Source organism: Gobio gobio (genome assembly GCF_949357685.1).
Source record: "Gobio gobio genome assembly, chromosome: 17".
Lineage (NCBI taxonomy): Eukaryota > Metazoa > Chordata > Actinopteri > Cypriniformes > Gobionidae > Gobio > Gobio gobio.
The window spans coordinates 26,840,519-26,912,607 of record NC_137110.1 but is presented as its reverse complement, the minus strand read 5'-3'; the positions used below and the strand labels follow the sequence as shown (position 1 = coordinate 26,912,607).

Below are 72,089 nucleotides of genomic sequence, written 5' to 3'. Positions count from 1 at the left end.
CTGAGAGCAATAATTATGCATCAGCACCAACACACTGAAGTTGGTTGTATCGTTCCTTAAAACCTTCAAAGAGGCAACTGACGATTTGGAAACCGACAACACAGCTCCAAGTGCCTAAATGGTTCTTCCGTGGTCCGTGAGATTAATTGAAGTCAGCCATAGGTGACCCTCTGCTCTCTGAAGGAACAGCTGAAGGAATTACTGTCAACAGACAGCACCTTGTGGCATTCTGTTCACATGCTTTATCAAATAACAATATTTCTGACACCAAATCTGTGAGTATTGAAATTGAATGATGAAAGAGGGAGACAGGAGGTGATACAAGGAGTCAAGGAAATGATTGCAGATTTAAAGTTTGATACACATAGTGAGGATGTTGAGCCGACACCTGCCGAAAGGCCTGTTGTTCTCTTTAAATTTACAGAATCACGTGAAACAAAATCACTAGATAAGCTTGAACTATCAAGTGAACAGAGCATTCCGCAATGGTGGTATTCTCACAGTTCCCAGTTCCCTGCCCTGAGCAACCTGGCGAGATATGTATTTTGCATTCCGGCCACGAGTGCACCCTCAGAGCGAGCATTCAGCCTTTGTGGTCGGATTCTGGAGGAAAGACATTCGGTACTGAAACCATCATCAGACAGAAACATTCTTTTTATTTCATGGATGATTTAAATAGTTCAGTGTCTTGACAGTAAAATGTTAAAAGAATTTTGTATCTTGACAAGACGAATAAAGATAACATATACAATATTTGTTATACCCAATCTCTTTCTTTCAGTAGGGGAAATTTAAGTGTGAGATTCTGGAAACGAGATCTAAATTTAGCGGGATCAGTGTGGAATAAAATCATTTAAGCGAATAGAGGGTGCAAATGGGGCAAACTCCAGGCAAGTTGGCGTTATAGCCAAGACCTGGAGGTCCCCCACCCTTTTAAGAGAGGTGATAGCCAGAAGAAAAGCCACCATAAGCGACATATTCTTATCTGTTGCCAACTCTAGCGGTTCGAAGGGGGCCAGGGATAACCCTTCCAGAACCACCGCCAGATTCCAGGATGGAACTCATCCTCCATGCACCACGGAGGAAACGTACGACCAGCTGGTAGCGTCACTTATTGGAGCGTGGAAAGCCATAATGGCAGCCACATACACCTTGAGTGGGGACTTGGTAAGACCAGCAGAAAAGCTATCTTGGAGGGACTCCAGCACTGAAGCCACTGGGCAGTTAACTGGGTCCAACTCACGCTCTCTACACCAATTGGGAAAAAAAAAAAACATTCCACTTTAGGCCGTACATGTATGGCCTCCACCACTGGCAGGCCAGCATCTAGGTACTGAGCCCCCTCAGGGGCCAGACCCACAGTTTCCACAACTCTGGCCGGGGGTGATATATTGTGCCCCCCGTCTGAAACAGCAGATCCCTCCTCAGAGGAATCTGCCATGGAGGACCTGCCAGGAGTTCTATGATGTCTGAGAACCATACTCAGGCCAGCCAGTATGGGGCTACTGGCAGTAGACTGACTCCGTCTCGACGGACCCTCTCCAGAACTACCGGGAGCAGAGTGATCAGGGGAAATGCATACAGACGCAGCCTCTGCCACGTCTGCACCATGGCACCCAACCCCAGCGGGGCTGGATGCGTGAGAGAAAACCACAGTGGAAAGTGGGTCATCTCTCGGGACGCGAATAAATCCCCCTACACTGGGCTGAACCTTTGGGTGAAGTCACCATTCCCTGATTCCTTCTGCTCCCTGATTCTGGTCCCCGGGTATATACATTGCTCTGAGAGACGACAGTTTCCCCTGGGACCACAGGTGGAAATGCTGCAGGTCTGATGCTGCAATTTGCATAGAGGGTGCAATCTCAGACCCCTCTGATGATTCAGATAAGCAAGCTCCCCAGAGCCCTAAACACAGCCACCACCTGCCGGTAAAAGCAGCTCATTGACGGATGGGGCTGCCTGCTCTTAGGAGCAGCCCCTTTTGATTTAGAGTGGTGAGGGATAAACTGCTGAAATGCCGCAGAATGCTTCTTCGTTTCCTGAAACCTGTCGACGGCGATGTTAACTGTCAACAGGCCAGAAGGCGAGAACGGCCATCAAGGAGGAACGATTTATCTCTCTCCTTGATGCCCGACAGATTTAACAACAAATGCCTCTCAAGTCAAGTCAAGTCAACCTTATTTAATAAGCGCTTTTAACAATGCAGATTGTTTCAAAGCAGCTTCACAGTGTTAAACACCTCTCCATGGCCACCATAGCACCAGCCCGAACCGTCGCCATATACGCCCTGCCACTGGGTTTTTTAGGGATGATTCAGCCTCCGGAGAGAGGTAACTCACCAAAGCCTCTTCAACCCACTGCATTTTCCAATAACTGTTCTCTCCCGCCCCTACTATATTGCTGTAATCCAGCACAGATGGATTAGAGAGACGGGATGGGTGTGGTTTGTCTGTCAGACAGAGTTATGGCACGCACAGAGGAAAGAATGGTATGTATGGACTTATCTAACTCTGGGGATACGGTGAATAAGCCAAAGTCCCTAAAAGTTGGCGTGTTCTGGGAGTGCTGCTGCAGGAAGCGCTCATCCAGCTTGCTTTTAACTGGCGCTTCCTGCTTCTCTGGTGGCCAGTTTATGTTCAATCGGGCCACCGCACGAGTCACAACCTCCACGAGCTCCTCATAAGCGGTGTGCACACGTGGTGAGTGTGCTTCAACATCGCCCGCCTCGATGCTGAACACATCTGCTTCCTCAGACCCAAAGAGTCGTTCCTATACAGTGCGAGTTCCCTCTAAAGAGAACATCATATTGAGACATGACTTTTTGTACTTATTGATGCGTGAAAGTTTTGGTTGCGTGAACTGTCAATGGGTTGACAAGAATGATGAATATTACAAATATCTTATCTTATCTTAATTTGTATTCCGAAGATCAAAAAAAAAGGTGAGTATATAATGAAAAAAATACTGGGGTAAACTATCTTTTTATGGTTAACTGCATCAGGCTTTAAGCATGCAGAAGTATTACCAACAGACATTTTTACCAAACATGAATTATTCTGTAACAGCTGCAGCAACTTCCATGTCACTGTCACCTCTACTATATGATCTCAGACAATAGGTGACTTTAATATTGGGCGACTGACCCACACTTCACACTTCCCTCAGCAGACTTGCCTAGTCTTTTGGCGGGTTTACTAAATGTTCATGTCAGTACATAAATCTGCCTTTGGCTCCATTGCATTTGGCCAAGATAGCCCTCCCTTTCCTTACACAAACATATTTCCCAAGCCCAGAGAAGTAGACCGCTGATGTTTGGCAGTAGGCACTAATGATCACTGTCCACCGCTTCCTTATATTGTCTAGCAGTGAATACAGGATATCTGAGTAAGTAATACTCCATAACCGTAAAATGACTTTGTGAGGGCCTGTTTATTTTAATATAAAATATAGCTTTGTTTTGCATTAGATACTAATTTTTTTTATTTATTTATATATATCAGGTTGTCTCAATTATGTTCTGTTAAGTCGTTTCTGTCATGTCTGTATGAGCTCTCGTTAGTTACTATGGTTTCTGATGAGTTCATCTGTCCAGCTGTTCCTGTTTAGTTCCCTCATTCACTTGTATTTATACTTCCTGTTCTGTTCAGTCCTTTGTCGCTTATTGTTTTGTGTACATTTACATTTACATTTACATTTAGTCATTTAGCAGACGCTTTTATCCAAAGCGACTTACAAATGAGAGCAATAGAAGCAACTACAACAGTCAGAGGCTACAGTATGCAAGTGCTGTAACAAGTCTCAGTTAATCTAACACAGAACACACAGGATTTTTTTTTTTATTTATTTTTTTTTTTAAATAAATTAGACAGACAGAAAAATTAATAGCATGTTAAGTGCTATTCTTGATTGGTCAGGTGCTGCTGGAAGAGATGCGTCTTTAGATGTTTTTTGAAAATGGCTACAGACTCGGCTGCTCGAATTGAGATAGGCAGGTCATTCCACCAGGTGGGGGCAGTCCAGGAAAAGGTCCGTGACAGTGATTTCATGCCTCTCTGGTATGGCACCACAAGGCGTCGTTCACTGGTAGAACGCAAACTCCTGGAGGGTGTGTATGTCTGAACAAGCGAGTTAAGGTAAATTGGTGCAGAGCCAGTGGTTGCTTTGAAGGCGAGTACCAGTGCCTTGAATTTGATGCGAGCGGCTATTGGTAGCCAGTGGAGTCTGATGAAGAGAGGCGTGACGTGCGCTCTCTTCGGCTCGTTAAAGATCACCCTCGCCGCTGCATTCTGGATCAGTTGCAAGGGTTTGATAGTGCATGCCGGAAGGCCTGCTAGAAGAGCATTACAGTAGTCCAGTCTGGAGAGAACAAGAGCTTGGACCAAGAGTTGTGTGGTCTGCTCTGATAGGAAGGCTCTAATCTTCCTAATGTTGTATAATGCAAATCTGCAGGACCGGGTTGTTGCAGTAATGTGGTCAGTGAATTTTAGCTGATCATCGATCACAACTCCAAGATTCCTGGCTGTCCTGGACGGAGTTATGGTTGATGATCCTAGCTGAATGGAGAGATTGTGATGAAGTGCTGGGTTGGCTGAGACCACAAGCAGTTCAGTCCTTGCAAGGTTGAGTTGCAGGTGATGCTCCTTCATCCAGGCAGAAATGTCTGTTAGGCAGGCAGCAATACGAACACCAACCGTGGGATCATCTGGTTGAAATGAGAAGTAGAGTTGAGTTTCGTCTGCATAGCAGTGATAGGAAAAGCCATGTTTCTGAATGACCGATCCCAGTGATGACATGTAGATGGAGAAGAGAAGTGGTCCAAGCACTGAGCCCTGTGGAACTCCAGTGGCTAGATGATGTGACTTAGACACTTCACCTCTCCATGACACCCTGAAGGACCTACCTGAGAGGTAAGACTTGAACCACTGGAGAGCAGTTCCTGAGATGCCCATCTTCATGAGAGTTGACAGGAGGATCTGGTGGTTAACTGTGTCAAAAGCAGCAGACAAATCCAGTAAGATAAGTACTGTGGATCTGGAAGCCGCTCTTGCCTGCCTGTGTATGTGGAGTTCTTCTTGTGAGTCCCCAGTAAAGTCTACTCTGATGTGTTACCCAGTGTTTATCTTCTTCATTCCTCGACTAGCCCTTATAGTTCACCTAAAAATTTAAATTCTGTTCACCCTCATGTTGTCCCAAACGTATAGCCTACACTTAACGTTAAGGTTCCATTTGTTAGCAGTGAACTGCATTAGATAACATGAACTAACAATGAAAATACTTCTAAAATACTAAAGCGTATTATTCTTAGTTCATGTTAATTTTAACATTTACTAATACATTATCAAAATGAACTAACTTTAAAATGGGATCTTATTGTAAAGTGATACCCCCTTTTATTTATTTATTTATTTTGTACTCCAGAGAACAAAAGAATATATTTTTTAGAATGTAAGGGTCCAAACAACACTAAACACCCCAAAAGACATTTTTTAAAAATATATTATTTTGTGTTCCACACAATAAGTAGAGTCACAGGTTTGGAACAACATGAGGGTTAGTTAATGATGACAGAATATTACTATTGGTTGAACTTTCTGCTAGTCTTGGTGGTTGGTTTAGTCAGTTCTTGCTATTCTGCAAGAAAGATCATTGTCCATTGAGGCACGTGCAGACTGGAAGGGATCTTCCTCTTTGTGAGAGTGAAGTGTGTAAGGGGAGTTACTGCTGCTGTCCTTGTGTGGGGATTTCCTCAGCTCTGCAGGCTGTCTTCCCATCTGAAGGTGTGTTTCAGAGAGATATCCTGTTTTCTGAGACGTTTGTAGCGGAGACCGCACAAACGGAACAGAAGTCCCTGTTTTCTTTCCCACTTTTTTTTCTTTTCTTAAGTACATTTAGGCCTTAACTTTAGACAGTAAAATGTTCTACATTTATGTCTCCTGTCTAGACTTTATTTGTAGTTTACTGTAAAATATGATATGCCTTTTTATATAATTATATCATACACTTACATGGTCTAACAGACATTGAAATTCTGGGTTTCAAAATTTTAACTTGGAAATAAACTGAAAGCTTTAGTATTTTAAAAGATACCGCACTGTCTAGGTCATTGATAAAGTAAACAAATTTGTGACGATGACCATATTCCTTTGTACAAAAGGCACATCAGATTTCCTTGTTTTCATTGAAACGTGCAAGTCTTTGGAACAATGTCAAATCATGATGGACAACATGATCATCAGGTTTTACACAAATGGTATTCATGTTAGTTCAAGTGCTGCTGTGATTAAAGAGGACATGACAATTACTAAAACATTCTGATGTTTATGGTAAAACTTCAGTTAAACTTTTCAGTCATTTTATTTTGCTGACAATATGAACTTATTGTATTAAATTAGAAAAATGCAGAATCAAAGCATTTTCACAAGTCGTCTAGTGCATCAGTTATCTGAGGTAGTACAATAAGTTCAAATGTGTCTCATGAAGTGAAAACTCATGCACCACAAGATCATCTACTGGTCTTTAAGTTCATCACAAGTTTGAGCTTTTTACCTGCCTCTGACAGAATAATTTGATTATTTAGCCAAATTCTGAACATGCCACAAAATAAAAATAAAAGACAGTTTTTAAAAGTGTTTTAGTGAAATGTAAAGGTTTTTTTTTTTTTTTTTACTTTTCTTACACTACTTAGTCTATAGGACTACACAGCTGGGCACAGGAGTTAAAAATAGCATGCAGAGGAAGTGGTTGTTGTTCCTGTTACAGAACTTAGAACTCAGTGTGTCTAGCCCAGATGAGCTCACTCTTTGAACAGGACAGTCTACATTTCAGAGCTTCTAAATTTGAGTGCTAAAATATGCTATTCTGCAGGGCTGTGAGTTCTTTCAGATTTCATCCTCTGAGACACTGGAAAGTCTGCAGCGCTGAAGCTTGAATGAGTGGGCAGAAAAACAGGTATTGCACACATAACATACATACTCGAACAGTCTTGCAAAAGCCTGTTATCCATTCTTTCTCTATCTCACTAACATACTCGACACGCACACAAATTAAGCCACTGTTTCCTCCCACATTTTTCGGTTATCTTAATTTTCGTCTTGTATCAGTCAATAGTCATCTTATATAGTTAGTTACTACACAGAGTTGTTTTTTCAATTGCATTTACATGCAGTTTATTACTGTGTACAAGTATTTGTTTGCATGCATTTATGCTTTTTCTTTGCTGTATTTGAAGCATTTTGGCTAGTTTTTGTCTATGGATAATGTGGGTCATTGACATTTGACATTTTTGTCAACATAATTTAGCCAAAAATACATTAAAAATTCAAATCATATATACAATGACTTTTGAGAATGTTTTTGATTTCTGAATTGAAATTCATTTTAATATTTGGAACATAAAGTAAAAAATGTCAAACTGTCCTGATATCACAATGAAGAAAAAGCCTGATTAAAAGATTGAAATTCTTGATAAGAAACCCTTAATTAAGTACAGTACTGTACAAGTCTTAGGCAAGTCGTATTTTCAAAAAACAAAAAAACTGCTTTTAAGCCAGTTAACAGTAGAAAATATCAGTGTACATGTCCAAACATTTCTTTTGCCATTATTGTAATAATCCAATGAGATTTTTGTATGCACAAGGAGTCTGACAACAGCCAGTATGCTCCACACTGAGATCTGATCTCACCATCAAGTTGGTCTGTGATTACATGAAGACTGAAAACTGAGACAGACTAAATCGAGAAGAACTGCGGCAACATCTCCAAGACACTTGAAGAAACCTAGCTGCCTGAAAAGTGTTCCTAGGACAAAATCTATTTTGAACGCAAAGGGTGGTCACACCAAATATTAATTTGATTTAGTTAATGGAAGTTAATTGCTAAATAAAATCTATGTATGACATTATTTTTGAAAGCATCCTCATTTTACAGCATTGTTAGTGCCTAAAACTTTTCACAGTACTATAGCTTTTCTGGTAGGTTTCTTTAAAGGGGTCATAGAATGGTACATGCACTTTTACAAGTTGATTATACGGAAATGTGTGTTGGCAGTGCCTGTACACAACCATCCTATAATGATAAAAATACATCCAGTGTTTTTTTTTAATCTCCTTATATATTTTCCCCTGTCTCAAATCGAGCCGTCTGATCGTGTGACGTTACACGGTGTACGCCCCTCCTAAGATTGTTGATTGACAGCAGCGTTTCAACACAGACCCGCCCTGAGCGAGCTGTCATCAGTCCGCCATTGTTGATACGCTGGAGCAGAATGGCGTCTAAGCGATTGTGGTGTTGTGTTGTTGGGTGTAATAACGAACACAGCAGTCATTTTGATGTTCCTAAATCCGAACCGCTGAAGACCCAGTGGCTGCTGAGTTTTGTTTTAGAAGGGAATATTCCCCCCGATCAACGTCAATGTTTGCGCGAATCATTTCTCAGCAGACTGCTTTATAAACGAGCGTCAGTATAAAGCAGGTTTTGCTAATAAGCTGCTCTTGAAAAAAGGATCGTGTTCCTGCTGCACCTCAGGAAGATGTGAGTGTAACGTTTTATTAACCTTTATATTAATCTTTGCAAATCGCTTGCACGCTTCACGATGAATGAGGCTAAAGTTTACAGGGTAAGTTACATTACGGCATGCTTTCTGTGTATGACGTTCTCAATATAATTCATAATCCCACGTTTATAATGAACAACGTGTTATGTTTGTTATTACAAACTGTGTAAGTTACTCGGGTGATAAAGTTAACGTGGTAACACTACACTAAGCTTACTTTTGTACATGGTTTATAACGGTGTCTGTTACTGATTAAGAAGTAATGTAAAAAAAAAAAATCTTATAACATAACATCAATCTGTCAATGAACTAACACATCAGTAAACACATTGCAACTAGCTACTCTGCCAGTACAAAGATAGATCAAAGTGACATGACGTTAACCAACCATTCAGAAACGTTCGTCATCTGTTCCTGGTCCGACTCCGGTTCAAAATGATAAGGTTGCTCAGATGTGTCTTCAGAGACTCCCGTTGCCATTATTTCTCGAAAATATACCTTCAAATGTTGTCAAGGCAACACTCCACGTGTGTTGTGTTGTTGTGTCGGGTCGAACCGAACGCCCCACAGAGCAGAGGGGGCGGGGTGAGCAAAGCTCATTATCATTTAAAGTCACATACACTGAAATGACTTGCTGAAAACTAAGCTGGTTTTGACCAGGTAAAATGAGTGTTTTCTTACAATACTAATGAGAATTTTTAATTAAAGTATATTACAAACTTTTCATTTAGACACTAAAGAATCATATTAACTTGTAGAGTTGGGGTACTCGGACTTGGACTCGGACTCGAGTCCGGACTCGAGTCCAATTTTGAATGAACTCGGACTTGTCACGCACTCGGGTGAATTTGTACTCGGACTTGACTCGGACTTGGACATTTTGGACTCGGAAAATATCCCGAGTGCAGTCGAGTCCGAGTCATGTGTAACAACAAAACCGCTATAAAACTAAGATAAGAAATTAATGAACGTCTCCCCGCTTGTGATTTTACTGCACCACACCGGCAGGCAGCAGTAGCATCATATGCTTGCAGACAATACACACATCACACGGATGCAATGCATGGCTAGGACAATGTCTTCAGAGTCAGCAATAATTTGTTTTGCTTTTGAAAATCATAAAGAATTTTTTGCAAGAAATCCAGTAAAAAGAAGCACTCTGCGGATTGCAAATCAACTGATGTGTCTGGCACGACTTTCTACCGACATGTTCAATGAAAACCTAGAGAAATGTAAGTTGCTTATTATAACTTTTAATACCAACTTAAATCCAAATAACTTAGGGCTGGGTGATATGACGATATATATCGGATTCTTGTGTGCATACTATGGACGTCACAATTCTTAATATAATATTAAACCGTTCGGCACTGTTGAATATCTTGAATACACGCTTGGGAATTGCGTTTTTTTTCTTTTCGTTTTCGATTTAATTAATTTCGAATAAATAAATTTTTAAAATATTTCTCTCAGTTTATTTTGGCTCTGTTTGAGTGTGCCTGTGAGTCTACGCGCTGATATGAGCCTTGCTGGTTAAACGTTTCATTCGCGTGCTTGTGCACTGTGTTAACATGCGCTGAGCGCGCGCACTAAAAGCCTGTCAAACACACGTGATTACTGGACTAAGTAGTCTTACTGCACTAATACTGTCAAATACACACAAGGTTAACATAAACACAGTCAGTTATGTCTAAAGTGAAAGTAAAATCGGCGTGTCTGTATATTAGATGTGTAGAGGTCTTAAATTAACAGCAGCGCAGCCTACAGTGAACACGCTGTCGCTTGTCCTTAAAGGGACAGTTCACCTCTAAAATTATGTCATTATTTACTCACTCTAATATTGTTCCAAACCTGTATTCATTTCTTCTGTTGAACACAAACAGTGGAATGGTAGTCATTGACATCCATATTATTATTTCCTACAATGGGACCAACTGGTTGGTTTCCGACATTCTCCAAAATATGTGTAAAACAACTTGAGTGCGAGTAATCGATGACAGAATTTTAATTTTTGAGTGAACTATCCCTTTAATGTTAATAAAACAACAAAAGACAAAGAGAAAATCACTCACTCACTCACTCACTCACTCACTCCTGACTAACTTTAGTAAATTTAATAAGAATCACTGTACATGTAATACAGTGAAGTTTGTTTTATTTTAAATGTAATTGTTTAATTCAATTTCTATAGTATTTATTCTTACTTGAATAATCCTACTTGAGAAAATATATCATTATCGTGAAATAAGATTTTAATATCGCCCACCCCTAAACATAAGAATTTGGTGATACCAGAGGCATTAAACAATTTAAATACAATAAAACAGGTTAATTTGTGTTTTTCTTGCACTTGTAATTATAAAAGTTCTACATACAGTATATCAATGTCCATTCTAATGGTTTGAAACCATTTTTGATTGGAAACTAGTTGATCTGTTGACAAAATAAAAATGTTAAATGGCAATGGCTAGATGTTATAGTGGTATTTTTTGTTTAATTTTATATTGCCATTGGTTTAATGGGTTGAAAGTTTAAAATATTAATAGAAGATACAAATTTACAATAGCAATTTCTAATCTTTTTTCAATTTAATTACACTCTGGACTCGGGCGGACTCGACTCGGACTCGGTCGATAAGAACTCGGACTTGAGTCCAACTCGGCCCCTTTTGGACTCGGACTTGGACTCGGACTTGATTGTTTAAGACTTGGACTTGACTCGAACTCGACAAAGGTGGACTCGGACCCAACACTATTAACTTGTACAAAAATGTCATTCTATGACCCCTTTAAGCATGTTGGAGATGTTGCCACAATTCTTCAGGATTTAGTCAGTCTCAGTTTTTTCTTTTTCTTTTTCTTTTTTTTCATGTAATCCCAGATGGACAAGATGATGGTGAGATCAGATCTTCATGTGGAGCATACCGGCTGTTGTCAGACTCCTTGTGCATACAAAAATCTCACTGGATTATTACAATTAATGCAAAAGGAATGTTTGGAAATGTAAATTGATATTTCCTGACATACCACATCAAAATATATTAAAAACCTCTTCTTTTTTTTAATTAACGTGCCTAAGACTTTTGCACAGTACTGTAAGCATATAGTACATAAATGTTTATTAAATATTTGAAAAAAATAAATATTTTCTGGACAAATTTAATTTCAAATTTATTTGTATAGTGCTTTTCACAGTACATATTGTTTCAAAACAACTTTACTGTCACGTTTTGAGTTTGGTCGTGTTTAGAGTTTGCTTTTGATATCCTTTTATGTTCTGTTCATGTCTGTTTCTAAGTTGGTTTTCTTGTTCGGTTAATTCGTTTTGTCATCCTCCGTTTCCTGCCTGTTATTCTCCTAGGTTCCAAATGGTTTGATTAAGTTGTCAGAGGTGTTTCACGTTTCTTTGATTGGTTTATACTGTCTATTTAATCCCTGTGTGTCTTTCAGTTCACTGTCAGTTCTACGTCGTGTTAAGTTGTTGTTCTGCGTATTATATGAAGATTTGAGTTTATTTCTGAATAAAGCCTGCTGCACTTAGATCCTGCTTCATCTCTGATGCAACCAATGCTGATATTTAAAGAACGTTTTTCTACATTACAATTAAGAGTAATCTGTTACCAAAGGTGACTTTGTAAAAGTAATGCTCATTTGGCATAAATGTACAGTTCTTAGACAATACAGATCAGTTAGCTAATGCCATGTATTCATATGGGCATCCAGATGTAGAAACAGAAAATCAAATGGAGAATAGTTAGCGTAGCTGTTGTTCATAACTTCATAAAATCTGATATAACTGGAGTACACGTTTATGACTGCTTGGCCAGAGAGACGGGTCTTTAATCTAGATTCAAACAGGAGAGTGTGTCTGTGCCCCAAACATTATCAGAAAGGCTATTCCAGAGTTTAGGAGCCAAATGTGAAAATGCTCTCCCTCCTTTAGTAGACTTGTATATCCTTGGTACTACCAAAAGTTATGAGTTGTGTGATTTTAAAGATCATGATGGATTGCAGCATGATAAATTCACAGGAGCTATACAATTTAGGCCTTATTCATAAGTAGCAATATTTTGTAATTGATACAGGATTTAATCGAAAACCAGTGTAGAGATAATAAATTTGGGGTGATATGATCATATTTTCTTGAACTAAGAACTCTAACAGCTGCATTTTGGACTAACTGGAGCTTGTTTATGTAGGATGCATGACATAATTCTGTACATAATAAAACATAATTTTGTGGCAAAAAAAAACATGTAAATAATTTGTAGTTTTTATCCTATTTATTTGCTTGGTTTAAGAGTGGTGGATTTTTGACATTCTTCTAGAAGCGCATTTGTGAGGTCAGGCACTGATGTTGGATGAGAAGGCCTGGCTCGCAGTCTCCGCTCTAATTCATTCCAAAGATGTTCTATCGGGCTGAGGTCAGGACCATCCCCAAACTGTTCCTACAAAGTTGGGAGCATGAAATTGTCCAAAATGTCTTGGCAAGCTGAAGCATTAAGAGCAGTGTTGGGGAAAGTTACTTTGAAAAGTAATGCATTACAATATTGCGTTACTCCCTTAAAAAGTAACTAATTGAGTTACTTAGTTACTTTTTAAAAAAAGTAATGCGTTACGTTACTTTTGCGTTACTTTTGCGTTACTTTTTCTCACTTGGGCTGGGCTTGCTTTTTAGTTTTGTTTTTTATAGCAAAAAAAGTCATTTTTTGTGCTAATGTAAAGACCTCTTCATACCAAAATTGAAATAATAGGCCTCAGGCTGAGGTATAAATGTGCTGCCATTCTGGATAATGGAAGAATAGGACGCAGGAGAAAAACATTTTACCAATAAAAACAAAAAATCTAGTAATTTTTGCTCATGGCTTAACTGAATCATCAAAGGTCAGCAGCACGACATTGGTCAATAAAGGTAGATTAAATGCATAAAAATATTTGTTCTATTTAACATTTATATATTTGAGGTTTGAGTACTCTGATTTTGCATTTGACTGATTTTATTCATTTTGAGGAGTACTGAATCTTTATTGTGCGAGTTAGTCTAGAACTACAATAACCATCATGTTTACACACAACGCCTTTCCACTTATTTTTCACAACATGGGGGCAGGAGAGCTGTCAGTCAAATAAATGTGAAAAAGTAACTTGCGTTACTTTTTTGAAAAAGTAACTCAGATATTTTGTTTTAAATTTGAAAAGTAATGCGTTTCTTTACTAGTTACTTGAAAAAGTAATATTATTACGTAACTCAAGTTACTTGTAATGCGTTACCCCCAACACTGATTAAGAGTTCCTTTCACTGGAACTAAGGGGCCAGGCCCATCCCCTGAAAAACTACCCCACACCAATAATCCCCCCTTCACTAAACTTTACACTTGGCACAATGCAGTCAGGCAAGTATCGTTCTCCTGGCAACCGCCAAACCCAGACTCATCCATCGGATTGCCAGACAGAGAAGCGATTTGTCACTCCAGAGAACACATCTCCACTGCTCTAGAGTCCAGTGGCGGCGTGCTTTACACCACTGCATCCAACGCTTTGCATTGCACTTGGGGATGTAAGGCTTGGATGCAGCTGCTCGGCCATGGAACCCCATTCCATGAAGCTCTCTACACACTGTTCTTGAGCTAATCTGAAGGCCACACAAAGTTTGGAGGTCTGTTGCTATTGACTCTGCTGAAAGTTGGCGACTACTGAACACTGTGCGCCTCAGCAAGCGCAGACCCCACTCTGTGATTTTATGTGGCCTACCTCTTCGTGGCTGAGTAGCTGTTCTTCCCAATTGCTTCTGAATGACGAATGGACTTATTGCACAGGTTGCGACCTATCTCGGTATCACACTTGAATTCACTGAGCTCCTGAGAGCGACCCATTCTTTCACAAATGTTTGTAGAAGCAGTCTGCATGCCTATGTGCTTGATTTTCAACTGTGGCCATGGAAGTGATTGGAACACCTGAATTCAATAATTTGGAGGAGTATAGTGTATATTGTATAAAAGTATATCTTGGTATAATATAAGTATAACTTGGCACATGTTTTGTTTTTTGTTGCCTTTTCCGTATTTTGTACACTTTTATTTGTCATTGACCCTCATCTCCACAACTTAATGTTGTTTAAAGAGAGTTCTAATCTACATAGTTAAGTAAGGTTGAAGCTAAAGCGAGAAAGTAAAAGTTACTAAGTGTAACTTTTTTCTTTCTCTTGGCTGGTACTAATTATATCTTAGTCGTGTGTGTCATCCGCCCCCACATTTATGGGGGCAGGATGTGTGTCAGGTCCTGTCATCTACTGTCTCTCTGAGAGTGAGGGCCAAGTGAGCGACAGGAAGCCTGTGGTTCAGCGAGCTGCTTTCTGTGCTGATACAGCGATCTTGACCCTGTTTCTCTTCACTTGTTCAATGGCTTTTTTGTGCAGGATCAGGGGCTTAATCTTTGCACGCTGGTTATTGTCGTTCTGCAGCACTAGGCTTATGCAGACCGCACATGCATATGCATCACGTTGTTTGGCTGGATATGAGAAAGTTAAGTCTGAACTTGTCCAAAATCAGGTTCAGGGTGTTGTTTGTAATATGAATGATATAAGTTAAGCAAATATTCAGAGGACTTTCCCTTCAGTGTGTCCACACACCCACTCTGCCCCCTGCTTTCACACATTTCTCCCTTAATCTACCTTCTAAACTTTCCTCTGCCTTGCCTCTGTCGAACTCTCTCTCTCTTTCTCTTTCTCACTCTCTTTCTCGTCCCACCCTCCCTCGTGTTCACTCAGTTTTGAGTCAGAGTTGCATTTGTCCTCAGTGAAAGCCGCAGTAGTTAGAGGAAGTGTTACACAGAGTACAGCTCTCACTCTGACTGTCTGTCCAGCACAAGTTTTTATACATGTGCCATATGATGTAGTCCATTAATATTCTCACAAGGATGAAAGGTAAGTCAATGGACTTCTTTTCTTGTACTTTAATATTTTAGTGCCGTAAAAGAGAGTTGCGGCTTAGCCTGTGAAATGTGATTCTGAGTTCAGCACTGAGAAACCAAGCTATCGGAAAGTTGCATAATTACAAGCTGTGTCGGTCACTGAAAAAGGCCCCTTTGTTTAGTTCCAGTTATTTGGTTTACATGTTGTTGTTTTTTCTTTTTCTGTTCTGTTTCTGTTCAGTTCTGACTTTCTGGACATCTTAGTACTGTTTTTGTTCTCTGCTTTTCCATTTCCTCACTCTTTTTTCTTGGAAGTAGATTCTGTTGCGACTTAAGAAGTAGTTGCATTCCGTTGCCGGTCAGTTATAAACCGTGTCTGAGAGGGTGAAATGAAGGGGAAGTTTTCTTGTGTAATCAGTGGGTAAAAGTCCACCTGAGGCTGCTAGCCATGGCTGTGTGAGTGTGTGTGTGTGTGTGTGTGTGTGTGTGTGTATGTTTTTTTTGGGAAACAGCCTTAACTACAATAAATAGCTCACTGTTAACACAGCATGCAAATAATCATGCTCAAAATAACTTGCTATTACTGTGTTTGTAAGCTCAAAACTATGCAATTAAAGTGAAAGAACTCTTCAGCATCATGAAGTGGAAAATAGAAAAGTGAGTCACATTGATGTGACCAGCACGTTAAAGGGATATTTCAGCAAAACATTTATTCATGCTCATGTCATTCCAAACCCGATTTCTTTTGTCTGTGGAACACAAAAACATATATATTTTGGACAATTTCATCAAAATGAAAGTCAGTCGGGTCCAGTGTTTTTTGTTCAAAATATGTTCTTCTGTGTTCCGCAGAAGAAAGAAATAGAACAACGTGAGAGTGAGTAAATTATTATTTTTGAATGCTTGAATATTCTTTAGTACAGTGTAAATGTAAAGTGTTCTTATTTTCTCTTTATTTTAAGCAATAATGTTCCGTATAATTTGTGCTTGTCTTTGTGTCAGCAGTCACAGTGGTGATTATTTCCTTTTACCTCATTATGTAAGGACCAAGCTACATTATGGCATCCTGGAGAAATTCTAGCAGTATTAATATTATGGACTCGGCAGGTGAGACTTACACCTTTTGGAGAAACTCATATTCTATTTGAAATAAGAATGGATGCTTTTTTTTTTTTTTTTTTTTTTTACAAATAACTATGTTAATGTTTAATTATCCACTTGTAAATCTTCAAGTGTACACTACCATTCAAAAGTTTTTTTTTTTTTTTTTAAATAAATCTCTCATCCTCTCCAAAATACAGTAAAAACAAGTCATATTGTGAAATATTATTGCAGTTTAAAATGACTGTTTTCTATTTTAATATATTTTAAAATGTAAATTGTTCCTGTGATGGCAAAGCTAAATTTTCAGCAGCCATTACGTGATCCTTCAGAAGTCTAATATGCTAATTTGATGCTTACTTAACGTTTCTTATTGTTATTATCAAAGTTGAAAACAGTCTGATCAAATTAATGCATCTTTGCTGAATAAACATTTTCATTTCTTTCAAAAAAACAACAACTTTTGAACAGTAGTGTATCTCACACGCGTGATTTGATAAACATATCAGCATTCAAATGTCATGTTGTTGGCTTCTCTTTAAACAGCTGAATATGCTGCAATTGAATCCGAAGTCTACCGTAGCCTGCTAACCATTATGAGAGAAATGGACACTGAGCAATCAGTTGTCAACAAAGGTAGGATTTAACAGATCACACTCACTAAAAGAACACACATACACCTCAAGACCAAACCTGACCCAGTAGATTGCCAGTAGCTTTTGTGATTGTATATATATTTATATATAATCACCATGGCCAGTCTGTTTTTTCAGTATGTGTGTGTTTCTGAACCACTGCTTTAACACATCTTTATGTTTAACACACCCATTATCTTCAGCCAATTAAAATCTGTCCAGGGCACAGCCCTCTCAACAGTATATTTTTGTTTGTTTGTTTGTTTGTTTGTTTCTATGCATCCTGCCATAACAACCGGTCCTGCCTTAAATCTTAATTTTTTTTTTTACAGTCACTTGTAATGTTTTACACACTCCTTTGAAACCACAGTTGTCTTTTATTTAATTGTATGTGTGTAGCTATAGGCTAGCTAGTTGTTGGCTACACCTGCTATATAAAGAAAATAGGCCTACAACAATAAATGCTAATCATTAGCACATGGTTACTGTGTGAGATTCAATTTAATTAAACACTATACATAATGGGCTAATAATGAAATGGTTTCTTTATAATCCACAATCTAATTATAGTGTTATCTGTTAATGTATAAATTCCATGTCAACAAGTCGCACAGCTTTTTAGACATATGGCTTTGATTTTATAGTAATTTTAGAGTAAATTATTTTTTGTAAAATATATATTTTATATGAAATAAAAAATATTTAGTACAGTATTTTTCATTTACAGTAAATTTAAACTTCCATAACTATTTCATACTTTCATATTTTGAATTGCTTTTACTTCAGCAATAATCTGTAGAATGTCGTCTTTAAAACGAGACCAAACTTTGGTCTATATTCCAAAGCATTCTTGAATTACAGCCCTTTAAGTTTGGATAGTGCATTTTCATGTGTATTCTCAAAAAGGGGGGTGACAGTCAAAGGGTTAAATAGATAGCTACTCGGGTGCCAGTTTCGAGTGACAGTATCAATACACAAAATCTGTCACATACATATTCTAGCTTGATCTATATTATGAATTGTTCATTTTGCAGGAATGCTGAGATGGACATTACATAAGAAAGTGCAGACCAGTCCTCTCAGGAGTCTGGCGCTGGTGAGGGTGGCCATCAAGGAACTAGAAAGAGTGAGTCACCAGTTTCTATGGCATAATGCTTGTTAAAATGTTGCAGTACAATTCCCATTTTAGTGATTGACACAACAGTTTAAGCATGTCCAGTGAGTATTACTTAAATGCTATTTCTTAAAGAAGTAACCATAGTGTTTATTATGAGAACATTGGTTACTTGTAAATGCCTGCCTGAATCGCCCGACATGATTATCTGTTGCTGCTGAAAAAAAGAGTTGATTCATTATAATATCGGGTTGCATTGAATGATGATTTCAACCCACAAAGGAGGATTTATTTAGAAGTTTGTGAATGATCAGATGAAAAGATGGTAAACATGATTTTCTGAAACCTTTTTGTATGTAGGCTGAAAGAATTGACTGCAAGAAACATCTCATTCCTCTGCTTAATACACTCATCTATGCTGTGATGCAGGTAAGATACTTTTAAACCTTTTATGTTCCTTTATTTTACTTTTAAACAAGTGATTCTCAACTGGACTTGCTCCAGGATCCAGATTATCAAGTGGTGATCCAACACAGTGGTTTATCGCACAAAATGTAATGTCATTAAAATTAAATATTTGTTGGATGTATTTGTTTGTATTACCATAAACTGAATCAGTCCAACATAATTTACTTTGCACACAATGAATAGGAAATTTTAATTGTATTATTACCATGTTATAGCACCAAAACTTGATTGGAGGCACAGTTTTTGGCACATACAACAATAGACACCAGGCATAACATTATGACACTGAATAACACTGATTATCTCTTCATCACGGCACCTGTTAGTGGGTGGAATATATTAGGCAGCAAGTGAACATTTTGTCCTCAAAGTTGATGTGTTAGAAGCAGGAAAACTCCTTAAGCATAAAGGATTTGAGCGAGTTTGACAAGGGCCAAATTGTGATGGCTAGGCGTCTGGGTCAGAGCATTTCCAAAACTGCAGCTCTTGTGTGGTGTTCCCAGTCTGCAGTGGTCAGTATCTATATAAAGTGGTCCACTGGCGACAGGGTCATGGGTGGCCAAGGCTCACTGATGCACTTGGGGAGCGAAGGCCGGCCCGTGTGGTCCAATCAAACAAACAAGCTACTGTAGCTCAAATTGCTCAAGAAGTTAATGCTGGTTCTGATAGAAAGGCGTCAGAAAACACAGTGCATCTGGGGCTGCGTATGGGGAGTTTGTTGCATATGGGGCTGCATAGCCGCAGACCAGTCAGGGTTCCCATGCTGACCCCTGTCCACCGCCGAAAGCGCCAACAGTGGGCACGTGAGCATCAGAACTGGTCCACGGTGCAATAGAAGAAGGTGGCCTGGTCTGATGAATCACGTTTTCTTTTATAACTCTCAAACCAATCGAGCATCTGTGGGATGTGCTGAACAAACTAACCCTAAGTCCGATCTGCTGCTAACATCTTGGTGCCAGATACCACACCACACTTTCAGGGTTCTAGTGGAGTCCATGCCTCGACGGGTCAGGGCTGTTTTGGCAGCAAAAGGGGGACTAACACAATATTAGGTCATAATGTTATGCCTGATTGATCTATATGTTAAGCCAATGTAAACTATGGATTATATGGTTAATTCTGTTTTATATATGCATTCAGCAAAATTCAGAAGAGGCTAACAGTTTAACTAAATCACCCATTCAGTTAGTGTAGTCAAGTCACCTTCATTTATATACGGCTTTTTACAAAATAGATTGTTTCAAAATAGCTTTACAATGATAATAGGAACGTAATGGAAGAGAGATTGTTTTGGCTGTACAGCAGCTCTAGAAAAAAGTTATTGTCCAGTTTTTGATTGATTCATTTCTGTTGTTTGGTGCCACTTGCACAACACCATTTTTAGCAAAAAGATAAAATTCTATTGTTGTCTAAAAGCTGCATGACACCCCTGTGTTTTTTGCAGACAGTATACATTCCTGATGACCTCTACAAAAGAGTTTATGACTTCTCCAAGAGGTTGTTAACTCTGCCTCAGCCGTACTGTACTGTTGGCCTCAGTTATGCAGGGCAAATGAAAGCAGAACGACTTGCTCCAGGTAAGTCACCTCTTTAATTCTTCAAAACAAAATATGACAAGCATTCTCATCTCTCTTGACTTAGATTTTTCTGAACAAACAAACAAAAAAACGTATTCAGTCAAGTTTAAAACAAGAAAACATGATCGCTATGTGTCTGAAGTATATTCTTGCTTGAGTCTGTCTTGTTGCTTTTCTCATAGGCCTTTTGTATCAGAAAAGGATACTTGCAGAACAAAATCTAAAAAATGAACACTATCCTCAGCAGGAGAGGTGAGTCCCTTCCATAGTATCTTAGCAAAACTTTCATCTGTAAACAGTTGCTATGTGTATTCAATGCCTTTCCTTATCTACAACCTTTTGCATAAGGGCTCTATCATCATCACCATCATTATCATCATCATCATCATCACCACACAACTGCTAATATAGTTCATTAACCTATAGTGACCCCAAAAAGTATTAAACACTTATTTATTTTTAAAAAGAGAGTTTTATCTTTTTATTAAAAAAACAACAACAAAAAACAAGTGGAAAATATTGCACAGACATACACAAGAAGTTTGTCCAATGTGAAAAGATTTAGGGCGGGACTTGATTTTGAGTTAGTTGAATCATTGTTGCCTACTAGATTAACATTAGATTAATAAATTGTTCATTGATTGTTTATGATACCTAATATTTTTTACTAATGTTGATGAAAGTGATCTTATTGTAAAGTTTTTATTGATTTTTGCATTGATTTTTTCATCCAAAAAGTTTTTTATATTTCCATTTTGTTTTACTGTTATATCTGTTGACCTATCCCTAACTGGAGTTTCGGTGCTTACAAATTGTTGAGACTTGTACTACCAGTTTTTGGATGGCTTTCCAAATGTCTAAAGCTATAATTGTTTCTAGAAAGGAACAAGGAAACCATTGTTGCCAGGGGTGTTTTTGTAAATAAAAAATAGATAATACTGATTTAAATGGTCAGACCAAAGCAAAGGTGTTCCCTTTTCTAAAGAACCACAATAGAAAGAAACCAGAAGACTGATCATTTAAAAAGTCAGCCGTTTTAATATGTGCATCCATATAGCCTATTTCAAAGCCTGTTATCATTAGCGTTTTAAGCTGCTTATTTAAATAGCCCCCAGTTTTTTATTTTTAAGGTTGATGTGGATGCTGAAGTCCACAGGAAGCTTTATCAAGTAAACCACGTCAGTACAGTCATTTTAATTGTGTTTGTGAGGTTTTGATGACTATCTTCTGTGTTCAGGGTGTTTGTGTTTGCGGATCCTGCAGTGTTTTCTGAGTCTCTCAGCACTGTTCTGAAGGCTGACATTGAGGCTCAAGGAATGGTCCGGAGCCCATTGAGCATGATGCGCTGTGTAGTTCAGCACAGCATTCAGGCGATACTGGGAGAGGATTGTCACGGACCCTCTCTCAATGATGCGCTGCAGGTTGGTAATTTTGTTTAGAAAAGCTAAAGTTTTGGTCTAGCCAACGCTATCTCACAGCCAATTCGTACATATTTTATGAAGTGGCTAACTCATAGGAATTCTTACGATTCGTCTAAACAGTGGTTTAGGGGAAGGATAATGGGTAAGTCATTCGTACAAATTCCCATGAATTGGGCAACTCTGCCACCTTGTAATATACTTACGAATTGCCGTGTGGTTGGACTAGCATAGTCAAGATTTTTGCAAATCTCTGATTGATCTTACTGTTCAAACTTGTTTCATGTCACTCCAATCCCACGTTACTTTCTTTCAAGAATATATTTTGAAGAATGCTTCAAGAATGCTTTGTCCATACAATGAAAGTCAGTGGTATCCAAAAGAACACTGGACTTCATTTCTTATTTTGTGTTTCACAGAAGGAAGAAGGGCATAGTCATGAGTTGGATGTCATGAGTGTGCATAAATGTTGAGATCATTTTTATTTCCTTTTTTCCCTCTTTTGAAGATGAGCTTGATGTTGGCACTTTTTTTTTCTCTCTGGTGGAACAAACATTAATATAATTAATCTATAGGTACAAATGAATGTTCTTTTGTAAAAACAAAGATGTTGAATGTCATAAAATATTTCCCAAATTTTCTCAATTCATGACCGAAAAAATGACATCATGGGGATAGTTAGCACAGTGTCAAAGAGAGTTTTAAAGGGGAAACAACATAAAACTTGTACACATTTCAAAACAAACTAACACCACTCAACACTGTTAACTGTTTTTTTTTTTCATGATATTTATCATGTTATACATATACACTGCCATCCCAAAGGTTGGGGAACACTTTTATTCGACAAGGATGCACGGCAGTAAAAATGTTACATTGTTACAAATAACATTTCAAATAAATGCTCTTTACAACTGTAATAATAAATATTTATTGAGCATCAAATCAGCATAGAATTATTTCTGAAGGATCATGTGACACTGAACACTGAAAATTCAGCTGTCATCATAAATTACATTTTAAAATATGTTAAAATAGAAAACAGTTATGTTCAGTTGTAAAAAAATATATATATATATATATATATATATATATATATATATATATATTGCTGTTTTTACTGTAATTTTGATCATATAGATTTGCTCAATAAGCATAAGAGACAATACAACATTAAAAAATCATACAAACGTTTGTGATAAAACTGTTAAATATTGGATATACATCTGTATATCTGTACATAGAAGTAAATGTGTAAATCTGCTATGATTTATTCATAATAACTCCATATGCCAACCACCCCCAATCACACTCAAATTATGAAATAATTTATCACAGGCTTCCAGACTTTATATCAAAATATAACTTTTTCCTCATCTCTATTATTTAACATTGATGTTTAATATCGCTCTGTAAATTACTTAATATTGTATTAATATAGAAATAGAACTGAATCTTTTATTGTCTTGACAGAATCAATAAGTATCGGTCAAGAGTGTACATTCAGATTAAATTTTTGTAACCGCACCCAGTTGAACGAGAAACAAACCCTGGGATATGGTGTAACATATAATTTCACTCTAGTCAAATGTTTGCGGAGCACAAAAACTGACCCTCTACTGAAAAGTTTGTTTGAAGAGAAAGGATGAATTCTTTCTAAATGAATGGGAAATTCACTGTACCTACATTTAACTTCTGTTTAACATTTGAAATACTCTATTGTTGTAGTTGTGGTGGAGACAAAGGGGTGAGCTTTTATTGCAGGTCAGCATCTCTCTGTCTCTGTCCACACATTAGCTGTCTGCAGTTTGTTTTCAGAAAACTCTAAGCAACAGGACATCCACAGGACATCCCATATGTGTCTGTCTGAAATACGGCTGTATGTTGTGTGTGCATCTGCACGTGTGATTTCACGCTGTGTGGCTCTCTGTCTATGTGTAGGTTTTTGTGCGTCTGATTATCTATCTGTATGTGCACATGACAGGACTTGGACCAGGACGTGGAGTCATACTTCAATGAAGTGCTTGCAACTGTAGAACAGAGCACAGATGTGAACAGAGGTGAACAGGGTCAGATCAGAAAAAAACTACAAGAGTTATACTCACAGATCCTCTGTGACACCAACAAAGGTGCTCTACAAAAGTATTCTATTCTATTCGATTCTACACTCTTTCTATATTCTTATCCATACTCTGTCTCACAAACACAAATAAACACTGACTTCATCTGTGCCAAAATAACCTTTTTCTCTAAAAAAAGATCAAGACGTAGAAATATGTTGTTATTTTTTCCTCCTTTTTTGATATCAGATGTGTTGCCGGATCAGGAAGCAGGATTTGTTTGTGGTGTCATTGTGACTGTTTTGGGTTTCAGGTCTATTGTCCAGCGGCTCCTTGTGCGATGTTCCACTTCCCAATCCGGAGATGAGTTTCCATCTGTGGTGGGAGGAGGAGGAGCTCTGTGAGTTAGAATCATTTACTAAAATTTTGGTAGATGCTATTTGCACTAATACTGTTACAAGACAATATTGCAAGTGTAATGTGAACACTTTTCTTTGCATAAATAGTGGGTGCTATTTATACTTAGTGCAAATGGAGGCAGATACTATTTGCATTGCACTTAACCCCCTGGTGCTCTTCGGTCATTTCTGACCGGAAAATGTTCTGTTTTGAAATGTTAAAAATCACAGCTTCATCGGAATGATGTGAAATTTGGTGACTTTTCTTGCATTAGGTATGTAAACACACAAACAAATTGGGGTCATGATTCGAGCATGCTAATTGGTCGTAAAAAAAAAAGTAGCGTTCATTGTCTTCGGTCATAAATGACCGACCATAGGAAATGAATGGGAAATCGGCAAAAACACAAAAATTCACAGAATATTTGTTTGTACAATCTACAAATCGGCCACAATACTGAAAAAAAAAGTACACAGCTGTAAAGGGCTGACACTCTAAAACATCATTAGTGTGATATTGACACATCCGCTCACACACCGACGCACACACGCACACTTATAAACACACACACCTATGAAAAACTGAGCCTATGAACCACATTTGGAATTTTTTTTAATCACAGCTTCATCGGAAAAATATGAAACTTGGTGACTTTTCCAGCATTAGGTATGTTAACATAAATAAAAAATTGAGGGCATGATTTGAACATGCTAAGTGGTCGTAAAAAATTACTCCCACTTGTGCTCTTTGGTCAAAAATGACCCCCATAGGAAATGAATGGAAAATCTGCAAAAACACACAAATTCACAGAATCTACAATTCGCAATCTACAAATCGGCCAAAATGCTGAAAAAAGTACACAGCAGTAAAGGGGTGACAGTATGAAACATCAAGAGTGTGATATTGACACATCCACTCACACACAAACGCACACACACACACACACACACACACACACACACACACACACACACACACACACACACACACACACACACACACACACACACCTATGAAAAACAGAACCTATGAACCACATTTGGAATTTTTTTAAATCACAGCTTAATCAGAATGATATGAAACTTGGTGACTTTTCTAGCATTGTAAACACACAAAAAAATTAAGGGCATGATTTGAGCATGTTAAAGGGTTAGTTCACCTAAAAATGAAAATTCTGTCATTAATTACTTACCCTCATGTCGTTCGACACCCGTCAGACCTCCGTTCATCTTCGGAACAGAAATGAAGATATTTTAGTTGAAATCTGATGGCTCTGAAAGGCCTCCATTGACACAATGGAACGGTTCACTCTCAAGACCCTTAAAAGGTACTAAAGACGTCGTTACAAAGTCCATCTCACTACAGTGGTTCTAAAATAACTTTATGAATCGGCGACAATAGTTTTTGTGCGCAAAAAATCCCTAAATAACGACTTGCATAGTGATGACGATTTCAAAACAAAGCATCATGAAGCTTCGAAGCGTTATGAATCAGCGAGCCGAATGATGATTCGGATCGCGTGTCAAACCGCCAAATTTCTGAAATTTGGCGATTCAAACCGCTGAATCGACTCACGACCTATTCTTTCACAAATGAAGTCTGCATGCCTAGGTGCTTGATTTTATACACCTGTGGCCCTGGAAGTGATTGGAACACCTGTAGGCTATTCAATGATTTGGAGGGGTGTCCCAGTACTTTTGGCAATATAGCGTATCTGATGATAGTCCAGACTCTAGAAGGAGATATATGAGAGATTACTACACAGTAAATCAAATGTTTGTGTGTTTTTTTTGTTTTGTTTAGTTTTTTCAAAGATATTATTCACGGACTGAAATAAACTGACTACATTAAATTACAGCAACAAACAATATTTCAGGGTCAAATCAAATTGATTTTTATGTGACCGAACCGCCGACTGTTTCACCTATACAGGAGCCAGCACCATGAACTCATCCAAACTAGCACGCATGAACTCAAGAGAGTTACTGAAATGAGGCTGTTCACTAAATTGCAACATATCTTTTCACCCTGTCTCTCACAGGGAGAGAACTGGCCAAATTCATCCGTTCCGGATCCTACTGTGAAAACCTCTCTCTCAACGCAGATGAGTTCTATATGTCGGACCTCCACACAGACCTCAACTCAGAGATGCCGCGGCACTCTGTCATTTCGACGGACAGCGGTATAGAGCGTGACATGCAGGGAACCGAGGCTTCTGACATTGAATTTACTGGAGGAAGAAGCTTAAAGTCTGAACATACCAGTGGGCGACTCTCACGGCGTGGAGGAATCAAGGTGAAGCCATCGGTCACTGACAGCATGGCTCTGATGCAGGATGCACTGGAGGAAACGGGCACAGTTGGCGGCAGTGGCACACTCCAGAGGAGAGCAGGAAACAGTGGGACCACCTTGCCCAAAGAAGAACGGGACTACACTGCTAAAATAGTGGTGATGGGAGATGACCGCGCAGTGGGAAGGCTAGCCAGGGCGTACTACTGGTTAAGGTAGGAGAAAATATGTAATCTGTGATATTTGTTATTATTTGTGTCAAAATCATATGAGAGTGTATATATTAAAGAAAACAAAAATCAGTAACACTTTAGAAAACTTCCATCATTAATGAATAACTACACTGGAACACATGAGTAACACATTATTAACACTCTAGTAACTACTATTAGCTAACAAGAAACTCTGATTAACTAATTAGTAATTAGCCCTCTGGTGCTCTTCGTTTAGGGGTTGCATTGGTTGTCTTCCCGTCATAAGTGACCTGACACCTAAAAATTAAACTTCCTCCACCCCAGAAAAACCAATGCAATTTATTTTTCTTCAATAATATTTTTCTTTTTAATTTTGTATTTTGAGATGATTTGCAGGTTATTTTTTTATATTCATGCAATAATTATGGTCTATTTTTGCCATCGAAAATTATAAAAAAAAAGGGTTTTGTAATTTTTTGTGCAGTATTTCAGGTTAAAATAGAGACCAGGCCTTCAAAATAAATTTTTTTTGAAGGCAGATTAGCGCCCTCTTTTGGAATTATTTAAGAAATCATTCAACCATGGGTGTAATCACTAGAGGTCTCTATGGTATGGGGGTAGATTTGTTGCGTTATTCCAAACAAATAGATTGTTATCCACAAATAAATATAAAGAGTTTCACAAAAATGAATTAGATTCACAAATAAATACAATGGCATTTGTGAATAAAAAAACTATCCACAAATATGTTTTTATGTCACAAACACAACTTTGCCTTGCATTCATTTGTGAATCGCTTGCTGTGCATTTGTGAATTGCTTCCTCTGCATTGGTGGATCTCTTCTTGCACATTTGTAAATCGCAGCACAGCGTGTGGATTTTGAAACATTTCTAGCGTCTACACTCACACAAATCCACAAATAGGTAGACTCCACCCACCGTCTACTTGAGCCAATCAGATAACGGCAATATTGTGCTCAGGGTTGCCATATTGGGCGGGTGGATAAAATGGGTTTGGGCGGGTGGATAAAAATTGGGGTGGTTTTGGATCAGTTCGGCGGGTTTTTTGTAGCTGAGACACCGGCACTTCAGATCCTTCTTCCTGCGACCCTCTGTTCAGCAGGCAGCAGTCTCACTCACTCACTCACTCACTCACTCACTCACTCACTCACTCACTCACTCACTCACTCACTCACTCTCACACACACACACACACACACACACACACACACACACACACACACACACACACACACACACACACACACACACACACACACACACACACACACACACTACAGCTCTGGGCTGGCTGACGTGCCCTGACGTAAACTCACAACAGACGCTCCCTCCCACTACCTTCAGCTCATATCGGTTCATGGAATATAGGCTATAGCTTTATGATATTATGCCTAATTGTTCAAAATCACAGGTGTTAAACTCAAGTTTGCTATTATATTTAGTGTATGAAAATATTTTTTTGCGTAGAGATGGCCCGCCATGCGCCAACATTCTGCTTCTGCAAAGAGCGCACTGACACGTTCTATAAATAATATGTTCAACGCGATTTTCATGTAATGTTATTCATGAATATGCATGTTTCATGTGGCAATTTGAAATAATTCAAATGTTAAAGTGGGTTATTTTGTATGTCCATATATCCACTCAATGTTTTCATGTTAGGCTGCTTTTGTTCCAAGCGACTTTTATTGACAATAAACAGACTCATTGATCGCCTAAGTTGATCGCATTATTTTCCGTAACATAAGCTTATAGTTTAATAGTATAATGGTCAGACTGAGGACACTTTTGCGTCCATTCCATTTTCCTTTTTTAAACCAGAAATGAAATATGGAAACGCGGTTTCTTCTTTTTTTTATTTTAACACTGATTAAAAGAATTAGCAGATACAAGGTAATTTTCCTAATACCTTATTATTATTTTTATAAAAAATAATATAAATGATTTATAACTTTTTTTTTTTTAAATAATTTAAAAAATGTATGTGTAAATAAGCTCGATTTGATTTCTAGGGTTTATATAAGCTAGTCGATAAATTGGTAATTTTAAAGCTTGTTAATGATTTGTATTTAAACGAGAAACAAGCCAAAAAAAATTGGGCGGTTTTTGGCGAAGTTTTGGGCTGGAAAACCCTGCTGGCATCTGGCAACCCTGATTGTGCTGACTAGAGCCATAGAGCTCTCAATAGTTCCAAACAACTCCGCGCTGTCAGTCTGTTTTAATAGGATTTAGCAGGATAGACAGCATTTTCACTGTATTTGCAGCGATTTCTGTCAAATATTAACACAATATGTGCATTGACTTCGATTAGGCTTTACAGTAGCATTTTATTCTGGGGAGAGATAAAGAAAAGACGACGTTAATCTTTTTTTGAGTGATCTGGTCATTTTATTTGGGTCATGACAGTACAACTTGATTTTACAGCGTTGAGTATTGAAGTCAATCAGGGCATTTCTGTTGAAAATAATAACCAATCACAGTGTTTCCCACACATAGACTAACTTTTTTTTAACACAATTTAAAACGTTCAGCTGCATTTCCTTTCCCTGCTCTCCCTCCGTCTTTCTGTCACTAACGCACGCCTCTCGCTGTCAAATTGCCAAACCTGCTTTTGATATGAAACAAAGTCTAAGCGTTTACATTTTTTTAAGTTTTAAAACGAAATTCAAACAATAAATAGCGTTGTGGCGCTAATGTGTAAAGTCAGAGGCGTTGAAAAACTACCTGCTCTCATCTCCGGTCACGTGGTTCACGGAGCTCTCATAAACGCTTTTGATAGAAAGATCTCAGAGAATCAAAAAACTGTTGAAATGACCCCCGAAATAACAGATAGCATCTGGATATAGTAGCTGTTGAGGTGCTGCTCACGTTATCTAACTGAAGTTAGAGTCTAACGATATATTATATAACACTAAACATTAACTCTAACGTGCTTCATAAAATACATCTTCTATCAATATTCCTGAGAGGTCAACTAATGCCATAAAATCTCAAAATATGCAGTAATTTCGTCAGTTTGCCAGGAGTGTGCTTGAGATAGCATACACTGAAATTAATGGGGTTCGAATCATGACCCCAATTTTTTTGTGTGTTTACATACCTAATGCAAGAAAAGTCACCATGTTAATTCCGATGAAGCTGTAATTTTTAACATTTCAAAACAGAAAAATTTCCGGTCAGAACTGACCGAAGAGCACCAGAGGGTTAATAGTGCTCAGTCGAATGTGGTAGTTCACTATTAGCTAATCAATAACTACTTTTTTATATATAGGCCTACCTCCCAGAGGACTACTATGTAATTAACATAACTAACATAATTAATGCATAATATATCGTTAATTCTAAAGTGAAGATCATGATAACCCACTAGTAATGACTCAAGTATTACCAAATCCTTCAGAAGGAATAACTGATTACTAATTATTTGGTATCAGTAACCTAAAGTGAATAGCATGATAGCTCTCTAGTAATGACTGAAGTCATTGTAAGCTTTTTGTAAGGTTTTGGATAGTAACTCATGATGGATTTGGTAACACTTGAGTCATTACTGTGGGTTACCGTGATCTTGTCAGGGTGCGGTACAAATGAAGAGGGAGCGAGGACTCAAGTGCAAAGAAATGGGTATTTATTGAATACAAAGTAAAAATAAGCACAAAACAAAACCCACAAGGGGGAAAATCAAACATAACAAAGACAAACTACCAGGGTCGGGAACAAGGAGCATGAAAACAGGAGGCATACCAAGGAAGGTGGGGAACAGAAGGAGCAGGTGGGACAGGCCAGGGTGGAACAAAAGACAAAAGACAGGAACGCACATGACACAGAAAATAACAAAAACACCACATGTGCTAAACAAGACAAGACAGACATGTGACAGATCTTCACTTTAGAATACTATTCCAAATAATTAGTAATTCATTTAGAAAGATGTAGTAACATTATCATCCTTACAAAAACCTCAAAAGCTTTCGGATACAAATGCTCAAGCAGCAGGAAACCAGGAAGCGGACTTCAAATGAAGGCGAGATACAGAGTATGGAACACAATCAAACAACTCGGAAACATAAACGAGAACGGACAACGGGTGCATTCCATTTGACAGGGTCCCTACGCACTGTTCACTGCTCCCTACTCCCTGAGCACGGTATATCAGTTGAAGTGGACTTCGCTGACAATAATTGCTCATTTGGAATGCCCTGGAACGTCATCAAAGAAAGGCAATGACAGGTGCAGATTATGATAGGCCTAACATAAATTAATATTGTAATTTACTTTACTTTCAAATTGAAAACCATAAGCATATACATTTTCAAAACACACAGTATGTATCTAAAAAATATAATCAAAACATTGTCCATTAGTTTTATTAGTTTACTTATAAGTTACCTGTATTGACTATGAACAGATTTGAAGCTGCACCTGTCATTCAATATGAACATTTTGATTTGGTTAACTATGTATAAATGTAGGCTTTTTTTAATCAATGGTCTTTTTAGCGGTCTCATCTCGTGCACTTTCTTTCCCAAGTGCAGCTGCATATATCATTCCTGAGGTAAATAAAGTAAAATATAAAAAATTACAGCCCTCAGGTGCTTCTCAACACTTTTAATTTGTTTACATATTCATAAAATATAATATACAAATGTAACTGTTATTGCCATAACCATTCATAAATACTCTAGTTTGTATAATAACTATGAATATTCAAATGCATATGTAAACTCCTCCATCGCAGAGCTGTTTAAAAACTCTTCCAACCATCATTAGTTCAGACAGGTGATGCATGCGACACGCAAAGACAGTTGGGTGATTTTCCCTCTCTACTTCCTGTGAAGTGACGTATCGATGTTCCCTTCTTCCCTACGTCGTTCGCTGTACCCTTCGGACTGAACATGTTCGCTCCCTTTGGATTGGAATCTCACTTAAAATGGCGGAATACCCTCTGAAGTCCACTTCGCAGTCCACTTACGGTCGAATGGAACGCACCCAATGAGTGCAGAGGAGTGAGTCAATATAAAGGAGTGTAGATGATGACGAACAGGTGCAGGGAATCCAAGGAGAGCGGGAAAGATGATGAGGGAGTGCAATCAGGTGTGAGGCAGGGATGATTCTGGGAAATGAAGTCCGGGACAGGCGTGGAATGTAACACTTGACAATGACTTCAGTCAATATTAGGGAGTTATCATGCTGTTCACTTTAGAATACTGATCGAAATAATTGGTATTTCTTGGTAATACTTGAGTCATTACTAGTGGGTTACCATGATCTTCAATTTAGAATTAATTATACATTATTAATTATTCACAGTTCTTAGTCCTCTGGGAGGTATGAAAAAAATAGTACTTGCTGATTAGCTAATAGTGAACTACCAACTACCTAATAGTGAACTTCTACAAGTTTCTGAACAATGAGACCGGTCTCATTGTTGGTTTTGATTTTGTTGGTCACAGTCACATCACGTCTCTGATTTGTCAAATATTCAAATATTAATAGGCTGTGTGGTCCTCTCTATAAAATAATTTCCTGACTGATATTTTTCTGCATGTTTCTGAAAGTTGTTTGCACCACATGATTTTGTTGGTTGCACCACGTGATTTTTCAGATTCTCAGTGACTTCTCCTAAGACATAATAATAAAAGACTTTGCCAAACTACCTATAAAGGATTTCTTTTCAGTAATTGTATTATTTTAATGAGGTTATTTGATCATAATGATATCAGGACAGTTCGCCCCTATTTATTAGTTTATTTATCACCCTTTTTATTTTAAATATACAATTTGATTGAAAGGGGACAAGCTATTAGTCCTAGAAATGGATTAAAACAATAACAACATTCAAGTAGATTAAAGGTGACTTGATTTATATGGTTCACTCTAAAAAAAAGGTTCTATATGGCACCAAAAATGGTTCTTGGCTCGTAATCATATTGGGAACCTTTTTTAGTGCTATATAGCACCAATTTTGGTGCTTCAGTGGTTCTTCAGCGGAACCAGTGAAGATATAGCTATATATAGCACTAAAAAAGGTTCCCCTATGATTACGAGCCAAGAACCATTTTTGGTGCCATATAGAACCTTTTTTTTTAGAGTGTTGTTATAGAGTAAACCTAGTGTAAAGACCCTATAAACATTTCACTTCAGTTTATTGAAGAAACCTCTTCATTCTCTGTAATGAGGAAGTTATAGGAAAGGAAAAAGTTAAAACCCTCAGATCCCTAAATGTTTTCACACCACTGTATATGATTGAATTGTTTGGCGTTGCTTCACAGGAAAAGGGAAGCCAGGAGACGGTTTCTTACGATGAAAGTCAACCTACAGATGTACTACATCCCTGTTGCAAGGCAGTCGTCTGCAGCCTCCCCTGTGAAGGTACGAAGAATTATACCCTTTCTTTCTCTTTCCTTCTCTGTATTATACCCTTTCTGTTCACGTGTGGCAAGTGTACTGTGATGAATACCTGTGAATAGTATACTAGTGTACTTTCATATAAAAAAGCTTTAAAAAGTACCTTCCATTTTAGCAGAACTATAGCATGATCTTATAGAACTTTTGTTTTAGGAGACTGTGCCCTCTACAAGCAGTAACTTCTGTGCTCTGGGCTCTTATCTTGGAATGGTGGATCCGTGGTACGAATGCAATGTCTGTAGTCTTGGGCAGATCATTCCTGATCTTGTGAGAACGGTATGTCAAAAGATAGGCAGATATTTAACATATTAGCCATTCTTGGGTAAAAAAAATATGCTCATGTATTTATAGCATGTGATGTCAGTCAGTATGGAATGAGGAAGTTTCTCTTTCAGTTATTTTTCTTTTCGGTAATTTCCTTGTATAAATGCAAAGCTAGCAACTGTTCATTGTGAAAAACATTATCCATTCAGTTGGCATATTAGATTTTTTATAATTTGTTAGGCTGTTTATTGCTTTGTATATAAAGAAATTTGTAAACAAAGGACAGAATTAAATCACAAAAATATTTATATTACCATGCTCATGACACATATTTACACATCCCACTGTGAACAAGAAGTTCACTTTAACATATTTCTAAAAATAGAGTACCCATTACGGAAATAATTTACTTGAAAGTGCAAACTGAATGTAATGTTTTCGGGTTCTTAATTGCATCTTACGTGAAATAAAATTAAAATGTATTTATTGTTTTACAGTTTAAATGTATTTTAAATGCAATTAGCTGAACTTTAGAGTGTTTTTTGACTCACTTAAGTAGGACTTAAGTACATCTTTTTAAAGTGTTAGACACACTTTATTTAGATTGTCCACTTTAGATATTCTACTAACTATAAGTAACTTTGCTACGACTTGTCAACTAGCAGTCATTATATTATTAGACTGTCAGCTTAATATCTGCTAACACTTTATTTTGATGGTCCCCCAACAGACATTATAGTGACTAAGTCACTTTGCAACTAAGTCAACTTATTCTACTAACCCTAACCCTAACAGTAGTGCTGGGCGGTATGACCAAAAATGTATATCACGGTATTTTTCTAAATTATATCGGTTTCACGGTATATGACGGTATTTTTTTCCCCTATGCATGACCGGGTGTTAACCACATTTTCTACTGATTGAGAGAGTAAATACTGCAGTAGATTGACTGGAATGCCCTATTTTACTGTCATGACGGTGACGGGTGAATATTGTAGAAAAACTCCACACTAGAGTTAATACAGGTTTGCAAAGCCCCACAAAATTATGCTATGGAGAGACAATAAAACATAGACCTGCAACACACTCATTACAGGCACATGAATATTAAAATATGACCACGGATAGAAAAAAAAAAACAGAGTTGAGGGCACCTTAAGCATTTTAAAAATCTAACCCTATATAACAACAAACTGACAAAACGAGGGAGAAACGCGGATATTTGCAATACATTTAAGAGCACTCTCTGAACAAATGACACACATCAGTTTAACAGAAAGAATAAAGCAGTTACTTTTTTGCCCATTCTTCTTTGAATTGTCAGTTTATTTATTAACTTGCATCATTCATTGTCTTTTGTATAGCAGAATAATCGATCGTGTCATAGTGGTCGTGATCATATGGTTCAGTGTAGCCAAATCAGTGCACATTTAATTTGAAGAAGATGTGATGAAATATGTGCGCATACACGCTTCTGGTACTTGTTCAGAGCACTAGAGTATATGAAATATGTCCATTAAAAACTTAAACGCGCTCGCACCGGTCTATATATGTGCAATATGATCCATGAGGAGAACGCTGTTAATCTCATCACGGCGCTCCGCGCAGAAACTGCTCTGTCGCGCGCGCCGCGTGTAGTTTCTCCGCTATAATCAAGGGCTGAATCAGAAATAGCCCCCTATAACTTCAAATAGGGCATTATTTGGAGGGGACAGCGCTTTGTAGTGGTGTCCGAAACCATTGGATGTGCACTCAGTCTATCCCACATCACACCGCAATAACGAGTGTACAGCCGATGTACACACAACGGTTGTCCGACTTCACGCACTCGTTTTCATTCACTCCTTCAAATAATGTGATAACGTAGGGAATAGTGAACGAGGGTATAGGGGTTTCAGATTCGGATTCAGCCATAGGCTTTAGATGCGATCTCAGCTGTGTTCTGACTGCTCTCACCAGTACAGTGCAACAGTGAAATCGGTCCCCTCTCAAACAATGACGCGCTGCGCTGCGTTCCGAACGTTGTTTAGCGACATATACCGGTATTGCGGTATCATCAAAATTCATATCATAACAAAAATAAATACCGGTATTCGGTATGAACCGGTATACCGCCCAGCACTACCTAACAGTCTACTAATAGGCTACTCTAGGGCCTGGTTTCACAGACAGGGCTTAGATTAAGCCAGGATTAAGCATTAGTTCAATTACAACATTTAAGTAGCTGGTTTAGATTAAGCCAGGATTAAGCATTAGTTCAATTACAACATTTAAGTAGCTTTTATAAACTTTCCTTAGAAAACAACATTACTGCTGTGCATCTTGAGACAAAACAATGGCACTGACATTTTAAGATTGTAAGTCAGTACAAGTTGTTTTCAGGTAAAACAGCTCAAACATGCATTTTAGTCTGAAACTAGGCTTAAGCTTTGTCTGTGAAACCGGGGGTAACAGTTAGTTGACATGTGTCACAAACGTAAACACTTTGCAGTAGAAACTCCCAAGACGAAGATGAACATGAAATGACTTTACTAATAAACGCAATGATCACAACAACTCCTTAGACGTGTAAACGTAACGTGAACAGAGATATTTAACACAAAGTAAACGAGGAACTAAATCATGAACACCTGAACGTAACTAACAAATGAGTAGCTATAGAAACAAACAATAACTAATATAGACATGACAGAAACTGAACTAAACTGAACATAACCGTGACAACATGTAGTTGCAAATTAATAAGAGCTTGTTGACATGTAGTTGCAAATGAATGAGAGTCAGTTTACATGTAGATGCAAAGTTAGTTATAATTAGTAGAATGTCTAAAGTGGACTATCGAAAAATAAAGTATAACCTTTTATTGTCTTGGAAATATGGCTAAAGGTCACTTTTTAAAAGTGTACTTAAGTGTGTAAATAAAAGTTGTCATGGAAATGGCTTTATATTTTTATTAATATTTATTATCTTCAAGTACAGTTTTAAAATTATATATAAGATTTTAAGTATATTACAAGTGCACATTCCATACAATTTGCCAAACTTCTTTTTCACAAGAGTCATCAAACATTGCTCCCAGTGAATTATGTCAATGTCATTTTTATATTATAATTAACTTTACATGCTAATGGTTCTGCCATATTTTATTTTTAATCTTCCAGTCCAACAGTGGCAAACCACACGAATCGGACCTTTTCTTAGCTGACATCGTCTCGTACTACGTGCGCATGGGACAGCAGCCTGTGTACTTCAACATGTACTACATCAAGGTGAGAATGAATTACCCTTTTGTAGGTTTTGGTTTTGTAGGTTTTGTAATGTTTTGTGTAGTCAGCTTTTTTCAGCTGTGATGCAATGAGAATCAGGTGTAATTTAGTGGTTTGCAATAAATACACAATACAAGATAAGCTAAAGGATGTGAAATCAGTATGAGAGAAGAGAAAGCATGAAGATATTGTTCCATATTGAGCCACAAGTTGGCTCAGAATGTCAAGCTGTTTATGATCGAAGTGCTTAATGATCTATAAAACACTTTCTGAACCGTTAAATAACAGTATTGTTTTTATTTTCCGTTTTACTTGCACAGATTTACTTTTCCAATAAGTCCAAAGAAGCACTGGAAGAAGTTTTTGTCACAGATCTGGAAGTGGATTTCCCAGACTTCAAAATGTCCCAAGTTGCACAAAAAGGTGTGTGAGAGACTTGTGTTTTTAACTTTTGAACTACATTCAGCAACAAAAGTCAGGATAAGTATAGTCACTGACACACAAAAAAATAGCCCAGTGGTTTATTTGGCCAATATTTAGAGCCCACATTCTTCCCTCAGACACTGTCAAACAGAAGAAGATGCCTGCCGAGCTGTGTGGGGCTCTGATCTCCTTTAGCTACCTTAAAGTGAGTGTGACTTCTGCTGTGTATGTGTATATGATTATTGACGTATTTATACAGTACTTTTACGTAGTCACACACAATGTGACTGTCGCTGATTGTCAGTTTTCCAGTGAGTCACATTCTAGATTCAAAGAGGCATTCTAGTTTTTCTCTAGAGTTAAAAAAGTGATTAGCAAATCTTAGTTCAAACCTCAAATGACCCTTCGCATTACTTTTAGGTGTCTCTAAGCAACAGGGAGGTTGAAAAGGGGTTCTCACTCAGAACCACTGGTGCCCAGATTTCAGCAATACCAGAAAACAAAACTGAAGGTAAAGTGAAATTATTAGAATTAAAAGTTTTTTTGTTGTTTTAAAAAAAAATCAATTTAGATAAACTTTAACCTGAACAAATTTAAATCGATTAATGTTTTTTTTTTCTTTCCATTTGTAGATCTCAACTGTCTCACAGTCACTTTCAATGACACAAAATCAAAGAGTAACACAGTAAGTCTGGCCAAGCCTTAGAAACTGTATAAACTGAGAAAACTGTGTGTATATCTATCCAGAAAAGTTGGGACATTTTGTAAAATGTAATAAAATTAATTCTCTTTAACCTTTATTTAACTGACGAAAGTACAAATAATGAAATTCCAGAGTTTTCACTGGCCAAGTTATTGTATTTTGTAAATATATACAAATTGTGATGGCTGCAACACAATCCAAAATAGCTGAAACAGAAGCTAAATAAAAGTGAAAAGACTATAGAATATCCAAGTTAAATTTTGTTGAAACAGCCCAAAATTAGCAGGTCAACTGGTAACAGGTGAGGGTATCGTGTTTTGGTATAAAAGGTGCATCCACCAAAGACTTTGCAGTCTTCGCAAGCAAAGATGTGTCATGACTCACCACTTTGTGTCAAATTTCATGAAAGAGTTGTCAAACAATTAAAAAAATCACATTTTTCAATGCAAGATTGCAATGTATTTAAGTCTTTCACCAACTACAATACATAATATTGTGAAAAGATTCAGGGAATCCAGGAAAATCTCATTCCATGTAGGGCAAGGCAGGAGACCTCAGTTGAATGTGCCTGACCTTTGAGACCTTAGATGGCATTGCATGAGTAACCATCATGCTACACATGGGCTATATAGCCACGTGGGCTTGAGGGTACTTTGGAAAACCATTGTCACTTAACACAGTCTGCTGCTGCATCTTGAATCTCCTTATGCAAGGAGAAAGCTTTACATCTGTACAATGCAGAGATGGCACCCGAGCTAATCTCAGATGTGTTGTGTTTAGATGAATCCACATTTCAGCTTGTTTTTGGGAAAAACTAACTTCAAGTTCTCAGTCTCAAAGAAGAAAAGGACCACCCAGACTTTCATCAGTGGCAGGTGCAAAAGCAAACACCTGTCATGGTATGGTGCATCAGTGCAACAGCATGGGTGACTTGCATATGTGTAAAGGTACCTCCATCAATATGACATCTTTTCTGGGAAGCAAGACAATACTAGGCCCCATTCTGCACATGCTAAAACAGAGGGGTTTCTAGACACAACCCCATAGAAGGAATGTGCTTGACTGCCTGACTGCAGTCCAGATCTGTCTCTTATTGAAAATGAATAGCATATCATGCAAAGAAAAATCAGGCAATGACGACCACAGACTGTACTGTATTAGGCGAGATTGGGCAAAAATTCTACTTGCAAAACTTTGACAATTCGTTTCCTCAATTCCCAAACATTTAAAAAGTGTAATTAAAAGGAAAGATACTGTGACACAGTCGTAAACATGCCTCTGTCCCAATTTTTTTGGAGTGTGTTGCAGCCATCAAAATCTAAATTTGTTTATATTTACAAAATACACTTGGTTGGTCAGTGAAAACTGAAAATCTTTTATTTGTACTTTTGTCAGTTAAATAAAGGTTAAAGAGTATAAACAAATCACAGTTTTGGAGTTGTATTATCTTTTTTTTGTGTGTATAAGCTGTGTATCTGTCTGGAAGTGGCTCTGGCACATTCAGCCCTCAAGGGAAAATGTACATGCGTGCGCAAATCATTGCGTTGATTTCTCACTGAGAAAGCTCCACTCCCGGCTGGCTCTCTTCATGAGTGGGGAGAGTCATGCCTCAGAGCCCAGCAGCTCTGGCCCCACGTTTGCTGAGGCATTGCGCAGGCTGTGATCGTGGGAATCTCTGATGGAGTTCCCCTCACCTCTCCCGCTGGCTTCGCCATCCTTATGCCTGAAGCGGAATCCTGCTCAGCGGCTTCTTCTGTGTTAAACGCGTTAAACAAGGAAAAATGTGTTGTTAGTTGAGATGGCTATATCTAAAAGATCTAGTTCCTGCTCCATGCAGTAAAGCATTGAATACGATGAGCTATTGGAGTGTGTGACTCATGCTACAGCCCAACTTAGTCTGAACTGGTCTGGCTCGAAACACAAGACTGCAGATGGTCGCTTAGATGAACGATATCTGCAGAGTCATAAGTGTTTCTGAACTTCCTTTTCTCCCAGACCTGTACACTGAGGCATCAGATTTGTGGAGACATCCATACTCCATATTCAAATGTGGAGGGGCTGTGTCACAATCCTCCACAATCTTTGCCCTCTCAGCCATGTCAGGCAACATCCAGGCTGGTGGGCAGAGCTTCATGCCACCAAGCATGTGGCCCGCTCCATTGGCTGGTCTATGGCGGCTATGGTGGCGATGGAAGGGCATCTGTCAGGCATCAGTCAGGCGTCAGGAAAAGTGATAAAACTGTCCTCCTTGATGGCCCTGTCTCGCCCTCTGGACTTTTTGGCACTTTCATTGAGACGGTTGTAGACAGGTTTAGAGAGACAAGAACGCAGTCGGCCGCCTCCAGGCTCCTCATAAATCATCTGCTTTTTCACCATGAAAGAGTTGCTGGAGAGAGGAGCAGGAGGCAGGTGTGGCTTCCCAAGCATTCCCAAGCAATGCTTTACTGCATGGATCTGAGGGCTTTGAGTGCGGCAAAAAGGATTGAACAGGAGAGTGATTAAGTGCGGCGCCACCCAAGCTCTTGCCCCTTTTCCTACTGTTTCTTCTTTTTCTTGCCTTTCTTCCAGTCTCCATATCCAAAAGGTGAAAAGGTTGTTTTCAAACTAAAACTTAAGAGGGGAATAAAAATAGGGAATTGGGGCGGCCTAAACTGAGGTTGGGCCCACTCCTTACCCGGATGGAAAGTAATCTAAGCTTGATTTACTAAGGCCTGAGGAGCCTACTATTCAGCTCCCTGATAAAGTATTCATGAGTTCAGAGCACTCCGCTTGTTGGGTCAGTTTATGTAGGTACTCATTTTCAGAAGTAGAGCTGAATAACAGTTATTATACTCTCTTCTCTGTCACCTTCTCCAGGACTGGATATTTATCAAGGTTATGCTCCAGCCTATGTTCGGTCTTTTAGGTGTTGGTCATGGACTTAGCCAAGGCTATGTTGATTTACTGGCAGCTCTGCTCTAAGGGATCTAGACTCTCCTGGAGCATGGCTTGGACTAGTTTGAGATCCAGAGTATATTGAGCATATCAACTTCAGGGCCTTGTTGTCCAAGGTGTGTAATGCCTGCCCACTGATGCATTATTGCCTTAGGGTTGAGACCTTCGACTTAGTTCCTAGACCTAGGTTGCTAGATTGGTTTTAAGCACGAGAGGGCAGGCATTGGTCAGCAAAGCATAGTTGGTATTGACGTCCCCACAGCATCAGATTCTGACGCAGCATTGAGTTCCCTCGAAAAGGAACATCTAGGGTTACATATCGTCCCCTTGGAATTATAAGGTTCTATCTGACATTTTTGTCCAAATTTAGCTATTCACATATTCTTATTCTGTGACAACTTCTTTACATTATGTGATTTTGTTTTTTAAATTTTTAAGTTTTTTGGAACTTTTTATTAAGAAAATAAAAAGGTTCTTTCTACACAGTCAAATGGAATGCAAAAAACTTTAAAGCTCAATATCTCCAAACCAGTCAGAATGCAGATAGAACCTTATAATTCCAAGGTGGCGACATGTATCCCCGATTCCCTGAGAAGGGAACGAGATGCTGCATCAGATCTGATGATGTGTTGTCAGGGGCCCTGCTTATACGTTGAGGTGCAACTTGCTACGTCATCACACTGTGGCGGCCAATGATTAAAACCGGATTCCGCGGCATCTGACGATGCGTCTTGTTCCCTTCTTAGGGAACCTGGGTTACATTTGTAACCCTAAGACATTTTACATTGTTGGACTGCAAACTTGAAGTGTTTTTAGCTAGGCTGTTATTAGTAGGAAATGCAAATGATACCTGATTAAGTATGGACATTTATGCTGTTTCTTTATTTATAAGGAGACAAAGATCAGAACATGCAATTTTAAATTGAAGACGCCAGACAAATCAACTTTCACGGTGCGTTTGGACAAAGACTTTCGAAGGAAATTTATGAATGTTGAGAGGTGAGAAATCAATGCTTTTTCTGCTCAAGCTAACACCATTTTAATTAAGAGGCCCATCACCTCTACTGTAGTTCAAAGTTTTGGGGTCAGTAAGATTTTTTTTATAATTTTGAAAGAAGTCTCTTATGCGCAACAAGGGTGCATTTATTTGATTGAAAATACAGTAAGAAAATACAGTAAGTCATATTATGAAATTATATATATATATATATATATATATTTGTCTTTTTTCTTAAAAATGTCATTTATTCCTGTGATGGCAAATATGAATTTTCCATTACTCTAGTCTTCAGTGTCACACGATCCTTCAGAAATCATTTGAATATGCTGATTTGGTGCTCAAGAAACATTTCTTATTATTATCAGAGTTGAAATGGTCCAAACAAACATTCAAAGGAACAACACTTTTGATCAATTTATTGCATCCTTGCTGAATAAAAGTATATTAAAAACTCTTACTGACTGCCCTTTTTCTGGTCTTAAAGTGATATTGATTTGTTTGTATTGTATTATATTTTCTAACACAGCATTGAGGTCTCTCCATGTCGAGACCCTGGATATTATATTCAAAAATCCTTAAAGTCAAAGTTCATGGCAGAAGACGACGGCGATGCTGGACTGAGCAAATACATGAACAAAGGATTGCCTTTGCCCATTAACACGTTTGCGGGAATAATCGACTAAATGAACAAAGCTCAGGATAGAGAGCTTGCTGTCAACATAAAGGCCAGTTCTGGATTCTTGCAATATGTGTGTTGTGTTTTAAACAATGCACTATTCAGTAGTGTTTGTATGTGATCAAATGATCAGCTAAGACACTTCACCAAGCAGGTTTTACTGCATGTACTTTCATTTGTGAATCACAAGCTGATCAATCCAGGAAGTATTTTAATCTGTAACACAGCTAATTTACTAACACTAATGCAGTCATGGTATTAAGTTTCTCAAAGACTTAATAGTTACTTGAACTTGTTTAACCTTGTTTTCTGTGTTAGCTGTTCCTTAATGCGCAAAAAATTAAGTGCATGTGAAAGAGAATTCTTCACACCAAGTCTTGCCAAGTCTTTCATCAGAAAAATAATGGTTTATTACAATATAATGCAGGAATAATGTGCAGTAGTTAGTCTCCACCATATGCCATTTGACCAAGAGAAACTGACATTACCTTAATCGACCCCCATGATTTGCACTTACAGAGTGTTTCATGAGAATTACATGTTTTTGCAGCATCAAAAAAATTATATTTAAATATTAAAAAGCATAACGGATATCAATTTGTCTTACTGTCTATGTGACTGATGTGTAGAACAGCACTATTATTACATAAATGGTTCAGTCTTTGAAAGGTTGTGTTGTGCATTAAGCTGGTCATGACTGGTCACTGACATGAGTGAAAGTCTTTCTTTCAACAATTATTAGTGGTGCAAATATTTTGATCTGACTTCCTCACATGATTCTCTGTATACAGTAGGCTATTTTGTTTTTGTCTTCCCAGTCTTCCAGTCTTTTGAAGAACAAATATAATCACAATAATAGAATTAGCAAGCCCAATTGAGCTCTATTTGTTTTATTTTGTATGGCACTCATTCATGCCAAAAGTTTGCACAGTTGTTGATTTGACCTCTGGTTTTGTGAATATTGTGATTTGATTTTGTAAATACATGTTCAAAATAAATGTAGCATTTTCAAATGACTGAAAAAAAGCTTGGATACAGATTTATTTACACAGCAACGATGTATAACACATTTAACACAATGAAAATAGAAACAAACATTTATAAATTTTTTAAGAAGAAGAAGAAGAAGAAGAAGAAGAAGAAGAAGAAGAAGAAGAAGAAGAAGAAGAAGAAGAAGAAGAAAGACACATTTATACTCCATACTGCTTAAAGGAATCCTGACAGCACAAAAGTATTGTTTTTATGGTAACACTTTATAATGCTGTTCCTTCATTAATGAATAACAACACCGGAAAAATATTAACATTCTAGTTACTACTATTAACTAAGAAACACTGATTAACAAATTAGTAAGTAATAACGCTAAATTGAATGTTGTAGTTCACTATTAGCTAATCAATAACTACAATTTTTTTCATAACTCCCTGTATAACTATATACAGGTTCATAATTAATGTGAATAATGCATAATTCATAATTAATTCTAAAGTAAAGGTAATGATAACCCATGATAACCCTATAGTGACTCAATTGTTACAACATCCTTCTAAAGGAAATGAATTACTAATTAGTTGGATAAATATTCTAAAGTGAAAAGCATAATAACTCTGTAGTAATGACTGAAGTCATTGTAAGCTTTTGAGGTTTTTGTAAGGTTTTGGATAGTAACACTTAAGTATTTCTAGTGGATTATCATGATCTTCAAAGAATCCAAATAACCTGTAGGCCTAGTTCCTTCTGAAGGATTTAGAAACACTTGACTAGTGGGTTACTATGACCTTCACTTTAGATGTTAATTATAAACCTGTATATAATAGTTCTTAATAGTCCTCTGGGAGGTATGACAAAAATAGTAGGCTACTGGTTAGTGAACTACCACATTCAACTGAGCGTTATTGCTTACTAATTTATTAATCAGAGTTTCTTGTTAGTTAATAGTAGTTACTAGAGTGTTAATACTGCATTAGTCACTTGTTCCTGTGAAAATATTAATTAATGATGGAACAGTTTACCATTTTTATTATTGTTGTTGATCTTCAATTGACCACACGATGTCGCCAATGATTCAGGAACAGCAGTGCAACAGCTGCCTGTGCGTAATGATGTCTAAGTAATCCTCTGCTGTCGCTATTTTCCTCAGTAACGAGAACCGCTGGATCCGCTGAGTTATTGTAGCGTGCTCTCTTGCTTTGCATATCTCAACTAAGTCAGGATTTGTTCCTATAATCGTATAAGATAAGACTTCGGTGACGCGGTGATGGATGAAAAGCGCAGAGCATCCTGTCAGTATGGATCCCTGGAATGCACGAAATGGAAAAAAGATGTGGACCAAACAGGTATCCCTACACCTGTCACTGTATCAAAATCTGTCAGAACACTTGCATTTTCTTGTCCATTGGACTTTGTGCATATTGAACGCCACAGGTGAAACTTCTGTCGAGATTGAGTTCAGGTTAAGATGTTGAGATCTGAAAACAGTTTAGTCTCATAGTTTAGCCAATAAAAACTTAACTGTTCTACATTTGTCTTTGGAGATTGTGTAGATTGCATGCTATTATGGGATTAATAAGGATTCAGGAACAAAATTTATCTTTTGAAATCACAGTCACAAAGAGAGTTGTAGGGGGTTCAGGATAGAAGAACGTGTCTTTCCCGGTGCTGTTGTTGATGAATTTACGGTGTCATATTGGCTTCATTACATTTGCTAAAATGTGTGTACCCCTCTGCTCTTCTGGCACAGGACAGGGAACCTTCTGCTGTCTCCCAGAAGCTTCGCTACTGAACCTTACTAATAGAGTTTTGCTAAATAATCTTGTGTAGATAACCAGGGTAAAAGCAACTGTGGTCCACTCAAGCAATTCCATTTTTATAACAGTTTTTAAACTAAGCAGCACTTCACTTTAAAAATGTTTGAACATTTCTACAGAAAAAAGACTGAAACATGCTACAGTAAAAACCTGTTAATTTGTTAACTGTATGTTACCTTATTTTATAAACTTGTAAATGTAAAAATGCTGTCAAATTTATGCTTTTTTGAAGTAAGAACTATGAATGACCACATGATTTATGAAGAAAAACAGTAAATGGACATCCGTGGAAGTCTCAACGTGACACCAGATTGTATTTTATTTAAATATAGTTCCTTTACATGCTTTATAATACATCTCAAACCAAGAAATTCCGTCTGCAGCACTTTTTTTTTTCTGTACTGTACCACATCCATACTGCTTTCTCAGTCAGAGCTCATCCATTTGAATGATTTGATCTTATGAATGCCTAACTTGACATTAAAAAGCCTCAATGCTTCAGTTGAGTTGTTAACTTGCGCATGAAGGAGCCACTTGCTTCTTGGCTTTTTGAACAGCTCTTTTTGCAATCTAGATGTTACTGTGTCATCTCAGTACCCTAAGATGCCTGTTATTGGTTTGGAAATGCAGAGGGTCATGTGATCCAAATAAGAAAGGGGAAAGGGTCAAATTCATACCATTAATATCAGAACACACACACACACACATACAGTATATCAGGCAGTTCTGTCTTTGTGAAGGAGGCGTGACTCAAGCCACATACAAGGTTATCTTGGTAGAAACATGCTTCCTACTGCTCTGACAATGTTTCCCATTTCGAAGGATTGGTATTTTGTTGTTGTTGTTGTGCAGGACAATGCTCCAATCCACCCAGCCAGGCCGATCAAGGTGTGGATGGACGACCAACAGATCAAGTCGCCCAACAGCAATGTGACCAAATGATAGGGAGCATGCCAAGACGCACAAAAGCTGTGACGGAAATCAGAGTTATTAAATATTGAATTGAAAGTTAAAACATTAGTATTGTGTTGTTTAAAAATGTATATAAACATGTTTTATTTGCATTATTCGAGGTCTGAAAACATGGCATATTTTTCGAAAAGTTCATTTCGAAAGTTCATATTTTATGTCCTGTGACTGTTCACCATAAAAAATTTTTTTTTTAAATTCAGCAATTTTTCATTTTAAATGGTTAAATAACGTGAAAAGAACTTCTATACATGGTGACAAAAATGGCATGTATATATATATAATTATAAAATAATTAGCAAAATAATATTTAAAATGGTTTTAGATATATTGTCAATATTATATTTCTCCAAAAAATATAAAGTAGTTTCCTTTGTTTTCCAGTAACAGACCACTGTATTTTGGCCAGGGCTGCGTTTCTCAAAAGCATTGTGAGCTATGTTGATCACAGAGACCATTGGTGCCAATGGTTCTACAATCTACTTGGGTTTACGATACTTTTTTTTTTTTTTTTACTATTGCTGCCCTATTGTTGGTTTGATTGCTTCTGATGTTCTCCTCATTTGTAAGTCACTGTGGATAAAAGCGTATTAGCCTCAGCCTTGCCTAACGGTTACCATGCCACTCATGTGAACGCATGCCACTAGAGACATCCGCAGTCACATTACCAATTGTAGGATCAGGCGAAGAGTTATGCTATAGGCCTCCTAAACCCTTGCAAGTAATAATTTGTTGTCTGACAGCCGAGGCGGGAAACCTGGACATGCTGCAATTTTCTGCTGCTGCTAAAGCTTAGATTTATTGGTGCAGGAGGGATACGGATGAAGTCAGTGAAGAGGTTTAAGAGGGTAAGAACCTCTTAAAGAAAAGGAAGAAGATAGTAACGATAGACCTGAAGGAATTGTAGAGGTTTACTTCACACCTGCACTTCCTTTACTTGTGCTATTCAAAGAGGCTCAGTGGTTGTTTAGCGTCTTCAAATGTACCTAATATTTTTCAGAAATTCTCCACAAACACTGCTAATCTGGAGAAAGACGACATTGCATTCAATTTGATATTTTCTATAGAACACAGTTTTAACTGTATTCATCTTCTTGTGGTCCTGATCAGTGTGGTTTCAGTCCATATTTTCTTGTTTCTGTGTTTACAGATGTAGATGTTGTCTCAATGGCGGACACTACTATCACAGTGGGGGACATTGAGGGGGAACTCTGTAAGATTGAACGGATCAGAGACATTTTGGTCAGGAGGGAATCTGAGCTCAGATACATGTGAGTAAACTGATTTTTACATGTAAATATTTATAATATATACTGTGGGGCCCAAATGTCTGTAACCAAAAGTGAAAATGCTTCACCTTCTTTATTACACATTATGTTATCCAGGCCAATAGTGAAACGTTTAATTTAAAAATGGAGGCATACATGAATTTCAGAATTTCATCTTTTTTTTTTTGTGCTTTTTTTTTTTTTTGCTTTAATGAGAGCAACATTTGAACTGACATGAATTCTAAATAAGCAAAGGCCCCTCATACATGCTCATAATGTTGGTATGCTCTGCTGTAATTATGACAAAGCTGCTTGTTTGAATTTTTTTATTAAAAGAAACTGGAAGTGTCAATATATTGCCCAAAGTTTTGGCACACCCCTCCAAATAATTGAATTCAGGTGTTTCAATCACTTCCATGGCCACAGATGTATAAAATCAAGCACCAAGGCATGCAGACTGCTTCTACAAACATTTGTGAAAGAATGGGTCGCTCTCAGGAGCTCAGTGAATTCAAGCGTGGTACAAGGTACACTATATTGCCAAACGTTTTGGGACATCTGCCTTTACATGCACATGAACTTTAATGACATCCCATTCTTAATCTGTAGGGTTTAATATGGAGTTGGCCCACCTTTGCAGCTTCAACACTTCTGGGAAGGCTTTCCACAAGGTTAGGGTTAGGGTTAGGTTAGGAAATTTCTTCACTATTAAATATTCCTCTGTCAATTGTTAGTGGTATTATAACAAAGTGGAAGCAATTGGGAAAAACAACAACTCAGCCACGAAGTGGTAGGCCACGTAAAATCACATATGGTCAGCGCTTGCTGAGGTGCACAGTGCACATAAGTCACCAACTTTCTGCAGAGTCAATAGCTACAGACTTCCAAACTTCGTGTGGCCTTCAGATTAGCTCAAGAATAGTGCGTAGATAGCTTAATGGAATGGGTTTCCATAGCTGAGCAGCTGCATCCAAGCATCACCAAGTGCAATGCAAAGACTCGGATGCAGTGGTGTAAAGCATGCTGCCACTGGAGCAGTGGAGACGTGTTCTCTGGAGTGAGGAATCACGCTTCTCTGTCTGGCAATCCAATGGACAAGTCTGGGTTTGGCGGTTGCCAGGAGAACGGTACTTGCCTGACTGCATTGTGCCAAGTGTAAAGTTTGGTGGATGGGGGATTGTGGTGTGGGGTTGTTTTCAGGGGTTGGGCTGACTCTTCAGGGACTCTTAATGCTTCAGCATACCAAGAGATTTTGGACAATTGCATGCTCCCAACTTTCTGGGAACCATTTGGGGATGACCCCTTCCTGTTCCAACATGACTGCGCACCAGTGCACAAAGCAAGGTCCATAAAGATATGGATGAGCGAGTTTGGTGTGGAGTCCTGACCTCCACCCGATTGAACAGCTTTGGGATAAATTAGAGCGGAGACTGCGAGCCTGACCTCACAAATGCTCTTCTAGAAGAATGGTCAAAAATTCCCATAAACACACTCCTAAACCTTGTGGAAAGCCAAGGGTGGGTCAACTCCATATTAAACTCTACAGATTAAGAATGGGATGTCATTAAAGTTCATGTGCATGTAAAGGCAGACATCCCAAAATTTTTGCAATATAGTGTACATCAAATTAATTAACCACAATTTGTTTTGTATGTTCTTTTTTAAATCATAGCTGCTGAGAGGAAAATTATTTTAAGAAATAATCAGTTTACACCTTGATTATATGATTTTTTTTTTGCACTTCAATTAACTTATTTAATTATTTTAATATAATTTAATTTAAATCATAATAAGTCCTCCTGCGGCTCCCTTAATAAGCATTTGGAGGATGGATACATACAGCCCCCTTAGCTTGTTTCAAAGAGAATCTTCAAAAGAGTTCATTAATGCCACAGATTTGCTTATTTCATTAGTTGCCTATAAATAGTGTGGAAATAGTGTGGAAACGTTATTAATTTTACGTCAACATTTTGTGGGCTTAATTTTCTTTCAATCGTAAAATGTATATTATTTTCAGGTTTAAATTAGAGTTTGAATTGCATATTTTCAGTGTTGTGTTAGACATTTGGACCCTAAATTTCGCCTGTTTTCCCATGCAACTGATTTCTTACAACCCCAAATCAGAAAAAGTTGGGACAGTATGGAAAAGGCAAAAAAAAAAAAAAGAAGTGATTTCTAAATTTACTTTGACTTGTATTTCATTTCAGACAATAGAGAATGTGTGGCGCCAATAGAGAATGTGTGGCGCATTTTGAAGCGCAAAATGCGACAACGAAGACCCCGTACTGTTGCCCACCTTAAGACTTGTTTGCAGGAAGAATAGGACAAAATTACACCTGAAACACTTCATCACTTGGTGTCTTCAGTCCCTAAACGTCTTTTAAGTGTTGTGAAAAGGAATGGCAACATTACAAAGTGGTAAATGCTTTAATGTCCCAACTTTTTTTAAAATGTGTTGCAGGTCTGAATGACAGGAAAGGATGCATATTTACAAATGACATGAAGTTGACCAGACAAAACATGAAATATTTTGTGTTCATATTGTCTGCAATGAAATACAAGTCAAAGTAAATTTAGAAATCTCTTCTTTTTTTTTTATTTGCGTTTTCCATACTGTCCCAACTTTTTCTGATTTGGGGTTGTACATTTTTCTTGAATCACTCTGCAGTCTCTTTCTAAGCAAGAGTGAATACATTTTTCGGGTGCATTTATTCTGAGAACATACTCATTACAATACACCCATCACACCCCAACCACCCTGTGCCGTAACAGTCAAACTGAGGAAGGAGGGGGCTCAGGTGGAGGATGTGGAGCTGGAGTGGGACGTAACCAATCAGGGGCAGGCAGAATAGTCCATGGGTGAGTGGAGGAAAGGAGGAGCCAGGAGCAGGAGGAGCCAAGTCAGGACCCAAAGTGCAGCCAGGACGATGTCCCACAGTGGAGTTTATGGAGGGAGAAGCCATGGTGGTGGTTTGAATGGTGACATCAGGGGAACGATGGAAGAGGAGACCAGGGTGCAAACGGAGAGCTGATGTGGCCACACAACACTAATGGCTCTGGAGACCGTGGTGTAGCAGCAACGATGAGCATCCAAGGTGGAAACAGGGCGGTGGAGGACTGAGGTGGAGTGACCGAGGACCAAGGTGGAGCCGGAGGGAAGGTGGAGGCGAAGGGGTGGATGGATGAGGCATAGCTTAAGGCCCGTAAGGCAGGGTAATGTCCGACCAAGGCGAGGCTGGAAGGATGAGGGAGCTCGGTGAAGCCATAAAGACGATGGTCCCAGGTGGAGCAGAGGGAGGGAAGAGCCAAGGCAGAGCCGACAGGCAGAGGTAGCGTGATGGGCTCAGAGGCTGGAGGTGGAGCCAGGGGATCCTCTTGGCTGGGCTGACCTAAATAATGGAAGTCTTAAAGCAGATCCACACAACAGAATGGCATTAGAGGAGAAGTCGAGGGGCTGAAGGGAATCAGTGGAAGCGGGGCTGACGGACTGGCTGATTTTGGAAGAGGAGGTGGGAGAGGGAGGCTAGGTGGAACTCTGGAGACACAGGAGACTTTGAGCTGGGCAAAACCAGTGTGAGCACAGGAGACTTTGAGCTGATGATGGTGTGGTAAAAAAAAGCAAAACGAGCTCTCCAGATTGTTCGTTAGGCACGGCAGATCTAAAAACTCCTGAGTGTTGTCCTCCAATGAACGGTTCTTCTGCTCAAGGCAGAGCAGGTGGATAGCCGGCAGGTCAATAGTGATGGGGAAGAAAAAAGCTGCAAAAATAAATCCAACCAGAATTATATTTAATAGCAAATACTCAGACGTATAAAAAAATCACAACCACACCAACATAAACAAAGAGACCAAACAATGAACTGAGGAAACTAAGGGCTTAAATACACATCAAAACCTATGGAGACAAACTAGCAAAGGAAACACAGGCAAACAGGAACAGAACAGTGAAAACGAGACCAAAACAGAACATACTCTTTACAATAATATTAATATTATTTTATTAGTATACATTTTCATATTGCATATATTAAAACACTAGGACTACATGGACAATAAACTACTAATGAATGCAATAACCAGTTTTATCAATTATAATTTATAATTGATAGTCAACAGCCAAACTCACAAGCCTTGAGCAGTTTGTAAAGTTTATCTGAGATCACAGCTATAGTCATCTGTCCTTCCTGTTCCCATTAACAAGAGCCACAATAAGCCAGCTGCCCCTCATTAAAATGTTAATGCTTTGCTGTTGATGCTGCCAGAGTGTCTAATGCATGGATAACTGTTTCCCCTCACAATCGTTTGGGGAAGAGCTTTCCCTATTGCAAAATCAGTGGGGCACTGTCTGTCTCAACTGAACCAGAGAGATATAGAGAGAAATCCAGTTGTACAGCTTCACCATTATCCAGCATATTTTTCATAAAATGGGACTGAAATGCTAATTTATAGAAAACAGTGATATTGGCAAGACTGTTGTTGACACGAGCAAACAGGTTTACGGACTAAATGCATTCTAAATAATGCTACAGGATCTGACAACTCATTGAATTATAGTTTCAACATGATGAGGTCATGTGACAACAGTGTACAAAACGATGTTAATTATAGAATAATGCTTACTCTAAACCCTAACACTCAAAATAATGAATTGTTTTGAGTAGAGCCAACTCAAATTAAACAAATTAGTTCAAACAAATGAGATCAGCAGAGCCGTCTTCATCGACAGGAACTTAATATCGACCGACCGCAAAGGCTCAAAGGGAGGCCTCTGCAGAGCACTTAGAACTACTGAGAGGTCCCAAGAGGGTACGAGAGGAGAGGCAAACAGATCTACCTGCGCGTCCCCGAACTGTTCCCAAATCAGCTGGACCGTCTGGGGATGGAGTCTCCATTCTCCCGGGAGAGGCTGAAACCGCGAGAGCTCGTCGGCTGCGAGGTTCAGGACTCCCGGAATATGGACAGCACGAAGGGACCTCAGGCACTTCTGACTCCATAGAACGAGATGGCGGGCGAGTTGAGACATACGTCGGGAGCGTAGACTGCCCTGGTGGTTGATGTACGCTACTACGGCCATGTTGTCTGTCCGGACAAGCACATGTTGACCCTTCAGCAACGCTCGGGAGCGGTGCAGGGCGAACCGTACTGCCAGCAACTCGAGGTCCTGTCCAGGAACCCGCGGCTGCTTGTCCAATGCACATGGCACCCCAGCCCGTAGCAGAGGCATCCGTCGATACGACAACATTCCCGTAGAAACATGAACATGCCCGTAGAAAACTGAGGTTCGACCACGGGGTGAGTGTCTGTAAGCAGGCCCGAGTCACTTGGACCCGGAGCGTGCCAGACTGCCATGCCCAATCTCGGGACTCGATCGCGAAGCCAGTGCTGAAGCGGTCTCATATGAAGCAATCCGAGCGGCGTCACCGCGGCTGCAGATGCCATATGCCCCAGGAGCCTCTGAAATAGTTTCAGTGGAATCGCACTCTTGCTCTTGATTTGAAGGAGACAAGTCAGCAGAGACTGCGCGCGCTCGCTCGAAAGCTGCGCGCACATGGCGACCGAGTCGATGTCCATACCGAGAAAAGAGATCCTCTGCGCTGGGCAGAGTTTGCTCTTCTCCCAGTTGACCCGAAGGCCCAGACGAGCTAGGTGATGGAGCACCCGATCTCTGTGTGCGCAAACCTGCTCTCGAGAGTGGCCCAGTATGAGCCAGTCGTCGGGGTAGTTCAGGATGCGAACCCCGTGCTGCCGTAGGGGCGCAAGGGCTGCCTCGGCAATCTTCGTAAAGACGCGAGGGGACAGAGATAGCCCGAATGGGAGGACCGCGTACTGACATGCCCGCCCCTCGAAAGCAAACCGTAGGAACGGTCTGTGTCGAGGAAGGATGGAGACATGGAAGTAGGCGTCCTTCAGGTCGATCGCTGCAAACCAATCGTGAGGACGAACGCATTCGAAAAGGCGTTTCACAGTCAACATCTTGAACGGAAGCCGGTGAAGGGATCGGTTCAAGATGCGAAGGTCCAGGATTGATCGGACGGGTGTCCGAGCGCGCCGCCCCCAAAAACCAATCATCCAACCGCGAACGCTCAGGTCGGGGCAGAGGGTTCCACTCCAACCCAAGCGCTGCGGCGGCCCGAGAGAGCATGGCTGTCAACTCTGGGTCTGACTCGGGCAATGCTGGCGCACCCGAAGGTGGCAGCACAGCCGAATCATCATCCTCAGATGACTCCAGCCCACCTTGTGATGCGGCGATAGACATCTCTTCATCCTCCGCCGCACCAAACGCCACAGTCGGGACGACAGGAGCCGGCCCCGATGTAGACGCCTGGACGCGGACCGGGTCAGGTGCATGAGAGGGGGGTGTGGGCCGAGGCATGAGCGTCGGAGCTTTGTTCCACACCGTCACCCTCAGGTCACCCTGGCCACCAGCCAAAGTGCAGCCTCCGGTGGAGACCGCAGATTGGGGTGTGGCAGAGGGGACTCTCGCTCCAGCATCAGCACGGAGTTCACGGAGTCTCGACCGTAACACCGAGATGGCCATGTTCCCGCAGAGAGAACATGAGTCATCCACGAGCGCGGCTTGAGCGTGCTGAAAGCCCAAACACGTCAAACAGCGCTCGTGCCCGTCGAAAGGCTGCAGAGATCTACCGCACCCAGAAGTGCACGGGCGAGACATCCTGAAAAGGACGTGCCACACGCAAGCTCTTTTTGTGAGAAGAAGCCTCGCAGTCGATGCCGAAGCGTGTAGGAGTGAAGAGGTAGGTTCTCTTGGCTCCGAAAGCAGAAACATAATGCGATATTGCCACGTACTTCCTTATATACTCACGCGGTGAGGCGGAGTTACGTATGCAAATTCCGCATGCCCCATGGCATTGGCACGCCATTGGGCGTTTTCTCTAAGCTCGAAGATGATAGGCTTCTAAAGCGAAACCCCCATTCGTTAGTCACTAACGTTACGTCGTAGTGACTGAACGAAAGGGAACTTTTCTATCAGTATTTAGAACTTTCTTTTTCTTTTGAGTTCTCAAAACTGACACATTTTAAGTAATCTGAATTGGTTCATTGTTTTAATTTTTATGAACTTGTTTCTTTTAAATTAGACTAACTTAAATTTAACCAAAACTGGGCTGACATTTCTATTTCCCAGCATGCTTTGCCATGACACTCAAAAGGGACAGTTACAAATTAGCTTACTTAATTTCAAACTTACTTACAAGTTCAGAGCAATGGCTATGTATGATTACAAAATAAAAATCTGCAAGTTCTGATTACTTAAACTTTACATTTCTTGACTTCAATTTTTTTGAGGCAACTGATTGCCAATCTGTCTGTCTGTCTGTCTGTCTGTCTGTCTGTCTGTCTGTCTGTCTGTCTGTCTGTCTGTCTGTCTGTCTGTCTGTCTGTCTGTCTATCTATCTATCTATCTATCTATCTATCTATCTATCTATCTATCTATCTATCTATCTATCTATCTAAACTCCTTTGTTTTAGTCACTCCTGGTCGGTTCTCATTTATGGATTATGTTCCTGTGATAAATCTAGTGTTTAAGATTAACAGACTGTTATTTATATTTTTTTCTTTGTGTGCTTTTACCACCACACACATAACAGTTTTTAGTGTGCTGTAATCAGCAAGCTTTAAGCTGGTATTTCATTCTGAACATTGCAAAGTGAACCATCACACATGCTCAACACCATAAAAATTTTAGCTTGCCATTGTTATCTTAAGAGCTATTTTTACCTTACACTTATATTTAGCATTGTTGGGTTAACCTAGTATATTTAAGTTGATTTAGTTATGTTAAATTATGTTTTTCATTTGGATTAAAATAAAATCAATTACACTCTAAATAAAAAGGGTGCTAAAATAGCAGTAAAAGTGGTTAATTGGTTGTAATCATAGGGGAACCATCTTTAAAGGGGCTATACCGAACCTTTGTCAAATGGTGTTATGTAGAACCATAAGAGGTACATTCATTCAAAGACTACAGCCAATCACCATGTCTTATCTTTCTCTCATCCTCCAATTATATTCCTCCTCCTTCCACATAATTTAAACTGCAACTGATAGCTCTTAGGTCTTGTTGCATCTCACCACCACCCCATTCTGCTCAGATTTTAGATAAGTTTGTCCACTCTCATATGTTTGCTATGAATGGGAATTTACAACAATGGCAAAAGCTGTTTTTAAGCACTTATATGTTTTTTTCTGAGGTCAAAAAGTCTCCTGGAATTCCGCCCTGGAATATTTCCTTATGGGGGGCCTTGGGGGCAAAAAGGTTGAGAACCACATTATCTTCAGGAAATACACTGTATTTTAATGCTGTTTTTTTAATCCTTTCCCCAACTAAACTAAGAGAGAGAACCTTTAAAGAACTATACAGGTTCTTTGTATGGCAGTGGTGCTAAATAGCACCTTAACCCCAAAGAACCACTGAAGAACCACTGAAGCATTTTTAATTTACATGTGAAGACTTTAAATGATTCTCATGCTTTAGAACAGTATGAACTTATCATGCTTTTGTGTCTTTTTGTTTGACAGGATGGATGATATCCAGTTATGTAAAGAAATTACAAGACTAAAGAAAGAGCTTCAAAAGCTTCTGTCTATCCCAGGTGAGATCCGGGAATGCCTCTGGTATATATTACATAAAACATTTTAAACTTACAATAACAATTTAAAGGTCCCTTTCACTGTACCTTTACTGAAGTTACAGATTTTGTTTTTTTTGTTAGAGTAAAGTGTAGTAAGAAGTGTCACAGCCTTAGTAAACACGACAATGAAAGCTATTTGTTGGTAAAAAATAAAATCAATTTTCAGATAATGACAAGTCTAATGAAGACAAACAGAAGGAGGAAGAGCTTCTTAAACAGATTCATAAATTAGTGGAGGCCAGAGACTTCCTGGTAGATGACGTGGAGTTTGAGCGCCTCAGGTGAGTCGATTTTAGCATGCTGGAGAATGATGGAGGCTGACACACTATTCATTTGCACCCTTTATTAAATCTCTGACTGAGCTCAATTTCGAGGCAGACAAGATTCTGTCTAAGGCCTGAGGGAAAAAAAACATTACTCACACTCTAAATGCAGAAGTAATAGGATTTTATTTGTAATAAACCCATGCTGCCATGTTTGCAGGAATTGAATTCAGGAAATATTTTGGAGAATTCTGCTCAGTGCTTGTGGTGTCTGCACAATTTTGTGATTGAATCTGGAATTTGATTCCAGTGTTTATGTTTATGTGTTGCCTTGTCTATAATTATGGTAGTATATTAACATAATTTAAAGGCAGCTGACCCCAAAAATGCTGTAATTGAATGTATTCTTTTCATGGTTTCTTTCAGTTTTAGTAAATTCTTATCATTACTGCTAAAGAACAATTACTATATTGCAGCTCCATGTTAACATGTATCAGCTGAGGAAAGATTGAACAGCGCTGAATGTATTTTTAGTCCAGCTGCTGTTAAAGACACAGTGAACATCCTGTTGCCGGCACTGTTTAGGTCCTACCAGTTCTGAAAAGGCTGAAATAGGCATCATGGAACACTTTGCAAACTATTCACTATTCAAGTCTTTTTTTAAACCCGGCAGAATACTATGCATAAATAACAGAAATGCATGATAAATGAACGCACATGTTAAATTTTTTAGATTACATTTCCTAGCAATTATATCAAACCTTGAACTAACTGAAGGACGTGAAGACCATGCATAAACAGTGAATGAAATAGTCAGTCTTCCCATAATGCATCACACCATAATCATCAGTTACCTCTGCTATACAGGGAACGGGAGGAGGACAAAGAGATGGCTGAGTTTCTCAAGTCCAAATTACCAAAAAGCTCTAAAATCAAGAGTAAGTCATTCTTTTATGGTTGGTTGAACAAAGCAATGTTTAGTTAATTTCTTTTAATTTTTTTATGTCATTTTAATGTCTATGCATGGAATATGCTAACTACAAACTGTTACTCAGCAAGCTATCTAGGGTTAATACACATATGCTATGCTATAAATATTTTTTTAAATATATTTTTTAAATGGCTTAGCCCCTTACACAATGGCATTTACGATAAATATTATCATCAAACACATAAAGACCTCAAATCACAATTATCCAGCCCTTACTGGCAAACTGTCTACATTTTATAGTAAATGTAATTACTAAGATCCATAATAACTAGAGATGCACCGGTACTAAATTTCTCTGCTGATACCAATAGCGATTATTCAGAATGATATCTGCCGATACTGATAGTTTGATTTTCTTAATGAAAAAATATATATATATTCAATTAACAGTAAATAAGTTCCTCTCTAGTTCCCCTTCGAGGGAACTTGAACTGATAGTCATCATGACGACACTTTGGGGAACGCCTCTTGCGTAAAGCGTCTGAAGAAACAATGGAATCAGCCCAATCCTGATTGGTGTTGCGTGATGACGTAGTATGTGACGGTATACCCAGAAGATACAAAGAGACGTCTGAACACAACAGAGATAGCTTTTTTGCTCTTCAGCATTAGCGCTCTACATTACGGACATGGACACACATCAACTTTGTGTGCAGTGTCTCGTGTGCAGCACAGCTCTTGAGGGAGCGGCCTGCGGTGATTGTGAACTGCTGCTGCTGAGAGTGCTGCGCTTGCGGCTGGCCGTCTTTGAGGAGACCGGCCAACCTCGTGAGCCCCGCGGTTCTGGGCCTGCGTCTGTTGAGGCAGCATGGCGCCGTAGATCGTGGGGCTCACAGCGGGATCTGTCGAGGGGATACGGGACTGCTGAGGCATCTTCCCCATCCACCTCGGACGATTCCGATATCCTCCCGCCCCGTGTGGAAGCCCGCGATGCGGCTTCTTCCCGTGGGGCGGAGGGTCCAGTTCTCAGGCTGTCCGGTCGGATGCTTTGGAAATCGAGGCGGATGATGTGGGGCCTTTGCCACCCCACACACCCGCTATTGAGGAGCTCATGGAGGTATTAACCCGAGCCGTGGCCAAGCTTAATTTAGATTGGCCACAGGAAATAGTGGACATCCAGCTGCCATCTAAGCTGGATGAACGCTTTTTTAGGCGTCGGGTTCAGCCTCCACGGAGGGGCCTTCCTTTCTTCCCCGATTTGCACGAGTTGTCGTGGGAGAGACCCTTCTCAGCCCGTTTATCCAATCCCCCAGTGCTGGATTTTGCGAATGTGCTGGGGGCGGGTTATGCAGCGTTGCCACAGGTTGAAGAGGCGCTCGCGGGCCACCTCTCACCTGGGTCCGCTGCATCATTGAAGGCCCCGATGCTGCCCACTAAACCTTGCCGCGATACCTCTAGGTTGGTCGGCAGGGCTTTTAGTGCGGCAGGTCGCACTGCTGGTTGCCTGCACACCATGGCAGTCCTGCAGGCATACCAAGCCGACCTCCTCAAAGAGCTGGATGAGGGCGAGAGACCGAGGGATGATGTCATACCCAACCCAGCTTCACACTATGATTGGTGCGGCATAGTTGGTACTCGTTCCCCAAAGTGTCGTCACGATGACGCAGTTCGAGTTCCCTCGAAGGGGAACGTCTCGGGTTATGACTATAATCCTTGTTCCCCGAGAAGGGAACGAGACACTGCGTCTCGTGTCCACCCAATCAGACAGAGTGCTCGCTTCATCGCAAAGAACGCTATCTCTGTTGTGTTCAGACGTCTCTTTGTATCTTCAAGCTTTGTAATGGCAGTTAATGGCTATTTCTGTTTTGAAGTCCATTAAAGACCATCTATCCATTAAAGTGCTCCACACGGCTCCGGGGGGTTAATAAAGGCCTTCTGAAGCGAAGCGATGCGTTTGTGTAGGAAAAAATATCCATATTTTAAACTTTACAAACTGTAATCTTGAACTTCTGCTAACTGTCGTATGCGCATTCACGAAAGACAGGCATTCCAGCGTATAATGTAGGATGCTCCGTTGAGAATATGTGAGAATATAATAACCCCACAGAGCCATGTGGAGCACTTTTATGATGGATAGAAGCACTTTTCCATTCACTGCCATTATAAAGCTTGGAAGAGCCAGGACATTTTTTTATATAACTCAGATTGTATTTGTCTACAAGAAGAATGCCATATACACCTAGGATGACTTGAGGGTGAGTAAATCATGGGCTTATTTTTATTTTTGGGTGAACTATCCCTTTAAAGTGGAAAAGATGACACTTGAACTGAGGTGCTACAGCGATCATGTCAAAACTGTCAAGCCTCAAAAAAAGCTGAGAAAAAAAGCTGAGAACATAAGCTGTTTCTTATCACAAGTATTAAAGGTCCCCTTCTTCGCGATTCCATTGTTCAAACTTTAGTTAGTGTGTAACGTTGCTGTTAGAGCATAAATAATACCTGTAAAATTATAAAGCTCAAAGTTCAATGCCAAGCGAGATATTTTATTTAACAGAAGTTCCCTTTCAAAGCCTACAGCGAACGGCTGGCTTGGACTACATCCTGGTACTTCCTTCTTTAATTACGTCAGTAGAGCAGTAGAACAGACTAACCTCCGCCCACAAAGAAACGCGAAAAAGGGGGCGCGGTCTTGTTGCTGTCCCACGTGGAGAAGCGGACGGTCGCGTGGAGAAAAGGAACTGTTGCGTTGAGTGTGTTTATCGCCATGTCATCGAGACGCTGTTATTTTCATCCAGGAGTCAAATCACCTTTGTTTGGCTTTCCCAGGGACGCTGTAGAGATTATTGAACGCATACATCTCTCCGTTAAGAGGCGTGACCTTTCCAACGTGCGCTAAGCTGCTGTCAAATTACAACACAGGAACCGCTTTCACGTGCGCTAAGCTGTGGTCGAATCACAGCACAGGAACCGCTTGCACAATCAAAACTCGTTACGTGATTCTGAAGGAGGGACTTTATAGAACAAGGAAATCACCAGCAGTTTTTAGGACAGTGGAAACAGCGGTATACAGATAAGTAAATAGTGTGAAAAATACTGTGTTTTTTTACACGCGAAACATGAACACATGTTATATTGCACACTGTAAACACAATCAAAGCTTCAAAAAAACACGAAGAACGGGACCTTTAAAGCACAAAGCTCTTTGCAATTATTGGATCAGAGGCACGCTACAATAATGTTAATACAATAATTAAAATAATGAAAAACTGCTTGAACTATAGGTGATTCAAATAGAGCCTGCTTTAATGTTGCTATTTTTTAACTGTTAATGCGTTATTGTCTTGTTAACTTGCCATAAATTCAGCACAAGAGAGATTTTCTTCACACACAGTATGAGTTGCAATCTGAATAGTTTTTCCGCCCCTTTCGATTGAGAGGAAATCATTTAGGCTTTTATCGGCAGAGATAACTGGCCGGTATATCGGTGTATCTCTAATAATAATAATAAAACAACAATAAACGTATTAACAGTAAAACAATTTTAGATGCTGCTGATTTAGTGGCTTGCTGACCCTGGCATGTTCCTACTTTACTGTCTATTGTGGATTCTGAAATATGTGCTTGATTATTATAGTGAATGGCTCAGCATGCCAGTAGAAATAACTAATAAATCTGAAAAGGAAATGTATTTAACACACATGAATTATATCAATTATATGGTTAAGAATTGTACTCTTATGACAATCAAGGACACATCAACATACAAATGAACTAAATGAAAACTCCTGCTTGAATAAAAGAGATGTTTTCCCAGTATTAGATATATCAGTGATGTGTGGGGGCATGATTTCATAAAGTGGGGACAAAATCAACAATGGCAAAACCATGGTGGGAGGGAAAATATCTGCCCTCACCATGAATGATGTGTGGATAAAACCTACACATTTTACCATGGTAAACTCATTGCATCTGTGTGTATAAAAAGCTCTTTGTCTATGAAACTCTTCTATATAGATGTTGGTAGAAGACCCCCCAGAGCCCAGCAGAACACTACTCCCTTTGTAACCAAGACTGGCCTCACTTTACTCAAAGAGTGCTGTGGATTCACCTGCTCTATAATGTAAAAGACACACTTTTGGCAGTGGCAGCAGGAACACAATGCGATTCTGGATCCTTGGAAGAGGGTGACCATTTAATGACATCAGGAGACTCAAAGAACATGGCGTGAACCAACACTAGAGGTTTCTGAAAGACAAAGCTACGAAGTTGTCTGTTAAAGAGTAGCGATCTATGCGTCTCTTTTATATTATTTCATTCCAATTTGCTAGCTTTCTACCTAACTTCTTTCTTCTGTCAAAAATTCTGTTTCACTGCATTACAAAGAACATTTTGTGCCCTCTCCAGGGGTCTCCTGTCAGCAGCTCAGCTGGTTTGCTGTCATTCCCTACCCTTATCTTTTCCCTCATGAGACATTGCTACAGCACTGCAGTACCTGTGACTTCATCATCCATAAATGCTCAAGTTTCAGTAGAGATTCCATTTCGTATCAGTGGCGTACCTGTGGCGACATTTCTACAAAATTATATTACATTGCTTCTTGCAAGTTTCACAACACTTTTGAAGTGAAATATCTAGTGAGTGGCGCTAAAATCTTGTTCAGTTTTATCCAAAACAGATAAACGTGAATCTAGCAGTGTTTTATTATGTTGGATGTATGTATTGCTGCAGTTCAGCAAAAAGCTTAATGCTCTGTTGTGTTTAAAAATAATGTAGCACCTACACTAAACCCTACCCTAAACATAAACTGATAGTGTTAACAAAAGCAAAAGTAAAGGCCAATTCACACTGCACAGACTGTTAACACTGTCATGTTCACCCAAAAGACACCGACAAACTCGAGCACCCACGGAAATGGTCGACCTCCCATTGAAAAACACGAGATATTCTCCATTCATTTTAACCAAATGTAGCTTTCAGACACGTTTTATAGTTCATTTGAGGCCGTTTCTATGCCGTTAAATGTCGAGAGCGTATTATTGTAGCACGAGAGTGCATCCATTTTTTCTTTTTTTGGGGAGTTTTGCAAAATGTGTTTCCAATGAGCCTAGGTGGTATAGTGTTTAAATGGCTAATGAGATTATTACACCACAAATTGAACAATTAAGCTAAATTAATTATTTATTATGTTACAACAATTTCCATAATTGACAATATAACAGTTTTCTCTGCAAAAATGTTCACTGGAGCACAGGCACACTCATAATTTTTTTTATTAAATTAAGAACATTTCATTCAGGTGAACATCATCTGAGCCAGGAGCCTGTCCTATCCACAGCTTGAAGTCCATCATGTCTCAGTGCTAAAGCACGTTGTTTATGTTCTCTAGTGAAGTGCTTTCAACAATGTCAAGGGCTCTTGTCTGTGGAGACAAGGTTCCATAGCAACCAGAACATAGAACAATTCATCTTTAGTCGCTTTAGTGGTTGTTTAGTAGGTCAAAATGTTGTTAATCAGGAGTCAATTCACATACCTATGTACCTAGAAGTGGGCCATTAAGGTGAATCTAAGAAAAATGGTAAACATTTTGGATTTTGTTTGCAAGAGTGCAGGACTGTACTAAAACGTATCAATAATTCAACTAATCAGCATTGACCCCAAATGTAATTATGCTTATCTGTTTATTCACTTTATGTTGCAGGATTAAAACCGTATTAATAAGCATCATGAGGCATTGCATTAAGGAGCCTTTTAATTAGTATGTTTGACTGCTGGGGTTCTCAGCGGTGAGCATTGTGAGTGGAAACCCTGTTGAATCTGGTCTTAGTGAGTCTTTATCGCTTGTTAAAGGTCGGCCCTGTCACTCATACACTAATCACCTGACTGCAGTCTTGTCTCTTCTGAGCCGCCTGCTCACTTTTGTTTATTCATCTGAATGGTGTGATTCTCAAACATGAAATGAGCTGATTTTGATTTTCCATTTGTTAAAAATGTCCATGTGTTTTTATGTTGTACTTTTATTTCTTTATTTTTAACATGAAGCCGATAAGCCATTAATATAGGCAATTTTTCTGTATTTCCTTCATGTGTAAAGTCAAAATTGCAACCTAAAACCTGTCATGAAAGTGTTATCATCAGTGTTATATTAGCATTATTTATGCAGGCCTAGTTTTTATTAATATTTTGAATTAGCTTTTATTTTTATATTTTCATTTTCATTAATTGTATGTGCTTTTGTCCTTTTTGCTTTTTTAATATTTCTAAATAGTTTTTAGTTTTATCTTTATTTCATTTTTAAAAAATGTATCTAACATGCATATTTTATATTCGTTATCAAATATGTTTCATAATAGTTTTTGTTTTAGTTAATGATAACAACACTGGTTGTCATATCAGTTCTGATCCACAAACATCAGATATCCATTTTCAATGCGACTGTCGCCCCAAGGGATTTCCCTTTAAATATCATCTGGAAAACATCTGCTGCCTTTAGTTGCTGGTGACTGGATGTAAAAGCATAAAGGCTGCGTCTCTGTATGACATGAAGTACTATAGAACACTGCAGCTACAATTAGAATAACTGTTTCCCCTGAGGTCATCTCCTTTGTGACATGATAAAACAGTCAGGTTACACTCTGATGAGTTCTTTCATATTGCTCCCATCTCTCTTTTGCTTTGTCTTTGGTTAGACACTGATGTAGTCCATGTTCGAGCTTGCAGTTATTTTCAGCAGCGGTTACATGTCCTGCTATGCTACACTGTCAAATTACTTTCGATAAAACTAGTGGAGCAAAACGAACTTTCCCTTTCGTTCAGTCACTACGACGTAACGTTAGTGACTAACGAATGGGGGTTTCGCTTAGAAGCCTATCATCTTCGACCTTAGAGAAAACGCCCAATGGCGTGCCAATGCCATGGGGCATGCGGAATTTGCATACGTAACTCCTCCTCACCGCGTGAGTATATAAGGAAGTACGTGGCAATATCGCATTATGTTTCTGCTTTCGGAGCCAAGAGTACCCTACCTCTTCACTCCTACAGCCTTCTGAGACTCTGTCAGCTTCTTCGAGACGAGCAGCTTTCCAGTCGGTGTTGGTGTGACGGCGCGTTCCAGTGATCGCATACTTCCTGACTGCTGATCTGCGCAGTGGTCCGTTTGACAGCTGGTGTGTGTTTCCCTGGGCGCTTCGGCATCGACTGCAAAGTTTCCTCTCATAAAAGAGCTTGCACGTGGCACGTCCTTTTCAAGATGTTTCGCCCGTGCACTTCTGGGTGCGGTAGATCTCTTCTGCCTTTCGACGGGCACGAGTGCTGCGTGACATGTTTGGGCTTTCAGCACGCTCAGCGCTCGTGGATGACTCATGTTCTCTCTGCGGGAACATGGCCATCTCGGTGCTTCGATCGAGACTCCGTGAACTCCGTGCGGATGCCGGAGCGAGAGTCCCCTCTGTCACCCCCCAATCTGCGGTCTCCCCTGGAGGCGGCACTTTGGCTGGTGGCCAGGGTGATCTGAGGGTGACGGTGTGGAACAAAGCTCCGACGCTCATGCCTCGGCCCACAACCCCCTCTCATGCACCTGACCCGGCCCGTGTTCAGGCGTCTACATCGGGGCCGGCTCCTGCCGTCCCGACTGTGGCGTTTGGCGCGGCGGAGGATGAAGAGATGTCTATCGCCGCATCACAAGGTGGGCTGGAGTCATCTGAGGATGATGATTCGGCTGTGCTGCCACCTTCGGGTGCGCCAGCATTGCCCAAGTCGGACCCAGAATTGACAGCCATGCTGTCTCGGGCCGCCGCAGCGCTTGGGTTGGAGTGGAACCCTCCGCCTCAGCCTGAGCGTTCGCGGTTGGATGATTGGTTTTTGGGGGCAGCGCGCTCGGACACCCGTCCGACCGTTCCTCCAATTCCTTTCTTCCCCGAGGTGCATGAAGAGATCGCGCGTTCCTGGAAGTCCCCGTTGTCTTCCCGCGAACGTTTGGCGAACTCTTCCGCCTTCACCTCCCTCGATGGAGCCGCGGCTCGTGGGTACACTGGGGTCCCCCCAGAGCGCAGAGCGCTTCGACCTGGCGCGGTGACCCAAAGCACCCCTCCAAGGCCTGTAGGTTTTCGTCATCCCTGGTGGCGAAGTCCTATAGAGCTGCGGGGCAGGCCGCTGCTTCTTTGCATACCATGGCAACTCTTCAGGCTTACCAAGCCAAGTTGCTGTGTGATATGCACGAGGGGGGGGCTGACCCAGGACTCAGCAATGAGTTGCGTGCCGCCACCGACCTCGCTCTCCGGGCGACGAAGGTGACCGCACGCGCCCTGGGTCAGGTGATGTCCACAAATGTGGTCCAGGAGCGACACCTATGGCTCACCCTGGCCGATATGCGTGACGCTGAGCGAACCTGTTTCCTCAACGCCCCCATATCCCAGGATGGGCTATTCGGCGGGGCGGTCGAGAGCTTCGCCCAACAGTTCTCGGCCGCTCAGAAGCAGACTGAGGCTATAAAACACATACTGCCCCGGCGGTCAGCAGCTGCCTCCACCCCACCGCCCGCGCAGTTGCCTCAGCCTGCTCGCCGCCGAGGGCGCCCTCCTGCAGCTCCCTCTACCTCTGTGCCTCCCAAGCAGCAGCCTCCACCCGGGCCGCGCAGAGGCAACCGCAGGAAGGCGTCCCAGTCCGCTCCAGCCCCGCAGCCCGCGAAGAAACGCCAGTCTAAGCGGCGCTCCTGACGCGGACAGCTCAGGGATGGGCAGTTCTTTCCAGGAGACGGCAGCAGGGCCGCTCCTTCCCCCGGTGGAGGGCCAGGGGAGAATCTTTTGTTCAGCTGCTGGCCCCCGGGTCAGCAGCACCCTAATGTGGTTAAAGAAAGAACTGACACCCCCATCCCTGAGCACCCAGAGACCGGTGATGACAGTGCGCGCCACCCTCGGGTCTCGCCACTCGCATCCCTCTCTGACGCCAGCCCCCTGGCAGAGCAGACCCCAGTGGAACGTGCGTCCTTCCCTGGTCTCCTCTGTCAGGGCGCAGCCGTTAACCGTGCCCCGACCCCGGGACGCCCAACAGCCTCCCCTGTCCGGGCCGGTAACGCTGCCTCGCTGCCTCACCCTGGGTACGTCTGCCGTCCGTATGACCCCGTTGGTGCAGTCTCTGGAAGCATGGCTTCAGCTTCCGGGGCTGTCCCACTGGGTTGCGCGGACCGTCAGGCTCGGCTACGATTCAGTTCGCGCAGGCTCCTCCCCGTTACAGGGGAGTCCGCTATACCGTGACCGGGGCCCATGCCCCCGTCATGCGTGCGGAGATTGCCACCTTATTGGCGAAGGGTGCGATCGAGCCTGTCCCTCCGGCCGAGATGAAGTCGGGGTTCAACAGCCCCTACTTCATTGTACCCAAGAAAACCGGTGGGTTACGACCAATCCTGGACCTTCGCATCTTGAACCGATCCCTTCACCGGCTTCCGTTCAAGATGTTGACTGCGAAACGCCTTTTCGAATGCGTTCGTCCTCACGATTGGTTTGCAGCGATCGACCTGAAGGACGCCTACTTCCATGTCTCCATCCTTCCTCGACACAGACCGTTCCTACGGTTTGCTTTCGAGGGGGGGGCATATCAGTACGCGGTCCTCCCATTCGGGCTATCTCTGTCCCCTCGCGTCTTCACGAAGATTGCCGTGGCAGCCCTTGCACCCCTTCGGCAGCACGGGGTCCGCATCCTGAACTACCTCGACGACTGGCTCATACTGGGCCACTCTCGAGAGCAGGTGTGCGGACACAGAGATCTGGTTCTCCACCACTTAGCCCGTCTGGGCCTTCGGGTCAACTGGGAAAAGAGCAAACTTTGCCCAGTGCAGAGGATCTCTTTTCTCGGTATGGAGATCGACTCGGTCGCCATGTGCGCGCAGCTTACGAGCGAGCGCGCGCAGTCTCTGCTGACTTGCCTCCGTCAAATCGAGAGCAAGAGTGCGGTCCCACTGAAACTATTTCAGAGGCTCCTGGGGCATATGGCATCTGTAGCCGCGGTAACGCCGCTCGGATTGCTTCATATGAGACCGCTTCAGCACTGGCTTCGTGATCGAGTCCCGAGATGGGCATGGCAGTCTGGCACGCTCCGGATCCAAGTGACTCGGGCCTGCTTACAGACGCTCACCCCGTGGTCGAACCTCAGTTTTCTACGGGCCGGTGTGCCCTTACAACGAGTTTCCAGGCATGTTGTCGTATCGACGGATGCCTCTGCCACGGGCTGGGGTGCCATGTGCAATGGACAAGCAGCCGCGGGCTCCTGGACAGGACCCCAGCGCCTCCTGCATGTCAATTGCCTCGAGTTGCTGGCATGCGGTTCGCCCTGCACCGCTTCCGAGCGTTCCTGAAGGGTCAACATGTGCTTGTCCGGACAGACAACATGGCCGTAGTAGCGTATATCAACCACCAGGGCGGTCTACGCTCCCGCCGTATGTCTCAACTCGCCCGCCATCTCGTTTTATGGAGTCAGAAGCGCCTGAGGTCCCTTTGTGCTGTCCATATTCCGGGGGTCCTGAACCACGCAGCCGACGAGCTCTCGCGGGTTCAGCCTCTCCCGGGAGAATGGAGACTCCATCCCCAGACGGTTCAGCTGATTTGGGAACAGTTCGGCGACGCACAGGTAGATCTGTTTGCCTCCCACGACTCTTCCCACTGCAGCCTGTTCTATTCCCTGACCGAGGGCACGCTCGGCACGGATGCACTGGCGCACAGCTGGCCTACGCAAATATGCGTTCCCCCCAGTGAGCCTACTCGCACAGCTCCTGTGCAAGATCAGGGAGGACAAGGAGCAGGTCCTTTTGGTCGCCCCGTACTGGCACGGCCGGACCTGGTTCCCCGAACTCATACTCCTTGCGACAGCCCCTCCCTGGCCTATTCGTCTGAGACCGGACCTCCTTACTCAGAGACGGGGCACCCTATGGCACCCGCGTCCCGACCTGTGGAACCTCCACGTGTGGCTCCTGGACGGGACGTGGCAGGTTTGAGTGGCCTGCCACCTACGGTGGTCGCCACCATCACTTCCGCTAGGGCAGAGTCCACTAGGCATGCCTATGCGTTGAAGTGGAACCTCTTCGTCACCTGGTGCTCTTCCCGCCAAGAAGACCCCTGGAAATGCCTGATCGGGTCCTTGCTTGAGTTTCTCCAAGAGGGGTTGGAGCGAAGGCTGTCTCCCTCCACCCTCAAAGTATATGTGGCCGCAAAATCTGCCCACCACGATCTCTTGGAGAACAAAAAGGTAAGTCAGCACGACCTGGTCATCAGGTTCCTGAGGGGAGCGAGGAGACTGAATCCTCCTCGCTCTCCTCTCGTACCCTCTTGGGACCTCGCAGTAGTTTTAAGTGCTCTGCAGAGGCCTCCCTTTGAGCCTTTGCGGTCGGTTGATATTAAGTTCCTGTCTATGAAGACGGCTCTGCTGACCGCATTGGCCTCAGTTAAGAGGGTCGGGGACCTGCAGGCATTTTCGGTTGACGAAGCGTGCCTGGAGTTCGGGCCGGCTAACTCTCACGTGATCCTGAGACCCCGGCCTGGATATGTGCCCAAGGTTCCCACCACTCCATTTAAGGACCAGGTGGTGAACCTGCAAGCGCTGCCTTTGGAGGAGGCAGACCCAGCCTTGGCATTGCTCTGTCCAGTACGCGCTCTCCGCGCCTACGTAGACATGACGCAGTGTTTCAGGACCTCAGACCAGCTCTTTGTCTGTTATGGTGGAGAGCGGAAGGGAAGTGCTCTCTCAAAGCAAAGGCTGTCTCACTGGATAGTGGACACCATTGTTTTGGCTTACCAGCAGCAAGGTCGACCATGTCCCCTTGGTGTGAGGGCACACTCCACCCGGAGTGTGGCCTCCTCTTGGGCTCTAGCGCATGGCGCCTCGCTAGCAGACATCTGCAGAGCTGCAGGCTGGGCGACACCGAACACATTTGCCAGATTCTACAATCTCTGAGTGGAGCCAGTGTCCGACTATGTACTCGCCCCCCCGAGGGGCCGGTAGGGGCCAGGCTCAGGTGTCTTCGCTTGCTCGCCACTCCACTCCACGGACTGGATACGTGCGATTTTTCCCTCAGGTGAGCTCCCCGAGAGCCCTGAGCTCCTCCAGCACTGTCGACGCCGACATCAGTTCAGTCTGCCCTTTCGAGCCCAGACCCTCATGTCCGGCTAGGTGCCCCGTGTGCATGGTTCCCTCCGGCGACCCCCACACGTGTATTTCACCGTAAGTCTCCGCAGTGAGCGGGTTTCTTCCCTTGGCGTGTCCCCGCCACCCCTAGGGTTAAAAATCCACCTTCGGCTGGTACCCTAGAGTTTTCCCATATTCAGCCCTTAGCGGGTCATATGTGTACTCTTAAGTCCTCCCCACGGGTGGGCATCCTTGGCATTCCCTCACTGGGATATGCTTCCCAGTGTACCTTGGTATTCCTGTGTTAAGTGGGAGTCCTTTGTCCGTACTAGTATTACGACAGGGTACTCACACTTACGCAGGGCACTGGAAGACAGCTGAGTGGCGGGATTATATTGGGACCCCCATTCGTTAGTCACTAACGTTACGTCGTAGTGACTGAACGAAAGGGAACGTCTCGGTTACGGATGTAACCCTCGTTCCCTGAGGAGGGAACGGAGACGTAACGTCCCGTTGCCACTTCAGTTGTGCTACCTGGAACGCAGGAGTTCAGTCTTGGCTCCTCAAGCAGGTAAACATAATGCGATATTGCCACGTACTTCCTTATATATATATAGTTACGTATGCAAATTCCGCATGCCCTATGGCATTGGCACGCCATTGGGCGTTTTCTCTAAGCTCGAAGATGATAGGCTTCTAAGCGAAACCCCCATTCGTTAGTCACTAACGTTACGTCTCCGTTCCCTCCTCAGGGAACGAGGGTTACATCCGTAACCGAGACGATTTTTGTTGTCTTTAGAAGCTACTGTATAGTCTCAGGTGTCTTTTTTCAGTATTTAGATTACAGTATAGCTGCATGATTCTGGACAAATTGAGAATCACAAAGTTTTTTATTTTAATTTTTTTAAATAGAGATCACAATTATTCCATGGTTCTAAATACACAAATAAACAAAATAACATGTAATTTACTAGAGGTTCAAAGTATTTAATTCATTGGGGTTTTTTATGTTTGAATGAATGATTCAATGACTCACTCAAAGACTTCACTTGTGTCATTACAGGAGAAATCAACAAATCTTTTGAATGAATGATTCATTGACATACATTTTTAACAGTCTTTTGTCTCTACCTACTGGTGTAAAGAAGTAATTGATACAATCTTTATTTAAAGCGTCAACTTTCATAAGGTGATTTACTCTATTTTGATCGCTACCCATCAGCGCTTTATATTTGAAATATAAACTTTTATCCCAGTAGCCTACTTCTGTGATAATTAGAATTGTAACACAGAAATAAGGATACTGCGTGATTGAAACGACTGTGAAGTTGACAACTACTCTCTTTAGTGATTAATCGTGCAGCTCTACATTACGATTATTCATAATTATGTAGTCTTTACGTCATTTGCTAAGTCACAATATAGGTTGATATATTAATGATGAATAAGCTGATTGCATTAATGCTGTACATTGTCACTGTACAGTAGTAGGCTATATATTCTTAGCACTTGCACTCTTTAAATTGTATTGAACTTTTAATTCCTAAAAAAGTTTGTTTTTTTGTTTTGATGTTCTATGTATTCCTTTGTTAGCTTTTTGCTTTTTAGTATTATTTTTTACGTATTTGCATAACAAATTTAGTCACTTCTTATTTTGGCGGCTTTGGCATTCCATACTGATGTGTTTGTTTGTGTATTTGTATTTTTTCTCATGTTGTTAGGGGTCTATTATATTTTTACCACACAAATCATGTATGCTTATCTGACTGTCAGTAGCTTGATGAAAAAACTATTAAATATAAATCATTGTTCTATGATAAAAAGTGATATAGACATCTTATTGTATTACTGTAAATACAGATTATTATTTTAAATCATGAATCTCTAAATGGTCTTCTTTTTGGACATTCCAATTGATTTTCATTTTTCATTTAGGTCAGACACTGGTTAGGATTTTTTCATTTTAATTATATAAGATGGACAACATGTTAATGATAAATTAACACATTGAAAATGATTGGCATATTTTATCAGATGGCTCCATCTTTTCTTTTAGAATGGCACATGTGTTTCTCTGATCTCTGCACAGGACAGGCTACACTACGATAAATCCAGTCCCTCTATCATGAAATATGCATGCTAATGACCCAAGGGTGTCCGTCTCCCTAATTAATGACACCAGTACGTCCGTCAGTCTTCACTTACACTGTATGCTGTTTGTGAAATCTCATTTTACGTCCATGAGAGATTTTTCACTTCATATTCTATTCACAGATCTATACAAACCCACCTGGACCAGCCAGCTGTGCCCACCACATTTCCCTGTAGTGAAAAGAACAGCAGTTAATCTGTAAAATCTGTATACATATATTCAGATAAAAGATTTTGTATTCAACATCAGCTGTTTGCAGATGTGTTCTGAACATTTCACAACAGAACCATGTCTATGGATCCTGTACTCAGAGCTAAAATAAACCTTAGATTTGCCATGATAAACGTGTTTTATAAATGAATCATTCCAATGTTTTTTTGTTTGGGTGCTTCCTGCCAATGAGGTACTCATGAGTCCAAGTGCACACGGCCAGTGTGATAATCCATTAATTTAGATTCAGGGTGATGTCAGACACTGATCCATCTTACTGCTCATTTTCCTCACATTATGTAGACCAGAATGGAATGCAAATG

General features: G+C 40.5%; 2 protein-coding genes across 6 annotated transcripts; both read left to right on the top strand.

The window, feature by feature from the left end:
- The first annotated feature begins 15,343 nt into the window (after positions 1-15,343).
- Positions 15,344-43,517, top strand: pik3r6 (phosphoinositide-3-kinase regulatory subunit 6). 5 transcript variants are annotated; one of them, XM_079840721.1, is made up of 21 exons: positions 15,344-15,472; positions 16,312-16,336; positions 16,504-16,566; positions 17,107-17,196; positions 18,230-18,321; positions 18,670-18,738; positions 20,222-20,354; positions 20,537-20,606; positions 21,592-21,775; positions 23,757-23,901; positions 24,146-24,232; positions 26,273-26,735; positions 33,005-33,104; positions 33,294-33,416; positions 36,566-36,673; positions 36,991-37,093; positions 37,231-37,298; positions 37,514-37,604; positions 37,726-37,778; positions 41,623-41,729; positions 42,257-43,517. In XM_079840721.1, exons 3-21 carry the CDS (start codon positions 16,518-16,520, stop codon positions 42,411-42,413), a joined length of 2,292 nt encoding a protein of 763 aa, XP_079696847.1. In that variant the 5' UTR covers positions 15,344-15,472; positions 16,312-16,336; positions 16,504-16,517; the 3' UTR covers positions 42,414-43,517. The 5 variants fall into 5 exon arrangements, with proteins under 5 accessions (XP_079696847.1, XP_079696845.1, XP_079696843.1 ...); XM_079840719.1 differs by having other exon boundaries at positions 16,462-16,566; XM_079840720.1 differs by having other exon boundaries at positions 15,354-15,472; positions 16,465-16,566.
- Positions 43,431-62,258, top strand: pik3r6a (phosphoinositide-3-kinase, regulatory subunit 6a). Its single transcript, XM_079840724.1, has 6 exons — positions 43,431-44,742; positions 47,333-47,453; positions 55,990-56,063; positions 56,269-56,383; positions 57,233-57,303; positions 61,311-62,258. The coding sequence occupies exons 1-6, from the start codon at positions 44,664-44,666 to the stop codon at positions 61,418-61,420; spliced, it is 570 nt and encodes a 189-aa protein (XP_079696850.1). The 5' UTR covers positions 43,431-44,663; the 3' UTR covers positions 61,421-62,258.
- Positions 62,259-72,089: the final 9,831 nt, after the last annotated feature.

What these genes read in the sequence shown, in the direction of transcription:
- pik3r6 (XM_079840717.1), top strand. An exon ending in GTGGGAGGAGGAGGAGCTCT is followed by an intron (nt 24,233 to 26,272) that starts GTGAGTTAGAAT and finishes TGTCTCTCACAG; the next exon opens with GGAGAGAACTGGCCAAATTC. An exon ending in TTCCTGATCTTGTGAGAACG is followed by an intron (nt 33,417 to 36,565) that starts GTATGTCAAAAG and finishes TTAATCTTCCAG; the next exon opens with TCCAACAGTGGCAAACCACA.
- pik3r6a (XM_079840724.1), top strand. Translation starts at nt 44,664, where the DNA reads ATGGATGAAAAGCGCAGAGCATCCTGTCAGTATGGATCCCTGGAATGC. An exon ending in GAATCTGAGCTCAGATACAT is followed by an intron (nt 47,454 to 55,989) that starts GTGAGTAAACTG and finishes TTTGTTTGACAG; the next exon opens with GATGGATGATATCCAGTTAT. An exon ending in AAAGCTTCTGTCTATCCCAG is followed by an intron (nt 56,064 to 56,268) that starts GTGAGATCCGGG and finishes ATCAATTTTCAG; the next exon opens with ATAATGACAAGTCTAATGAA.